The sequence below is a fragment of the Ictalurus punctatus genome, chromosome 13, assembly GCF_001660625.3.
Source record: "Ictalurus punctatus breed USDA103 chromosome 13, Coco_2.0, whole genome shotgun sequence".
NCBI lineage: Eukaryota > Metazoa > Chordata > Actinopteri > Siluriformes > Ictaluridae > Ictalurus > Ictalurus punctatus.
In genome coordinates this window covers 15,695,604-15,767,052 of record NC_030428.2, presented here as the reverse complement: position 1 = coordinate 15,767,052, position 71,449 = coordinate 15,695,604, and the positions used below count along the sequence as shown (strand labels likewise).

Here is a 71,449-nt window from a genome sequence, read left to right as displayed (position 1 = left end):
ATGCATGGCAGACAAAGAATTTACAGGAACTGGAGACTTTTTTGCCAAGAAAAGTGGGAAGTTTTACCACCTGAGAAATAAAAATTGCTCATTCACAACTATCATAAGAGGCTACAAGCTGTCACTGATGCTCCAGGGGGCATTACGCCATGTCAGGAAGCAAGGATTGTTATGTTGATGGCTTAGTGGTTAGCATGTATGCCTGGTACCTCCGGGCCTCGGGGTTTGATACCCTCCTCCGCCCTGTGCGTATGGAGTTTGCATGTTCCCCTTGTACTTCAGAGGTTTTCTCAGGGTACTCTGGTTACCTCACCCAGTCCAAAGACATGCGCTGTAGACTGACTGGTATTACCAAATTGTCCATAGTGTGTGAATGTGTGTGCGATTGTGCCCTGTGACTGGTTGGCACCCCATCCATGGTGTCCCCTGCCTTGTGCCCAGAATTCCCTGGGAAAGGCTCCAGGCTCCCGTGTGACTCTGTGTAGGATAAGCAGTATGGAAAATGGATGGATGGATGATTCAAAATATATATATTTTTTTATATTAGACTGTCACCCATATTTTCTAGAAATGGCAAACATCTTACAAATTTTGCCAGGGGTATGTGATCAGAAGTGTATATCTATCTATCTATCTATCTATCTATCTATCTCTCTCTCTCTCTCTCTCTCTCTCTCTCTCTCTCTCTATATATATATATATATATATATATATATATATATATATATATATATATATATATATAGGCTATTTGTATAGCCTAAATATTGTATAAACATGGCAGCTTTGGTGTTGTAATAATTTCAGCTATGAAGGGAATGGCGACTCAGGTTGGGGCTTTAGTTCGATGATTTCTCTCCACTCCCTGTAGGGGTCTTTCTGCAGGTTGTTTACAAAACTATTGGTGTTGTAGGTGTCGCTTTAGCTGTGCACTGATTTCAGCTCAATTGATAGTCCTGGAGACGTGGCACAATGGGGTAAATACTTCCTTTTCCCGGAATATTTTATCAACATGTCTGGACAAAGTTTATGTCGCCTGTCTGCGCAGTGTGTGTGTGTGTGAATGCGTGTGTGTGTGTGTGTGTGTGTGTGAATGCGTGTGCGTTTTCGCCGCATAATCGCGGTCCTTCTACAGTGAGCTGCACAGAATTTGTTTCTCGGGCTCCAAATATGCTCATCGCTGTATCGGATGGAAAAGTTACCGGAGTGAGTTGTTTTATCGTGCGGCTTCATTTTGTTTTTTTGTTTTTTTTTGCTCTTTAGGTGAATCGGATGAGGGCGTTCATATTTCAGCACGGTCTCACGATTTCTGACTGTAGCCTATTATAAGTTATATTAAACGGAGGCGGTTATGGAGATTTGATTATCTTCATTCATCAAAATCGTTCTCGATGGTTAAAACCGAGCATTTAGCGTGGGATCGGGTTGATGGGGATGTGTGTAACGGTGAAGCTGAGAGGGAACCGGTTATAGCTCTGTTCCCATGTAAACGGTGCTGAGCTCCAGGGTTTCTGCATTTTGCTGCATGCATTACTAAACTGCAGTCTCCTTTGTTTTGCTCAGTGGAATGTGGAAATCACCGGCTGCGAGCCCACGCCGTCTGTCAGACATCAGCCCCCAACTTCGACAGTTAAAATTCCTGGCCGTCGAAGAAGAAATAAATGAAGACTTCAAGTCTTCCCGCTCGGTGGAGGACATAAAAAACGCGTCCATCGAGGAGCGCATCCTCAGGATCACGGGCTACTACGGCTACCAGCCATGGAGCTCCACTAACCCAGGTGACACAGCGCCAATAAAACATTACATCCTTTTAATCACACTGTAAACATGTATAACGCTTAACATACTGTAGGCTATAATCCCAGTGAACTCACATCCAAAGCTCCCAGGAGCATTCCAAACTGCCAACAGAAAGTACCTCCCAAATTCTAAGCTCATACTGCAGTCCTTTCATATTTAATGTTTCTTTTCCTTCCAGTACCATTAACCCCCCCCCCCCCCCCCCCCCACACACACACAAACAAAAAACAAAAAACAAAACAAAACAAAACAAAAAACAGTTGCACCATACTTGAAGCTTAATTGTTGTTTTTTTCTTTTAACATTATTTTATCATCCTTTTGGCATTTGTCATTAACCCTTTCATGCATAAATTATTTATAAGCATATATATTTAGACAGTTTTACTCGGGCTAAATAACACATTAAGAAGTAAACGTGTGTAGGAATACCATGAGTAAAAAAAAATGGTAAAATATTATATGTGAAAGAAGAATGGATCTTGGAAGTATAAGTTCTCCAAGGTCCAAAAACTGTTAACATTCAGTTCTAATGTAGATGTCTGAAATTGTAGAAAATATCATTTCTGAATAGCCTGATAACTACAGAAATTTATGTTAAATTACAGTAATGCTCCTAAGTGATTTGGAGCTGATTTACATTGCATCTTATCCTAAAAGTTTACAATAATAGATTCTTATAATGAGTGTCCATATGTGTGGAACGGTTAATTAAAGGAACACCGTCTTTCGTTATATTTTCTTTTTTAAAATGAATTTATTATTATTGTTTTTAGGTTTTTAAATCAAATTTTGCGTATCCTTATAATTACAGCACTATTTTTCTATCATCTGATCATAAAGCACTTCTGCACTCAAAGGTCCATTACAGTCTCGGGAACTCCAGGCTCTGACATTTGTGGTTAGAGGAAAATAAAGGCTTTCTTCCTGTACATCTTCTAAATAGTTCACTGGAATGAAGATGGTATCTATTTGTCGATCTGGTGACTTGGTTACTCCAAAATGGTGCCATCTTCTGTCAATCTCCAACTATGATTCTTGGAGAAATTGTTGCTTCTCTAACCATCCTCTTCACTGTGCATAAACTGGCGTCCTTTTCCAGCCAGATTAATAAAGACCTGCCTTGTTTTAAATGCATTTCAGGTGTGTCGCTATTATTTTAAATAGCCATTTCCTGATTTACAACTCACTTGTCATTTGTGTACTCATCACTGATCTTCCCCATCTAGATGAGGGACTAGGCATGAGTGTAACTAAGGGGTGGCCTTACTAGAGTGAATCATGGCCACCCATTTGGCCATCCTTGTATGTGGATAATATTTTATATGGATATTGGTCCATCCTAGATTTATTGGTCCACCCTAGATTTATTGGTCCACCCTAGATAAAATCATTGGGTCTAACCTGGCCACCCCATTGTAAAAGCTCTGGCTGTACCTCCAGTGACTAGGGGAATTTGGCTTCTGCGTCACCTCACATTTATACCCCAGTGAAACAGGAAGTCATGAATGGCTGCTTAAGAGTTACTAAACACTCAGGCAAAGTGTTGTATAAAATATGTCTGATGAGGGTTTTTTTTTTTTTTTTTTTTGGGGTTTTGTTTTTTTACATTTTTTGTTAAAATAAATTTACTTCAAATGAAGATTTGTTTTTTTCTCAGATGTTTAGCACAAGATTAAGCTACCACAATGTTTAACCACAAAAGACATTTTTCATCACCTGTCAGCTCCAATCATTCTGGAGCTGGCTATATATGAAACATCACAGATGTGATGAGGACAACCATTAAGTTCTATGGTGATGTTCAAGTTTGGACTGGAAAGTATGTCAAATCCCATGTGATTTTGATGAAGTGATTTAGGCCAGCATTGTCCCAGATACCTTTACTCAGTGTTATATTAGTGCATCTGTAACAACTGTTGTACTGATGTGAACCATGCTCACTTGAATGATTGACCTAACTACGTACACAAAGTACGTCTGTTCTGTGGCACTTTTCACATTAATATAGTGCGGTGTTTTGTCATTTAAGTGACACAAAACATTTGCTACACTAATAAATCACAGCCTGAATAGTTTTATACCTTTCATACCTTATACACACAGAGCCAATTATAAACAGACACATTTAACAGCTTCTTAAATATATTTTACTTATTGTTTTCAGCTTTTCTCTCAGAAACAAAGGATTAATCCTTTTCTTATTTCTGGTAAAAAGCACAAGTTACAAGCAGAACAACGTTCACATATGACGAACAATATGCTACAACTGTCTTGCTTTTTATCAGTGGCATGCTGTTCTTGTTATTTATAACTTGACTGGGTTCCTTCAGTCCGTTTTTCATTGTTTTTCACCAGTGCTTGTCATGTGAAATAATCCTTCTTCTCCTAATACCGCACCATACAAAAAGATGACTTGCTGTCACTACAAGGACTTTTTGTCATTTGGGATATACCAAAATTGGGGTAGATGGTAGATGTTTTAAATTGAAAAGCACTTTATGGACACTTTGTGGCTGTAATTGGTTAAACATAGACATGGCGTAATGAAGTGCTGGGGTAGTACACGTACCCCTGTCGTTCAAGAATAAACATACCGTACATCAATATGGTTTAAATTTTGGCATCCACATTAGCTCATTTGCTGTTAAGAGATCTGTTTTGGTGGATTATTTAGGGTTTCTGTGCAACATTTCTTAAAGTACACAGCATGGTATGAAGAAGTGAGCCTGGGCCTTATTCCTTTCTAACCCACACTCTAGATGAATTACTGCAGCCTGATTGAGAAGGAGCATGTGAATAATTGGTGTAGTGAACATGAAAGAGGTGTATTATGTACTCTTCTCCCTCAAAACGAAAATAGATAGCAGTAAAAGTTGACTAAGCATACAGTTTAGCAAGTTTCATGTTCTTTGGTTTGAATGGAAGGGTTACCACTTTTCTGTTTACCATGTTTGATATTCAGAGGAAACAAGAAATGAACCCAGTAAAGCATTACTGACTTGGGGCATTTTAAAAATGAGAAATCACAAATGCAGTTGCACATCTGCCTTTAACTGTGTAGTTTACACCACATCATTCTTATTACACCATTAATCACACCTTTGAAATAATGCATTACGCAACCCTAATGGTTTTGTTGTCAAGCTATTGATAGATATTAGCTCCCCTCTATTAATATCATGACCAGCTATCACTGATGAAGTGTGTTGTTTGCAGAATAACACCATTTCTAGCTGCCTCCAATTACAATAATAATAAACATAAGCAATTTTCTATTTACTGTTGTGTCTCAGCTTTGTTTCCTGAATATGAATATGTTATTATTTGACCTCTCCTGTGAGTTGACTGTAAAGAGTTTACTGTAAATAAGATAGTAACTAAGACTATTTTTGATGAGTCATCAGTGGTAGAGGAAGACTCCTAGCCTCACTTGCTCTCTTTGCCTTGATATATGAAGTATGCATAGCCTGATTTGTATGCACCCTCATGACGCATCCTCTCTGTGTGTGCAGTGTAGTGATGAGAAGCTTACAACTTTTATCTGTACACTAATTTTGTAAAGCAATACAGCTTGTTGATGCAGCTTTAACTCTAAAAGTTGTCCTTTACTCTAAGTTTACCCTGTAAATTATATGTGTTTAAACAATGTTCATATTAAAGCATATTATTCTGTGGTTACTATGAATTACTCACTAACTACTGTGAAATAGGAAACACATGTAGTTACAACAGTAAGGAATGTTAAGTCTGGATCTGCTGATGGGTATTGGGACTATTAAGAGGATACCTCCATATAGGTGAGTGCATAACAATTGTTTAATCTGCAATCAGGCCTAAAGAACAGACTCTGTAGTTGGTTCCCTATTGCCCTATTGAAGCACCTCTCCAGATTTCTGGAGATGCATTGATCTTGTGACCGTGGCAGTGACTGTGCTTTTCGATTTGCAAGGTGAAATATGGAGGGTGGAGGCTCCTGTCTAAATTAAACAGGGATCGATGGTGAGGCGAGACTTAGTGGTCAAACAGTGTAACAGATTAGACAGCCTATTTGTGCTATACAATTTAAGATGTTCATTTTTATATTATGCACATGTAAAAAAAAAAAAATGAAAAAACAAAATTAGCAGATAGATAGCTTAGTGAACTGTAGAGAATGGAAATCCTATGTAGGATGTCAAAGTATTTTCTTTCTTTTTATTATACAAGTCAATAGCTTGAGGATACTTTAAATCAGAGTTTTTCTAACTTTTTGGAGCAAGGGACCCCTTTAACTGTAAAATAAAGTTCATGGACCCCCTAATGGCGGATGTTTTTTATGAACATAATTCAATTAGTCATGAGTCAAATTAGTATTTGACTGATTAAACAGATGTTTACAATAATATTCTGTCTATTTATAGAATCCATGGAGCTTTTTTAATTCTTTATTTCTGAACTGTCCAAGGACAGAGTACATTGGGTTCAAGTTGACATTATTTATAGGACTATTAAGGTTGTAATGAACCCCATTCAATCAAGTTCACTGAAGTAGGCTAATAGCGACTTCCTGACTAGTCAATAGGAAATATAATAACTTATAATAATGGTCTATTGCATTTCCAACACTGTGACAAAATAAACTAAAAAAGTCTTGGATTCCCTGACTCCTCTTCATGGACTCTATTTTGAGAACCACCACATCAATTGATATAAACCTGACCTTGAAAGGAAAGAGGAGTGTTAATGTAAACCTCAATATAAGAGATGCTTTAGTAAAAGTAAGTAAGAATAAAATCTTGGTGATGATTGAAGGATGCAGTCAATTTAGATAACACCTTATTGGATGAGCCTACAATAGGCAGATCTTCTACAAGCCATAATGAACTAGTTATTAGTAAATTCCTATTCTCAGCGAATAAAAATATGACAAGCAAGATAGGATTGTAAGTTACAAAACTAAAGAGAAAAGAACTTTAATGATCTTAAGCTTTAAATGAGGCTTATGTATGGCATTCCTTATATACAAAATTAATATTTGGTGAGAACAAAAGAGGAATATATTTGATATAATCTCAGAACTGCTATTTGGTCCTGATATTAATTCATGTTAAATGATTTACAGTATATTTTAGTGACTGTGCTGTGTACTGAACGTTCAAAATGCTTGATCATGATTGCTTCTGCTATTTCCTGCCTTGAACAGGAGCCCAGGTCACATCTTAGTGCATGGTATCAGGAGTCACTGGGATAGAATGATGAGTGTCTCGGTCCTCTGGCTGACTGCTCCTTGGGACTGTCTGCCTCTCAGTCCTTCAGATTATTGACTGCTACAATGACAGCTCAATAAAGCTCTGGTATAATAAGTACCCATGCAGAATTTGATTAACATTCTTGTCAGTGCGTTCTGCCTGATGAACAGGTACATGTGGTGGAGCTGGAAACGATTGGTCAAACACAATAATTCTATAATTCTTGTAATGATGTTATTAAGGCATAATAAGTACATAACTAAACAATTAATTTAACTAACAGTAAAGGCCTCTGCTGCAATAATGATGCTATTTACAGTAATTGTGGGCACTGATATAATTACATCTATAAATATAAGCTGATATAGTTGCAGCAATCTGTGTTGCACCATGGTCCTGGAGAAACAACATTTTGTTCCAATGTACCTGTATGCAAGCTATATAGAGGAATGACAATAAAAACCAACTTGACTTGACTTGATATAACTAGAATCATAATTTATAAATTCTTAGCTTAAGTTCCCAGGGGATAGTGTCTTAACTTTTAACTCAGTATGAAATGATCAGCCCACATATAGGTTTTCTAACTATAGCTAAGCTAAACTATACACATATAACACACAACTTGTGTTGTGTCTGTGTCTGCAGTTGTGGAGAAGCCAAACAACGAGAGGGTGGAAGTGAAGGTTGATGGCCATATTGAGACAAATGTGATAAATGTGGAGAGTACAAGTAGGCAGCAGACGGTATGTTGCTGTCTGTGCTGGACTGTAGCCCACCTGAGGCAGGCACTGTGGGGCGTCACTGTGGTCCTCTGCATCTGTTCGGCCTGGACGGGATCCACTCAGCTGGCCAAAATGACACTCAGACAACTGAATGTTCCTTTCACTCTCACCTGGTTCTCTACCTCCTGGAACAGCCTCTTTTTCCCTCTATACTATCTGGGCCACTTGTGCTGGAGCAAGGAGAGGCAGAGCTTTCGACAGCGCTTCAGGTGAGAGATGGCTGATAATCTTCAGAGAGCTGACGAAGTTATGATTAGCTGAAAAGGCAGAAGATATGGCTCTTGTCCTGTTTTTTTTTAATCTGATTAATTTGCTTTTCAGCTGAAAAGGCTTTAAAGGATGCTTTGTCTCTAATTATGCAAAAGTATTTCCTTGGCACTAACAAGGACTGACTAGTCCTGACTGTGTATAACACTGATGTTATGTAAATTCATGCTGACTGACGTACAGTGTTTTGTGTGTGTGCATGTGTATAAACACAGGGAGTGCTGTCAGTTCCTGGGTGATGATGGACTGTCAGTGAAAACGCTGCTGTCGGTAGTGGCACCATTCGGAGTGCTGTGGACGCTCACTAGCTACTTGTACCTGCAGGGCTTACGCAGGATCCCTGCAACAGATGCTTCAGCTCTCTTCTGCTGCAGCCGTGCATTCATCTTCCTCATCTCCTGGATCGTGCTGCGTGATCGCTTCATGGGAGTCAGGGTGAGATTGACACTGTGAGGACATTTGTATTTTCTATCAAGCAAAAGAAGCAAATCTAAGTGCAGAAAAACAGCACCAAATAACAATTCAAAATAGCTGGTAGGCCTGTTACAGTGTCACAAATACACAATTCTGTTTCACTGTATAGTTTTTCAAAATACAGATTAATATGCATTTATGCCTATTGTCATTTAAATGACAACTTTTTGAATTTTCTTTCAACAACATTTTTAAGTGGCCTAAAAATATCTCAGAATTATTGCCACTACTACATATATCTTTTTTAAATATCTGTATACCAGCTCTCCTTTTTTAAGGTTGTTTATTGTACATCATGTTTGGTTCCCATGGTCTAGGCCAATTCATGTCATAACATAATTAACCAAACCTTACCGCCAGCAGCCGTCAGTGATTTGAATTAAAGAATAAGAATAAAATGTGAGCATTGCCTTTCACACGCAGGACAAATACGCCATCTTAACTGTCATTAGAGATCTGATTTCTGTACTCCCACCTGCATGGCGACTGCAGTGAAACTTATATACATCCCTATTATTGGTCAAATCTGATATGGGGCTGTAAGTATTTATAACCTTATTGGTGCCAGAGATATACGTACAGAGATTTAGCATGTATACAAATTTAGATTTTTTATTCTTATAAAAATAAACAGATTGTAAAGTAAAGGATAAATAAATTGCTAATAATAAGCTGTTTTTCAAGGATAAAGCCAGTGTAATATTTTAAATTAAATTCATGTGTGAATCCTAAATAATAAAGACTTTAATTAAAAAAATAATAATCCTTGAATTTTCCCCACCTGCTTATGTGGTCAGCTGATACTGTGGAACAGTTACCACCACCAAGCTGCAACATCTCTTCCTGTCAGCCTGCCTTCAAATCTTAAAAATCCCTTTATCTTTCTTTTTTGCATATAGATTGTTGCAGCCATTTTAGCCATTGCAGGCATAGTAATGATAACATACGCTGATGGGTTCCACAGTCACTCTGTGATTGGCATTTCCCTGGTGGTTGGATCTGCATCAACAGCAGCCTTGTACAAGGTAAAACTAGATGCAGTGCTATATGCATGTGAAAGCACTAAAATGCTGCATTATTTTATGTTGAGACTGACTACAAAGTGATTTATGAGTATAATCTTTCTCTCTGCAGGTACTCTTCAGGCTGGTTTTGGGTAGTGCCAAGCTGGGTGAGGCTGCATTGTACTTGACTGTCCTTGGAGGAGCCAACATGGTCTTCGTCAGCATTGTAACTCTCATACTCATCCTCACCGGAGCTGAGGATTTTGGCTCACCCAGAGATATACCTTGGCACAGTCTGTGTTGTACTGCTGCACTTCTACTGGGTAAGGTTACCATGCACTACTCCTTCATTTTGGAATGTGAATGTACATACACACATGACCTGTGATGTCACCCATTATTAACCATTATCGTGCTTATACTTGCTTTATACATATGTAATTCTGGGATGTGAATATGCTGTTTTGTTTTTCTTTTTTGTGCCCTAGTGTTCAATTTCCTGATAAATTTTGGTGTTTTGATAACACTTCCTACATTGATTTCTTTGAGCATTGTCCTCAGTGTACCTGTTAATGCTGGTGAGTTGCCCTCATATCTGTGTGACATGGGTGTCTCTATGAGTCCATAAACTTTCTCTCAAATTTGAAAGGCTTGCTTGTCAAATATGGCAGTGCCTTTTGTAATTTACAGCCTGTAATACCTGTGTTGTTACATGCAACTGTAATGTAACTTCATCATAACTATACATGCAGCTACAATGTAACTACTAAGAATTTTACACTAGATTGCCATGAAATGCCACTTACTGTATTCCATTTAAACCTGATATATGGCCTATATCTGAAAAGTCTTTCTTTCTTTTTTTCTTTCTTTCTTTCTTTCTTTCTATTTTACATATAATATAATACATATAAATAAATATAATATCTATTTTAATGAAAAATCCCAGACACAGAAATGCCAGCACTCTCACCACAGTCTGGGAATTCTGGCTTTGACAGTTCCTCATCCTTGGCTACATCACTTAAATTATCATAGATTTTGCTGGAGCTGGATAACATTAATAACAACATAGCTTCAAAAGGCTATTACACTTGACTTATGCTACAGGCTACTATCTATTGAATTTGTAGAGCGACCTTGTAATAGGCAGTCAAGAGTTGACAGGTGAACTTGAACAAACTAAATATATATACTTATATATATACTTACAGTATTTTCAGTTAGAGCATAGAACAGTGAAATCTGTCTAAAAGTCAAATATAAGAGTTTTAGTCATCGATTTTTTGTTTTTCACAGCTTCAATGAAATCAGACATTATAATTTGAAATCAGACATTTGTAAAAATGAAATAAGACATTTATAATTTAATGATGGTTTCTGGTTGCTGATAATTGCACTCCAAAGACACATTAAGAACCTAGCAAGTAGATGAAACTTGCTAATCACATCCATGAAAGTAAAAACTTAGATGCATACCTCTAGTCTAAACCAGATGTAAGATGGAAAACCCCCGCCCCAAAAAAAACAACAACCCTAGAATAGTTAGTATCTGTATTTGTATCCATTTATAACACAATAACTTTTCATTTTGGATAATGTACACATATTCAGTTACATTCCTATTTTCACTGTTACAGGTGAATTACAGTGCTATGTACAGTAATACACGTGTTTGTGGAAATACATGTGTATCTTGAAACTCGTGACTGGATGTGTGTAATTGCATTTGTACGAACTGCTTTTTTGAAAAAAGATTATTTCTGATTGTGACTGTATCTATGTACTCTTTACACAGGAGCTGTCCACTTTATTTTAAAGTGCAGTTTTATATAGACATTACACTTTGGCATTTCCAGTCTATATAAAATGTAGTTAAAATTACAGGTTGATATTAAACCGTCTAACACAAACTTCTAAATGTCATGTTAGAACTGTCAAGGTACATGTGTCTACTTACACAATCCTCAGTAGTTACATTATAATTGCTTGTATGGTGTATGTGTAACTGCACAGATATTACAGTTGCTTAGTATAAAGGGGGTCTAAATTCACCTTTGACCTTGCTGCACTTCCTCCTGCTTTTTCCAGTAATAGACCGCTACATGTGTGAGATCCAGTTCAACAGTGTGCGTATCATTGCCATGTCCACAATCTGCCTGGGCTTCCTGTTGCTGCTGCTTCCAGAGGACTGGGATCAGTATCTCCTGCAGCTTCACTCTATGGTGTATAACAGGAAGAAGCCACAAGAGGGAAGCAGAGACACAAACACTGAAACACTACACATTCACTCAAGCAAGACAGGAAACTGCAACGCTAAAACAGCATGTTCTCGTTAAGCTGATGTTTGCTTCATGTCACAAGAGGAGCACTGCATTCATATCAGTGTGACTGAAATAACAGCACCTACATAGAAACATAACTCTATGCAGGATTGCAGATTTGGTTGAGTGAACTATGCAGCACTTCTTCAGTTGATATTTACAAAGACTGTCAAAACATGAGGTATGAGATGAACACTGACTCCATCTTTTATTTATTGCCTCAACGCACAAGACTGCATAATGTAGTATCTTGGATAATTCAGAGTTCTAGCTGAAAATGATTTATGCTGCATTTGTTTTGTATTGGACAGTTATGTTTAATACAACTGAATATATTGTGACCTTAATGAATATCCCATTCTTTCTTAACCCAGATAGAACTTCTAATACAATATAATACCTTATAATGGCAATGTATGGACTGAAATCATATATGGATATACAAAGTACTAATCTTCAATTTCAATGCATTGCCACAGCCTTCACACTAATGCTCTTATGAAAAAAATATATATGCAAATTGGTTATCTATATAGTGGAAGTTTAGGGCTTTTATGTAATCCTAATAAACATTATACCCATGGACACCCATGAAACACCATCAAATCAATAATTCATATTATGTACTTCAATAACAGTGGCAATGTGTACTTATTATATTCCTGTGGAATTGTAGCTCACTGTAAACCTTTGTAAGGCATGACAGATGTTTATTACTTTGACATGCTGAATAACTAAAAATAAAGAACTAAACAATGTAAGGAACTTTACTTCTAATATATTTACTGTATATACAGTATGATGGCTCACAGAATGACTTGATGAGTATGAAAATTATGTAAATCATAGACTGTGGCCCTCACAGTCAACAAACCAACGTGTTAGACTGTGTTCTCCACCACCATGATCAAAACACTGATTGATGTAATGTTGATCAATAGTGTTCATCCCTCCAGTATACTTCCGGAGGCATATATGCCAAGGCACATTGAAGCTGTTATGTGTGAGCCTACACCTTAATAACATACTTTATATTTTGTCATCCAGTTGTATCTATTACACACTATATGCCACATGTATACAATATGCTTCATGTACACTACATGCCAAATGTTTGGAAGCAACAGTAACTTTTTGTTTGTTTACAAAATTTGACTAAATGTCAGTGGACATAGTGTACAATTAATGATGTCTGAATCATGTTACAGTTGAATCATTTTACATTTGTAAATTACTAGGAACTGGTGTGTGTAAGGGACTACTGTCAACAAACCAACACCTTAGAATGAGAGTACATCACTGCACAACTAGAGCAATTTTATTAGAAAAATCTTTGGTTAATATCGATCTCAGTAAATATGCAGTTTATTGGTTGTTAACTAATTGCAAAACACCTCTGAAGCTTCAGAAAGCACTTGCTTGCTTCCATACCTTTGGTTTGTAGTGTACATTTTACAGGAATAACATAACATTATACAGTACACAGTGCTTTTAAATGAATGTGCCTCCATTTGACCAAACATTCTGTCATTTTGAACATCTATCATCATTATATTTAACATATAGTATAAACATTATACTTTTGGATAAAAAGACCAAAAAAAAAAAAAAAAAAAATTAAACAGATTTAATGGTGTGTCTTATCTTTCAGTAAAAGAAACACAGTGTGCTTGCAGAAACATCATAATGAACTAATACTATAACTACTCAGATTTAAGTGCATTATATATGGCCATAACATACAGTAGCTATAGAGCTACATTGCTACGCCTGCCTTTTCCTGCCAGGCAGTTATATTGCATTTTGAATAAAATATTTTTGTATGTGCAAGGATTAATTATTGGTTCTTCATAAGGATTGAAGGCACACAATATACATTTATCAGTGCACAGTTTCTTTTAGAAGAACTCTACAGCCTCCTGCAATTTCAGCTATAATCTTTGCTCCTGAGATTTTTAAAAAAATCAACCTTTAAAGAGTAGAAATCTGAAATGTGAATACACATCATCTTCTCCAATTCAACAGGATTTCAAATCCTTGATTTCAGTCTTTGTCTCCTTCAAATGAGGTATTAAGTCTCTATAGTCTTACACTGACCTGTTATTTAATCACAGAGCTTAAAACTCTTGAAAAAGAGCTTTAAAAAGTGGTTTTTAGTCCCATAGGTTTTGTTCTTCAGAACTATTTGTTCCATAAGGACAGACAGTAGAATGTCAGTGCCTGTTAAAGTCTAAATTATTTCTTTATGGGTTGGGCCAGATGGTCGGCGGAAGAATATATAACCAAGTATGAAAAAGACAAAAATCAGAAGAGAGAGGATGAGCATGAGCATGACATAGCCCCCATAAGGCAGGAGTGGAGTGTCTGGAGCTTCAGCAGGGATCATGTTTGTCAGGTTCAACATGTAACCCAGCGTCCATCCAGCTTCGCTGTCCCCAATCTGCACAGACACAAAACATTATTGTCACACACTGACAGCCAAAATCAGCAATTTTTGTGATATTGAATTTAAACCCAATCTATCATGCTTTCAAACAAATTGGCACATAGGGCTTTTATGATCTTTGCATACCTTCTTGATGAAGTCAATGTTTTCCCAGGTTTCATTAGTGAATCTGTACCCGTCTTCCAGCAAGGTTATGATATAGGTACCTGAGAAGCAATATTCTGCAAGATACTTCTCCTTCACTTTTGGGTGTTTTTGCTTTAACTGTAACAGTGGACCAAGTTCAATATGAGAATCTGTTTAATGGTGAAATAAACAGGCTAATGCTTTTTCACGTTTGAGGAAAAGGGACTTACTGTGTCCCAGGAAGTGGTGCAGTAAGTTTCCAGGTTTTTTTTAGCCTCCTCTAAGTTGAAAGTGGTCAGATTTAAAAAGTTCATCACAAAGAAATAAGCAGAAAATGCCTAAAATGCAAATACATGTCAGTTATGTTTCACAATATTGACAGTATTTCTCAGTGTATTCCTTTCATTTTATGCACAGCAGTAAGTACCCCATGTTTTTCCTGAATGTCCTTACCCCAAATCTTCCTTCTACAGGGGGTTGGAAGATGTCATTAAAGGAACATCTTGAATAACGACAGTAAGTAGTATTAAAGACCTTCTTGATTGCTTCATGGCATTTATTCCAATCCCCAAGACCTTTATGGATGAAACTCTGTTGTCCCAGGAAACTGTTAATCTTTTTGACACAAGGGCTGTCAAAGACACTCTGAAAACTCTTATTGACAATATAGCCTGGATGGAAACAAGGGTCCTCCAGAATTATGTTATCTGTCTTGGGAAAGAACATAAAAAAAGAACGTAAAAATACAGGAATATAAGTTTGGTTTAATATGTGTTGTTCATTTTCTCATTTATCTCAAAGATCTCACCATATCAAGTTTTGGCTCGATCTGCTTTTCCAAAGAAAGCTTGAGCACTTGGTCTTTTCCATAGCAAAGAAAACTGTGGGTGTAAAGATGATAATCGTTTCCATAGAGCCGGAAATCAATAGAGTTGTCTGGAGACTCCAGTTCCTGCCTAGACACGAAGGTGATCTGAGTGGAGGCTCCACCTAGGTCAAGAGCTCCCACAGTCCCAGATGCCTACACACACACACACACACACACACACACACACACACACACACACTTTAATACAAATATAGTAGCATCCTCAGACTAGCATGCAAAGTGTACTCTATTATACAATGTATACATAATAAACAACAACACTTAATTGGTTTACTTATGCTCTGCTAAGTAATACAAATTCTGGAACACTGGAATGTCTGCTCTACCTTTCTGAAGTTATCACTCAGGTAATTGACAGTGATCCAGCCAAAAGCTCCCTCCTCTTGGCCACTGATAATACGAGCTCCCTCATAGGAAAATGGATAACTCTGAAGAGACGTCGCCACAGACTTCAACACCTTTTCGGAGGCAGTGTTATCGTCCATCCTTAACAAGACACACTGTGTTATCTATTGGTGTATCTACAGCACCATTAAGTGATTGCATATAATTATACATTTTGCTGTTTTGCACTGTACTCCAGCACAGTGGATTTAACATGAAGGGTGCTTACATTTATATAAGGATCATAAACATTTAACCTATAGTCCATGGGGACCAAAGGAATTGAATAATAATAATAATAATAATAATAATAATAATAATAATAATAATAAAGACACTGTGAATCTTGCTGGGCAATGCTTTACTAGCCACATTCAGTTCTTTTTATTTTGGAAGCATCAGTAATTTCATGCTTAGGTCAGATAATTTGACCAGTCAATAATATTGTACTTTAATGGCTCTGAATAGTTCCATTCTTGCCTTAACAGCAGTGTTTTGTAACACCATGGTCTACAGCATATGCAAGACTACATAAACATTTATACATTTTAGAATTCATCCTGCTGTTGGCAATGGTAGACACATCATCAAATGTTGAACATGAGCAAATGTTGAAGTGAACTAGTTTCACCAGCATTACACACCCATAGCGTACCTAGAATAAATTTACATTCTTTTCAGTTAAAGTTGACATTCTGTCTTGCAACCTCATGGTCATTTTTAATTTAGAAATCCAGTGTGCTGGTGTACAGAGCAAAAAAAACATGAATTGTGACCTTAGTATATTAATAATAAAGTGAAGAATGGGTTTGGTTGTTACATGGGTTGGTTGTCACAGCACATATATATCCAGTACACTATGGGTTCTGTTTAAAAATATTGATAATAAAATAGTTATTTGGGCAGAAGATATCTTCTCACTGGCCGCAAGAGAGTTGATGTGAGACAAACTTGGACCTGTGAGGAGACAATACTACCCGCTGTGCCGCTGTTCTTAAAAGTGCATGTGCACATGTTCCTTGACAGTATAGGGTAGAGCTGTATTGTGCAAAGTAGATTATATGTGTGCAAAGGACTGATACTTAGCATACTGTTTGTTTTTAATATAACATGTTTAGTAGGATGTAAAATGATCCTGCAACTATAAATGCACAATGCATAGAGTATGTACATGTAGCCTACACATATAAATTGCATGAACATCTTAATATGTACAATAGTATATCGTAATGAATCTTAATTAATTGAAAATCATTTTTTCCAATATCCACATTATTCAAGAATCTGACTTTTGAAAAAACCCCAAAACATCAATTCAATAAATAACTTTGAATTTAGTAAATTACTGTAAATTATTTCTCAATATCAATTGTGACAACCAAGGCCATGATAAGGTTGGTTATCACAAATGTACAACCTTAAATCTCATTATACAAAAATAAACACATTTTATAATGTTCTACTCATTTAGTGCAGGAAACTCTTGGTTTTTATTAGATATAAGGTTAACTATTGTCAGTTATTTGATTCAAGAAATACAGCAGCCAGACTAAGCAGGTGTAACAAATCCTGTTTTACCCTACTATAGTAGATCACTAAAAAGGAATGACTAATCGTTTATCTGCCAAGAATCATAAAACTAAATTATTCATAAACATCCCTTTTTATCTAAAGTATACTAAACTTCATGATTCTATTAAATATTTGGATAACATTAAGAAATATTTACTTGAGTAGTCTCATGCCTGCTGTGGCTCCCAGGTATACAGGGGTTTCTTGGTGTCTGTGTTTAGGTATGGTCTTCTTGGCCTCATCCATACACTCCTTCAGTGACTCACCGGCCTTATGTGGAGTCCCTGAGTAACTGGAGATTCCTTTGCCTTTTTAAAATAGAGTCAGTTACAAAGAAGAGTGATTTACTTATTCAAGGAAACTCTGACACAGAGCATTTTTACTATGGAAGACACAATTGCAACATTGTGGATGCATTATTGCTAGGATATCATTTGTTTATTGGAAAGAATGCAACCTTTTAATTAAGATGGATGACCTTTCCCTTGGACACTGCCAATAAATCTAGTGTTCTCGCTTACCTTTTACATTGCATGAATGTTTCTGCTGAACCATGCCAGTGTTGTTCTCTTTTTCAGCTGGCCACTCATAGATATAAACAGATGTGTGGGAAGACCCTGCATCAAGGACTATCCCATACTGCAAAAGACAGTATGAAAAAGAAAAGGGGGAAAATAAAAATCAGGATAATGCACCAAGACAATGATCTGCCAGATCATGTCACACTCAAACTGTAGCTCCTTATCTGTTGCTCTTGTTGTTTAAAATAAAATCACTCTTGGTAATATTAGCACAGTGACAAATTTAGGAAATTATTATACATATGAATTGTAAATTTGGCCTTGTGCATGTGGTTCAGCAAGTATACATGCAGTAATTCTGCATTAAATATGCTCTGTGAATTTCTGTCTATATTGTTTGAATAATTGACAAAGTACAAATGAATTCTATAAATTAATTCAGCTTTCATACCTTGTATTTCTGATTTAGAGGTTTGTGTTGTACTACTGCTATGGCCACCATTATGATGATTCCCACTGCAATAAGTGCAGTGACAACGATGATCTGCGGCCTGTGCCACGAATTCTTGACTTTCATTTCTAAGGAAGAAAGTGAGACAAGAAGGACTGATGCCAGCTGTTCATAACCAAAACTGTAAACCTGTGATTCAAATGCAAACACGTTATGGTTTACTTAGGATGCCAAATTGAAATAATAAATGTTGAAATAATTCACTGTTTAAACAGAGTAGTGGGGAAAACGCTGAAAAGAGACACCTGTATACATTTATGTGGACTATGACCTTTGTGGAAAATCATACAAGGCATGAGCTATTATTCTGTTTGCAAGTCTCCTCTATATCAGATCCTGCTGCTCTCCACTGTTTAGACAAGTGGTTGAAGTGTCTTGCACTGTTTTGGATTTGGTTTGGCCTTTGATTTTTCACAGCATATCATTAAAAAAAGATCACACTGACTACACTAATAGCTATGTGTGTATGATCAATCAGAAACTGTAGTGTGCATTAGGTTAGAAATATTCTAGAAAAGGTTTTTTGTATCAAGAAGTTTCTAATGTTCTTTCTGCAGCTGTGTAAGCAAAGTGCATCTGATAGTCACATTTCCACAGGTTTGCCATTTAAACATTCCAAAAACTAAAGCAAGCAATATTTTTTTCTCCTGAGGTTTACTCACTTGCTACCATAGCAACACCTAAGAATGATGTCATTCGTGCAGTTCCCATTACAGCAGAATTTGATATCACTGAATATTAAGATCAGCATTATACAATCTGTTTCAAAATGCATTTAAAGATCTTAACAATAAGTCATTCTGCTAGATATAGTTGGGTAAAACAGGGATCCCCATCTGCTCTCATAACCCAGACTTCCTTCATCTGATTATTTAGGTTACTGCGGGTTCAACGTAAGTTCACACAGCATGGCTACTGTGAGTCTACTGCAAAACCCTTCCACACACCAAGGTCACTAGTGCATGGATGGCCTACTTTTGTAAAAGTGTTAGAATAATGTAAGGACATGCAATGTTCTGTGTTCAGTTAGTACAGGAAGCTAGGCACAAAGTTAGAAAGTCCATTAAGAGGATATGGGCTATAGAGGATAAGTGTTAGGTCTTGAGCTAACACTTACATACACTTGCTCTGTGTTAGAGGCTGCTAGCTGGGAAATTAATGTTCTGTTTTTATAAGCTTTGTTCAATATTATCATTTCATGCTTCAGTACAGCCCCAAAGGCTTGGAACTTTGAGATTTCCATTAAGTTGCCAAACAATGTGTGTTTACTTTACAAGACAAACCAAAAAAAACAAAACTTAATTAAAAAAAAATGAGTTAAAGCCTTTAATCTCAGTCTAAACCATGTCAATAGGGCACCTAACTGTAATAAAGACAATGGTCCACCCTTATCACAGCCTGTCTTACTTCCTTTTAATCACTGCCCTATTCATTAATGTACCTCCTCCTCTATTTTTCTTTCCAGACACCATCCTTTATTTATTCTAGAAAATCTCATTCACAGTCTTAACAGATTTTTCACTGCACAGTATTTTTTTTTAGCTATGAATGTAACACATCACAACAAACAACATATGCTGCAACTGTTGCAATGTATGAGAAATGAGAACAATTACTTGATATCAGCATTCTTAACTCAATAAGGGTAAGTCAGTGTTGTAGGACACATACTGTAGTCACCAGTACGCTGGATCAGGTTTGCCCTTTGGAACTGCTGTTTAAAATAGACCTATTTACATCAGGGAGCTTTCAAAGCAATATCTTATATAGTCTTTGCATGTTCTCCCCGTGCTGCGGGGGTTTCCTCCAGGTACTCTGGTTTCCTCCCACAGTCTAAAGACATACATTGTAGGCTGATTGGCATGTCCAAAGTGTCCATAGTGTATGAATGGGTGTGTGAATGTGTATGTGATTGTGCCCTGCGATGGATTGGTACCCCGTCCAGGGTGTACCCTGCCTTCTGCCCAATGCTCCCTGGGATAGGCTCCAGGTTCTTTGTGACCCAGTAGGATAAGCAGTATAGAAAATGGATGGATGGATGTTTGCATCATGGTATAATCACCACACCCACAAGCAAGCTACTTGGAAATCAAGCACATATAAGACAGAACAAGCAGGCTTTATTTGGAAGTATATAAAATATCTGCCAAGCCTAGAGAGTTGCACACATACTTTAGCAGACAGTTATTAAACAACCAGAGTACACTGGGTTTCCTCCTAGAACATTGAGTAGACTGAGCAGAAACCAAGCAGTGACTGACCCATAGATTTCAACACAATTCAGTAATAATGAATTTTTGATTTTTGCTTAGTGGAAAGATTATGAGCATAATAAAGAAAACTCCAAGCCTTCTGTTTTAAATCAAATAAATCGAAATAAATAAATAAATAAATTCTTATGGAATTAAATAATGTTTGCAATATCAGGACTATTACTAAACATATTTAATTAATCTACCCAAGTTGTTAAAGACACAGTCAGAATACCTTATGTCAGCCTAATATTGATCCATAGGAATGGATAACTATAATATAACCTTGGTCCAACTATGTTTCTTCCACAGCAATATGGGTTTAGCCCCACCACAGGAACACCACATGATAAACTAATAAATTGTGTGTTATGACTATGGATGTATCTCTCTAATAATACAACTAGATCTTAGATTTTGGCACTATTGTTATATCAGCAGCAGGGCTGTTCACCATGGTTAATGACACAGTTTGTCCCACCAGACTGCTTTTAATTGTATATCAAGTAAGAACCTAAAAATCAAACTCTGAACAAACTATCAAAACGTCATGTTACAATTTACTGTTGAGCTACCTCAGAATGTTAGGCAACTAACTTCAGTTTGTGAAATGGTTGTTCTATTTCACATTCCTAACTGCCAATGACAGTGAGAACATCATCTATACCAGCTTGGCATGTGTACATTTATTGCAAGACTTCTCAACAAAGTCATATGTTGCAGTATTTCCGGCAGATACTGCCATCATACAGCCATCTCTCAAATGTCTCCTTCTCGCCTCATACATATTGGACCACGTATAACATATAGAGCTAGCCATTTTTTCAGCTTGTGACTACAGTCTGAGCTACAGGCAACCTATCCTCAAGTTCTTCCTCTCCTTTTTTTTTAAATTGTAAAAATTATACTTACCGATAACAGTGTGCCACTGTGTTTTGAATGATCAACACTTACTAAGCATTATTTTTTTAACAGTAAGCAGATAACTGTATCACCATGTTTCTTTAGACAACTATTCAAAATATTTCTAAAGGTCTTGACATGAGAAGTCTATGATATTACATGATGATATTTTTGGAAATACACTGGTTTCAATAATAGCTATAGGCCATTCAAGGACAAGTGTCACAGCTAATGGTGTCCTTGCCTAAAACCCCTTTACCTGTAACACATGTCCTCGAATGACTTATTGCTTTTATAAACCAGTGACAAAACCAATATGATAAAATCCATTGTTCAATGATTTTTTTATTTTAATGATATTCACAATAAACAATTCTTCCACCACACAAGTAGTCTTAACAGTAAGGTTTGGTTGCTAGGCAGCATTACAGGCAACGATGGCTGTAGCGTACCTTTTTGTTGTTGTTGTTGTTGTTGTTTTTAAAACCTGCTGCATGAATACAAAATTCAGTTATTGTTATGTGGTCACAGGTGTAAGGATTTTAACATGATTTTGAACGTGGCTCATCTAATCAGAGTCTAGAACTGAACCAATCTATTATATACATTTGCTTTTTCAACCGGTATTTAAAACAAATAGAAACAAAGCTATTGTATTTAGATATAAACTTGCTTCTCTGAAAATGTGTAGCTACTCAAACTTCATGATATTCGCCTAGATCACTATCATGTATCCCAAAGGCATGCAGTGTGATGCCAGAGGGAGCATTGTTTTATTGAAACTGTAAGTTCCCAGTAAATTCCAGGAAACGTCAGTTCCAGATCAGTAACAACTCTCTACGTTTCCTGCTTTGTAAGTCATCAGCTTGCAGTTTATTCAGGAAATACAAGCCATTACTATAGAGACAGTGAAAACAAATAACCATGTATGAACTTACGTATTAATCTAGTATTCAGTCATAAGAGGAACTTTTTAAAATATTTTTTTTCTGACATACACTTTTAGTACAAACTAATGTTTGATATATCTTGGTAAAAAAAAGAAAGTCTTACAGTTAGATTGTAACAGAAGTGAGGAAACACTCACCCTTTCTGAGGTGATCTTCTGTCCTCAATGAGCTATGTATCCTACGATAGTTTCCTGTAATTTCATTAACAACAATTTGCTTTTGTAGTTCCTATGAATTTTGCTATCCACACCACACTGTGTCTTAGAACGTGCAAAGAGAGTCTGTACTGAAGCTGGGGTGTCTAGGATTGAAGCAGGCATAGCCGGATATTTGCATCATTGGTGAGGCTTGTCTGTACTTATCCTAATTTGGCTGAGGTAGTGCAAGCCATAGATAGTGGTATAACTGTGTCCAAAGTAAATAACAGTAAATCCTGCTTTATACCTTCCATAGGTGTGTAGGATTACAGTTAAGGGGATCTATTAGCAATAAATCTGAGTTCTTTAAAGCACTAATTACTGAAATTGGACAGTTTTATCATTGCACAAACAGTTTGTTTTATATAACAATAACACTCTTACTAAAATGTATTTAGACATTTTTCATGCTCTCTGTTATGACATTTAGAATTAACTCTGGTCATGGCCATGACACTGTTATGATTAATGGTCCTTGACGTATTATATAGAACAAATCTTTATGGAAAGATTTACTTTAGAGCAGCAGTTTGAATTGACATGTAATATCTACAAATGTCTGAGAATATTGTGAAAGAGGAACTGAATTATTGTGCTCTTCTAGAACAAATACATATCTTTATTTGCAATAGATCAAATATGATACTTTATGGTTAAATAAAGAAACATTCACATTATTTATTGCACCACAGCATCTGTTGAATTCTGATTGGCCAGAAGCATTGATTCATTATAAAATGAACTCTCAGCTACTCTGAGAGTAGTACTGACTGCATAGTCTTATTTCAACATGCTCATTCTAATATGTTATTATTTCTATAGTAACAGTTTACACAGGGACCTGTGTTGCAGATGCTCCACAAAAACAATTTTAAAAATGTGAATAATTGATACGGTATAGTTTGTGAAAAGATAGTTATTTTGTTGAAACAGTCAGAGGTACTTTGTGTAATACTTCAAGGATTTCTCTGTGTCATGACAAGATGCCTTTTGTCTTATTAACCTCAAGGAAGAGAAAAAAGAGAAGCTGGTGAGGGAACAACAAGCATAGCTGTTACAAAATAAGCTATAAGAGGAACTACCTTCTTTCAACATTAACACTAGCTATGCAGAGAAAACATATAACATGCCATTCTTTAATATATAAATTGTTAGCATTGTTGACTGTGGTAAAAGAAATAATTGCAATTTTTATATTAGTGAAAATAATAGGAACTTACAAATGCATTTGTTCAGAAGATTGTTTAGAAGATTGTTTGTTTGTCTCTAGGTCATTAGTGGTCATTTATTTTTTCCACCCATTGGTTGAGAGCTGGATTTGCAAACTGCGGACAATGAGGATGGATTTCATAGAGTGGACGTTTTAGGAGAATATGATTGGTTTAATGAGGATTGGTACATTGAGATAAATATATTTGAGCTCTGTAATTCAGTTTCTACATAATCACAGTATCTGTAATGAGCTGGAGAGAGGAGGAGGAGGAGGAGGAGGAGGAGAGGAAGGAGGTACACAGCATCTGGATAGTTGATTACATTGCAATGAATGGAGGTTAAACCATTTTTAATAACATGAATATAGGGATTATTTAGATGACAGTGTATGTTTGTAAGGTACCTTTAGCCAAACTTGAGGTCTTGAGCCAACACATTACAGTAATCTGCTTGTCAGCCTGACAGAACCATGCATTATCTGCTTTTGTCTGCAGTTTGTGTCAAGTGTTTTAGCCACAAACATCGTCACTGAACTTAGCTTTGCAATTACCCTGAGTCAAGCAGTTTGACTATAAGAAAAGGCTACAATCTCATCATTCTGCTTTATTACTGGGTCATCATGTGAGTTTAAAAGAATCCTGGACATTTAGAAAGAAATGTTATGGACCTGTGATGGAGCTAAATACCCCATTTAATGTAAAATGTTATAAAAAAAAAAAAAAAAAAAAAGGTTATAATTCACCACATTGTCTGTTTCAAGATGCAATAAAGACTGAATAGCAAAGGTTTGTGCATGAATGATGTCACCAGTGATGAAGATGTGTGTCAATTATATCAGGTATGTCAAGCTCTTATTGTCATATCTAATCAGTGACTAATTCACTGTTGTTTTTTAAAAAACAAAAACAAATCACATTTCAGATAAAGCCAGGCTGAAAAGGAACCTTGCAAGATTCTACTTTTGAACCTGGCTATTATTCTTTCATTTACTAAGAGACACAAGCAATAGTTGTGCTGACAGTTAAAAAAAATAATGTCTAGAAAAAAGTCTGTCATGTGAGGTTTGAGGTGCATGTTGCGTGGCCATGTGTGACTACATATGGTCACACTTAAGAGTATGACGTTAGCATTTGTGTTCTATTTAGATTTGCTTTCAAACAAGTGGTTAAATGCTGTAGATGGACAAAATTAAATTGAGAAATACAATCCTCTCTAATTACAGGAAATTGTTTCTGGTGGCTTATGTTGATTTTAAAACAAATAATAATTTATTAAGGCAGCTGTATTTAGACATCTTTTTCTAGCTCTTAATTCACCTTACATATCCCCTAACCATTTAATGGCAAGAACACTTGCAAATCTTTGCTTTAGGCTAATTTTATTTAAGGTAGGACAAGGTATATTTATTTGAAACATGACAAATGCCTGCTCTGATAGAGAATGTCAGATGAGTAACTGTTGTGTGGTTAGAGGAAATCAGCACGTCTGTGCTGTGTGGTCTGACTTTGAAATGACTAATGACTGCAAGACCAGGCTACACATGGAACATAACCCCCCTTCCAATTTTCCATGATGTCATCAAAACACAATAGCTTTGTCTCAACAACAAAATAAGATAACTTTGTGTTACAACCCCAATTCTAAAAAAGTTGGGACAGTATGGAAAATGCTAACAAAAAGAAAGAGGAGTGATTTGTAAATGTACTTTGACTTGAATTTAAACAAAAAATGTATAAAGACAAGATATTTGATGTTGTACCTAATTAACTGCATAGTTTTTTTTTTCAAGGTAAATGTGTATTTTGAAATGGATGCATGCAATACATTCCAAAAAAAGTTGGGACAGGGGCAATTTAGGAGTAATAGCAATGTGAGAAGTTGAAATAAGAAGGTGATGTGAAAGGTGATGTGATGAGGCAATCGTCTAATCATAGTATATAAAGAGCCTCCAAAAAAGGCCTTGTTCTTCAAGAGCAAGGATGGGTCGAGACTCGCCAATCTGCCAGATGTGTCAGAAAATAATCCAACACTATGAGAACAACATTCCCCAAAGACAAATCAGTAGGATTTTGGGCATTTCAACTTATATAATTTAAATATTAATTATATAACTAAAGATTCAAGAAATCCGGTCAAATCTCTGTGCGTAAAGGGCAAGGCTGGGCCAAAGAGGAAAAGGATAATCCAAGCTGTTATTAGCATCAGGTCCAAAAGCCAGCATCTGTCATGGTATGGGAATGTGTCAGTGCCCGTGGCATGGGTAACTTGCTCATCTGTGAGGGCACCATTAATGCAGAAAGATATGTACACATTTTGGAGCAACATATGCTGCCATCCAGAGCAGGACAACGCCAAAACACATTCTGCCCGGATTACAAGCGCATGGCTGCATAAGCAGAGAGTGCGGGTGCTAGCATGGCCTGCCTGCAGTCCTGACCTGTCTCTGATTGAGAATGTGTAGCGCATTATGAAGTGCAAAATAAGGCAACGAAGGCCCCATACAGTTGTGCAGCTGAAGAAATGCTTCATGGATGAATGATTCCGCTTGCTAAACTTAACCAACTGGTGTCTTCAGCACCCAAACACTTAATAAGTGTTATTAAAAGTAAAGGTGATGTTACACAGTGTTGAACAGTCGACTGTCCCAACTTTTTTGGAGTGTGTTGCAGTCATCAGATTTGTAATGAGTGTATATTTTCAAAAATAAATTAAATTTACAAACTAAAACATCAAACAATGTGTTAATAATATGTTTTCAATATAGTGCAGGGTGAACTGAATTTTCAAAAGACTCTTTATTTATCTATCTATCTATCTATTTATTTTTGCAATTTTCATACTGTTCCAACTTTTTGGAATTGTGGTTGTACGTTTAATTTAAAACCTTTTCTTGTCATCAGATACCTAAAATGAACACATTTCAAATTTACTTTGGCTAAAAAGGGCATGCCACCAAGTCATTAAAAAAAATAAGTCCCTCTGTTTATGATATTCTGAGCTCTCAGGATTTGAAATAGCTCACTGGGTGATGAAGCCATCAGTGATAAAGTCATTCATTCAACAATACTACAGTGCTCAAAACCAACAGGATGTTTAACTCAATCATGTTTGACTCAAAATACAACTCACAGTGCCTCACTTTCCTGTAGGGACACTCCATTTGTCTTATCACTCAATGCCAGGATAAGGATTCCTAGACACTCTTGTACAATAAAACATCCTCTATAGGAAACTCTGGGTGGAGAGTTACTGTATACACTGAATCACATCATCTCACTGAATCACATCACCACGGTCACCACATTTATATGGTATGGCTTTCATTTTTCTGAGGAATCACTTACATTTCTGGAAATGGAAGGCCTGTGATATGAATTCTTCCTTTGTAAGTGTTTGTAATTTCAGTCTCAACCTTAACAAAGGTATAGTTACCAAAGGATAAAGTCTCCTTTGCTTAGCTTTTGGTCCCTCCACATACTGTTTTTCTGAGCAGGTTGGTTAGTACCAGAATGTAGCTCATAAGAGTGTCACAGTAAATATGAATGAGTTGTACTTGAAACAATACTTTCATGAGTTGCCATTGCTAGAGGTTTTTTTCCCCTCATATTTGAGCTTATGTTGTATAGCTGCATGTAATTATGGGTTATGATGGAGCTTATGAATAACTGCTGTTAAGCTTTCATGTACATAGACATTATAATGTACAATGTCAATTATTATCTGCATTGAAGCTTTTAGTGTTTTAACAACCATTTTCAGTAGTCTAATAGCACATTGTCAGCTTTCACAGGAAATGATTACATTATTTTATCATAACAGTCAGGTCAAATCTTGTTATATTATAAAACTTCATTTCTGCTCTTGAGAGCAACAGCCTTAACCAACCTGATGACTATCGCCTAAAATGTCAAACTAAATGTCAAAGATGTGACTTTACATATCACGCAGCTCTAGAACACTAAAACCACCAGAGCTACGCGTTATTTGTGCTAAGCACGCTACACATTACGAGCCACTGTTGCACATACTTCTCATTGTCATGTTCATGAAACCAGTTAGAGATGACTTTTGCTTTGTGACATGGTGCATTTTCATGTGGAAGTAGCCATTAGAAGACGGGAAAACTGTGACCATGAAGGGATGCACATGGTTGGCGACAACTTTCAAACAGGATGTGGCATTCAACAATGATTGATTGGTGTAAGCAGGCCCAAAGTGTGCCATGAAACCATTCCCCACACTATTACACAACCTCCACCAGGGCTGGACTGCTGACATAAGGCAGTTTGAGTCCATGGAATCATGCTGTTGGTGTCAAATTCTGACCCTACCATCTGTGTTCCTCAGCAGGCTGTTTTTCCAGTCTTCAACTGTCCTTTTCTGATGAGCCTGTGTCCACTGCAGCCTCAGCTTTCTGTTGTTGGCTGACAGAAGTAGAACCCCATGTGGTTTCCACTTTTGTAGCCCATCTGCCTCAAGGTTTAACATGTTGTGCATTCTGAGATGCTTTTCGGCTCACCACAATTGCACAGAGAGGTTATCTGAGTTACTGTAGCCTTTCTGTCAACACGAACCAGTCTGGCCATTCTCAGTCGACTTCTCACATCATGTATCATATATTTGCATGATTTTATGCATTGCACTGCTGCCACATTGATTATATAATTAATTGGATGATTAGATAATTGCATGAATGAGTAGGTGCACAGGTTCATAACAAAGTTCCCAGTGAGTGTGTATATAATAATAATAATAATAATAATAATAATAATAATAATAATAACAGTGATTATTATTATTATCGTTATTAATTATTGTAATAATTGTTAGTATTATTATATTTGACAAACCCAGCCATCCATTCTTTTTTAAAAAAATGTAATCCATAAGCTTATAATTGGCAGTATTCATTCATTTTGATCATTAATCATGTTGTTCTTAATGGACTTTGCTTGTCTGTAGGCACTTCCTCTCTTGCAGGGAAGCCTTGCTTGTCATAAATAACGACGATGGCTGTTAGGGAATCACTCAGGCCTCTCTTGGGGGACTTCCTCAATTGACACATGACTGGAATAATAAGGGAAGCCCACGGATCAGAGCCCGGATGTGTGGTTTCCCCAGAACAGTAAAACAAGGGGCTTACTGATGGGTATTGGGTGGTGACTAGATCTATTCTGTAACATAATGGTAAATGTACTCCCAATACGTCATTCAATACGTCCCATTTTAGGTTAATGCCATTTTAATATCCTTTTTTTTTTTTTTTAACTGTCTGCACTTTACTATGTACATTAGTTGGAAACATTGCCAGCAATCTGTCTTGGCAACATGGGCTTGCTTGGTTTCCAGATGGTCTGCACTAGCAAAGTGAACCTCTGAGTTACATAATGGTCTTTTCTGTCATTCTCCCCCAGACCCTTACAGTTACTATCTCAGACTTCATTTCAGGCAATAAAGCAACCTCCCCACCCCCTCCCAGACTCCTTGTCAGCCACAATTGTTTGTACAGAACAAAGCAGCCAAGTATGGACACTTTAGAGGCCCATTCAGTGTTTTAAGCATTCCTTTACAGGAGATCCATAACCTCCATTAGCGGCTCATCTGACCCTAATGGAAAGACAATATTAAATCAAGCACCAAGTGATGCACCTCAATGTCTTTGAGACTTCCTAATGCTAATGCTTGGGTGCAAAGCATTCCAGTAGCTTCCATTGCATATACTAGTTTCTCACAGACATGCAGGTTCACTGATACAGCCTGAGAACTATGTGCTGAAGTATTCTTTGGCAGATGCAAACTTTCTATGTCCTTTGAATATTTTTCCACTGATCTTGTGTTAATTTTTTTGCTTTTATGTGTGCTTTTGTGTGTGAAAAACACTGGTCCAATTCCTATGTTTAGTGAATTCTCAGATAGTGGTTTATACTGAATGAGGCACATCCTGTCCGAAATACTTGCCTTAGCCATTATAGCATCTAAATAAGATATACATCCTGTGTTCTGATATGACCATTACCAAGTCTTTTTCCAACCAGGCGAAAGCATCTGTAAACCATCTGGATCAAAGCAAAACCTGAAAACCTCAACTTAACCTCCAGCTTTTTGTGGTTTTTCCCCAACCAATCATGATTACATTTGATCAGCCAGATATGCAGGAAAGTATGCATGGAAAAGGCTGTGAATACCCTACCTTGTTGCTGTTGTTGTTGTTCATCCATTTGTACAGCCTTTTTTAAAAAGTCCTTTCTCACTTCCTCTCTTCGTTCTCCCTCTCTCACTCCAGTTCTGGCTCTCCCTCTGTTTCCTAAGTTGTTGGCTCGTACTCCTCAGCAGGTCTTTTTCATTCTTGAGGTCCTTTATAAGTTCTAGGGCAAGAGTGGGCGGGATTGCCTCGATCTTCCTCCCTCCCTTCTCTCTCTCTCTCTCTCTCTCTCTCAAGCCCCTACTCACTATCTCACTGTCTACTGGCTAATGTCTAGCTTAGAATGGAGTATTTGTTTGTGTGTCTAAATAATCTCTGTGTGTGTGTGTGTATGTGTGTGTGCATTGTAAAAGAGAAGGAAAGAGAAGTTGAAAAGGAAAGTAGGACAGACTATCAGAATTATGGATGAAAGACAACTTGGTTCCCTGTCACAACTCATAATACACACTCTCTCTCACACTAGCTGGTATTGTCTCACCACCATTCCCTTTGTACCAGGGCTGACTTCCGAGCCAAGCTTTCATCAATCACAAAAGCATGTTTGTTTGTTTGTTTGTTTGTTTTCAAACTGTTTTTACATAGGAAATATATTAAACGCTATGCTAAAAATATTTATTGTAAAAATCTGTCTTCAAGATTACATTACAGCCATTGTCCATGTATGTTGGTTCTCTGCTTTCATTGTGGGTAATGTCCTGAGGGAAGAGAGAGGACATAAAGAGTGTTGATACTAGATAGTGTTGGGAGCACACAGGAAAGGCAGGTTTAGCGTGGAGTTTCATATAATGAAAGAAAATTTTGTTTACCTCATCTTTCTACTCCTATGTATTGTAGCGACTGTTACTTACTCTCTTGTTTATATTAACGGGTCATAAACAGCAACTTGCAAACAGAGAAACATTGAACAAACTATACAGATAAAAGGCGCATTTTCTTGCATCAGCATTTTCAGTTCCCAAGTAAAATAGAAGGCCACATGCAGCGTCTAAGACGGAAACATGAAAAGGGAAACATTAGTTTCACTCTTTGTAATAAGCATTTTCTCATTTGTAAGTCGCTTTGGATAAAAGTGTCTGTTTAATGAATAAATGTAATGTAAATGTACACATCGTCTAAGTTTAAGCCTTACAATGAAGAGTACTTACACCAGAGTGCTAAAAGTATGTATACCCTTTGAAAAAAAGAAAGTAGACAAAGAACTGTAATTTTTTCCCTTCATTATTACAAGTAATATTATTTATTATACCACAAAATGGTTGAATTCTAGGATCAGAACGTGTGCATTCATTTTCTATAACAGCATGGTTCTGACAGTCCTTCCATCTGTGACAGTTTCTTTGTAACATGAGGTTTTTTTTGTCTTATTCACTTCAAGAGAGAGTTGAAGAGAGGCTGGTGAGGGGAAAAGCTCTTGATACCTGCTATAACGTAAGTAATGGTTAAAAATGGTGACATTACTTTCATAATCAAATAAAATATTTTAATTGTTGGTGAAATGACTGTGAGGAATAACACACTTAAAATGATTTTCTCCTAGCAGCATGTTCCCTCATGTGTTATTCCTTAAATATTTTTTCTTTTTAGATATTTGACAATATTCATTTTTAAAAAAGGAACCCATAATCCAACACATCATCCTGAATGGATCTTTTAACGTTTTAGTCAGGTCTTTAAACCAAGAGGTCCGTGGCAAAGCAACTGCTGATTTTGAAATATGTTAATTTATTTTCTTTATCTTAAAAAAAAAATGTTACTGTACAAGTAAATTTGGTGATATTGCAGTAAGTAGCATTTCCGCCTCATAGATTTAGTGTCCCCAGTTTTATCCTGAGCTTTAGTTGCTGTCTGTATGGAGTTTCTGTGCAAGTTCTCCCCGTTTCTGTGTGGGATTCCTCTGGGATATCCAGTTTTCTTCCCACTTCCCATAAAACATGCTAATAGGTGTGAATGTGTGTGTGCATGCCACCCTGAAATGGTCTGGCTTTCCATCCCTGGTGTATTCCCACCTGATTCCACTGTGACCCTGATAAGGATTGAATGTGAGAGAGCAAGTGAGTGAGTGAGAGCGAGAGAGTTAATGAGTGAGAGAGTGAGTGAGTGAGAGAGAGAGAGTGAGTGAGAGAGTGAGAGTGTGTGAATAAGAGAGAGCGTGAGTGAGTGAGAGAGAGGGTGAGAGAGAGTGAGTGAGTGAGAGAGAGTGAGAGTGAGTGAGTGAGTGAGTGAGTGTGAGAGTGAGTGAGAGAGAGTTAGTGAGTGAGAGAGTGAGTGAGAGAGTGAGTGAATGAGAGAAAGTGTGCGTTAGAGAGAGAGAGAATGTGAGTGAGTGAGTGAGTGAGTGAGAGGCTGATTGAGTGCAAGAGAGAGAGTGAGAGAGAGAAAGAGGGGGCGAGTGAGTGAGTGAGTGCGAGAGTGAGTGCAAGAGAGAGTGAGAGAGCATGTGAGAGAGTGAAAGACTGAGTGAGAGAGCGAGTGAGTTGCAAGAGAGAGTGAGAGAGCATGTGAGAGAGTGAGAGACTGAGTGAGAGAGAGAGTGAGTGCAAGAGAGAGAGAGAGTGAGCACAAGAGAGAGAGAGTGAGAGTGAGTGAGAGTGAGTGAGTGAGAGAGTCAGAGAGAGAGAGTGAGAGTGAGTGTGAGAGAGAGAGAGAGAGAGTGGGAGAGTGAGTTCATTTTGATTCAAAAACAATAGGGAATGTAAAATTTTGCACTCAACTGTAATAGACGTGAACTTAGAGCTGGAATATATAGTTATCATTATCAGTATCAAATTATCATATAGTTTTCATTTTCATTAGTCAATAATAATCAATAATAATTATTGGAAACAAGTATAGTCTTAGACTTAAAAATGGTTCTATTTCTATAACGTGAATAAGAGACAGTCTAATATCTGTGTTCATTTGAGAACTGTGGAACAGAGGCCTGCATAGATCTGTCATTATGGCATTTTTAGAATGATGAGAATTCATGGAATCATGGAAATGATGTTAAAGGACATGGTCATACAGAAAGGCACATGATTGACCTCACATATTTAGAACACACTTAGTGTCTCTGTGGCACCAAATGCATAATTCATAAAACTCATGTCCACCCAGCTTCCTTCTGGCGAAAACATATGGACTCTAAAAGGGGAACAGACTTAACCTCTTTAATTACTGTCAGATATCCCTAGGATAAAGTGTTTGGATCACACAAACATAAATAATGTACCACATATTGTTCTCTCTTAGCACGATTTGCTGTAATGACATCAGCATATGGCCAATTTGTTTACGTGTCAGTTGTTTATGGTCACAAATAAAAGCATCTGCACTGTGGAATGAAACAGTCAAAATTTTACTGGTATTGGTATTTTTGTAAGTCTTGTTCTCTGTTCTTGCAACCTGGGTTTGTGGATGTTCACTATTTACTTCAATCCAGTTAACATCCTACCAACTACTAACTAAATACAACTCAATTAATTGTTTTATCCATAACAAATAAGGACAAACAACTAGTGTGTTATTACACGCAGAACATCATCTAACAATAGTATCAATAGCTAAATAAAATAGCCTATTAGAGTTGCCAAATCACTGAGCTGAAGAATCCTCAGATATAAATGCTTTGCCCTAGGGTACTTCACACCGAAACGGAAAAAAAATTCAAATTTTTTAGTTGTGCATCTCACAGAAAAGATACATGATCCAGCAATTCACACCATGCCCCTCATGTCCATGAGACATGATTCTTCAATGATTCCACTTTCCATACACTAAACTATAGTTTAAATGAATATACAGTACTGTAGCTGCACGTGATTGTCTTCAGGTTCCAAGCACTCTTTGTATGTAAAATTAACCCCCCGTAGTGGATAATCAGTGCTATCAATCAGTGCTTTTAATCAGTTGTTAAATAGAATACTAGCAGGTAGCTCGATGGATATAACATTCAAATTTTATGACATCTAATCCTGATGCCTACTAAAAGATGATTGACTGATGGCAGCCAATGCTTTTCAACCAAGCAGGTGAGCAATGGGAAGACAACTACAGATTGGACATGTGGTTCAAGAGTAGGGATGTAACCAAATACATCATTCCTAACACACAGATAATGTGCTCCAAGCAGATACAAATAGAAATAAGATAAGATAAGAATAGCAGCCACATTATTTGTGGTTTTCTTCATTCATTTGCTGGTTGATGGTTGTGGCGGAGCTCAAGACCCAAGCTTGAGAGGCGGATTTCCCTTGGCCTTGGCCTTGGCCTTCTACGCACAATGTATGTCCACTGGTTGTAGATTGATTGCAATGCCATGTTTGCTGCTTTCATCAATGGGAGGGAAGTTTCATCTGCTCTGCACTGTTTGCACTGTTTAGTACAATTGTACTAAGTGGTTTAGGGGCTGCTAGAGGCTTTGTGCTGCGATGCGCCTGTGCTCACTTTGTGTTCTGCTTGTGAAAATACTACTTCATTTTATTTCCTTTTTAAAATGTCACCCTGTCAATTCCCAGCAGAGTCACCACTCCATGTTGCCCACACAAACCATGCACTGTGCACAGCAAGGGTCTAGAAAAAAAATAATTAAATGATTTTTTAAAAATTGTAACTTTTACTTTCATTCAGGATGTTGTTTGTCATTCTTCATTGTTATTAAATACACTAACCAGATACATATAATGGCATTGCACACCTAACCACACCTCTTAATTCTGCATTTATTTAAACTCTGCCCCTTATTATTGCCGCAATAATAGTTGTTACCCTCTCCTTTTTTTCTTTCAACAATAAGCTTTTACATTTTAGCCAATTAGTTTCTTCCAGTGTAGACATGTTGACTTGCATGATGTCCAAAAAAAATGCATTATTCTAATATTTCTTTCCCCAGAAGTTCTGCACACAATAAAGTCATACCAATTGTACATTACATGTACACTAGCTGAATCTGTTAGTCTCAAAGAGATGTCTCAGAAAAGAAGAGGTCTGGGAGGTGTTGTACACTGCTGTCTTTTAATCCACAATGCAGCTACCTTTAACTCTTGTTGTACATTTGGTGACTGGAATGACCATATACTAGAAAGCTGAATGCTAATTACTGTTCTAAATAACAATGCATGGCAAGTAGTTAGTGAGACTTTTTATAGGCTTATGGCTACATTTTACATTCCGTGGTGAATTTTATTTATTTATGACACAAAAGTGCACTGCATTCTTTTAGTATATGTGTCAGTTATTTACACTGTATACACTTTTTCTTTCACATTCCTATTTCAGAAAAAGTCATTCATCTGAATTTGCATCAGATTAATCATCATTGGCATGATTAGTCTACATACTCTTAATGTAATTACTGACCATAAGACACCTCCAAGATGCCGCCGGAAATCTCAAAGAAGAAACTACTGGCATGTCTCATAATACAATATATTTTTAACTCTGATATTTTGGGGTGAGCATCCTGATTGCCCCAAGGGTCTCTGTGGTTGTTTAGTTTGATTACAGTAGGAAATGGTCCTGGCTGTTTTTATCTTAGAACATATGTGATAAATTAATTTGTGTGAGGAGACACACTACAGGTTAAAGACTTTTAAATAAGAAATGTATCCACACCTCTAGGTATCCCACTTCGGGTTATCCCTTGAAACACACACACACACACACACACACACAGATGCACACACTGGCATATAATTTAGTAGCTTGGGAACCCCTGGTGGCTGGTGAGGGAGTGATGAATAATCTATTGAATGGGTTATTAAAAACAGCAATAGCCTAGATGCCCTTCACATCAGAAACAACCTGAAACCTCTTTAAAAGACACAGCTCTTCATTCCCATGGTGAGAGCCAATTTTACTTGCTTTTATCCACTAATCTAAAACCACAGTCACCACATTCTTACAGCTACAATCTTTATTATGCTTTAAAATCCTGTTACACTGCAACACAAATCAAACACATACCACAGTCCGTACACGGTGAGTCAAGTTGAGCTGATATGGTCAGGCTGGTTGAAGATTGTGTAGCACACGTACACACACACACACACACACACACACACACACACACACACACACAAACTTTTTTAAATATAAAATTGTATTCCTGTTGGGTATTCTGGATATTTGATCCCCACAGAGATATAAAAACATGCCTACACAAGGACACACACAGAGACAGTGACATGTGGCAAGCAGTAGACTAAGAGTCCATGCTTTCTGGTACGCTTACGGCTGCATTACGTTAACATAATGACTATAACAGGCCTCCCCAGAACGTGTAACTAAGTAACTGCAGACTGGAACGTGGTTGAGCTCTGTGGGAAAATCTGGGTGAGATCTCTTCAAGGAGGCATTCTTAACAAACATCAGGGTCTGGTCTAATGGCCTGCACTTTAAGCTTAGCAGTTCCAAAGCGCTTTACACTGTGTCTCATTCACCCATTCACACACATATTCACACACCAATGGTAGCAGAGCTGCCATGCAAGGCACTAACTTGCCATCAGGAGCAACTTGGGGTTTAGTGTCTTGCTTCGGTGTGTGGAGTCATGTGGGCCAGGAATTGAACCGCCAACCCTACGATTAATGGACAACCTGCTCTACTACCTGAACCACAGCCTCCTCTTTTCCTGTACGACTGGTGTAGCCTACTGTACTCTGCAACGAAACAAACTGCATGACTAAATGAAAATAAAGAATTGTTTTTCTTAGACTTTTCTATTTGCTTGCACTGCCCCCTGGAGTTTGAAAGTGCTTTTCTTTGCCATGTGATTGCTGTACATACAGCATAAGCACAGAAAATATGGGTTAACTAAAGTTACAAAGCCTAACTGATACATTTCATGTTGGTAAAAGATTATATACACTAAATAGGCTATATAATAGTCAAAATAGCATAAACTATAATATGACTATAATACAATAACTTTGTTCTATATTAATATTGTTCTTTGTTTTAATTCGATTTTTTCCTCCCCAAGATTTTGCCACAAAGTTTGAAGCACACAATTGTATAGGCTGTATTTTTTATGCTGGAGCTTTAAGAATCCCCCTTCACTGGAACTAATAACCCCAAACTTGTTCCAGCAGGACAATGTCGCTGTGCACAAAGCGTGGTCCACGAAGATATGGCTTGCTAAGGTTGGTTCTTACATGAGAACATGATTGGCCTGCATAGAGATCTGACCTTAACCCCACTGAACAGCTTTGGGAGGAATCGGAATGACAAGCTTTTCGCCTGACATCAGTGCCTGACCTCACTAATACTCTTGTGGCTGAATGAGCAAATCCCCCAAACTACACTCCAAAATTTAGTGGAAAGCCTTCACAGAAGAGTTGAGGTAATTGTAACAGCAAAGGGGGAACAACTGCATATTAATGCTCATGGCTGTGGAACGGGATGTTCAAGGACAGATTGGGGTGTAATGGTTAGGTGTCTGCATATAGTGTATGTTTGGGAATTAAGCCCAAGAAGTGTCTGATTTAACACAGATCGGTGTGGCTCGATGTCATCTGGATTGGTACAGTGAATGTGCATGACATTTTTTTGTTGTTGGTGTATGACGCATCAGTGCCACCAGCACATCATGAACATGATGATGATGTATGATATGATCATCATGCATAGTGGATGAAGTTGCCCTTCATTTACTTCATAAGCCTGGAGTCAACTTTATCATGACATGACAGAGTATAATCTTGACTGACTAGAGGTTCTGCCTGCCACCATGTTGTTTCCTTTTTATTCTAAGATCCTTTAGCTTATCACTAATAAATATAGTTTTTGTTCCGGGTGTGATAGGTTAATGTGTGGTAATAATATTACACACCCTTGTATGTGAACCGTGTAGTCTACAATCTTTTTTTTTTTTTTTCATGTAATCATAATCGTATCTCATGTCATTATCCAAATAATATGGAAAAAAATAAGCCCACTCAAATGGCTTGTGAATTAAAGAATAGAAATCCCATCATGAAAATATGTAGTGTATGGAAAATATCATGTGAAATATTTGTGATACTGTTATCAATAACACAAAAAAAAAAAAAAAAACCCAAACAAACAATAATCCAATATAACAGCTGTCTTTCCACTCCCTCACACAGTCGAGGCCAGGAGCAGCTGATCTCCAGCACACATTCTTTATTTATGACAAGGGTTATAAGGTTGTCAGGGTTGACAGATCTGCGCCACTAAAGCAGCTTTATGACCGTTCAGAACTCACATAACCCTCTCAAACCATGTACACTGGTTTAAATCACACTTTGGGCCAACCATCTGTTATACAAAGTAACAAGAGGAAACGCATTTTAATATTAAAATAGCCTAGTCATTTCCCAAAGGTGACAATGATGTCTCGTGTTATGTATTTATTATTATTATTATTATTATTATTATTATTATTATTATTATTATTATTATTCCAAGAAATGTCTTATTCCTAGTGCCACAAATGTTAATTTAAAAGAATTAACCGTAATGTATGTTTAAAAAAATAATAAAATAAAATAAACGCGGCATGAGTTCAAAAGACTCCATGATGCCGCCGGAAACCGCAACCCTGGTAATACTGCTTAGTTTCCACGTAGATGATTAACGGCTGTTATATTTCCACACCCGTATTCCGATAAATCCTGCATTCTGCATAATGATTGGCTAACAGTCTAAACAAGCAGCTCGCTGATTGGGAAGTGGCATGACTCAACCGGGATGTACTTCATTTAATTTCAAATTAGACTAAGAAAAATAATCAAATAAAATGAACGTTTTTATATGGACATAAAATCGTAAATGTCCTACTTATTTCCAGAGACTGCCTGTAGAGTAGATGCTTATGTCCCATAAGTTGCACGTATTAAGAAGTTGGGCGCTCCATAGTGACAATATAAACTCTCTCAGTGCTTCACGGCAAACTACAGCTAAATCAAACGATTGCTACAGTCAAGTAAGACCGTAAAAGACCTTAATACGTTTTTGTGATAAATTTGGTCTTCTGTTTACACGTTTGCCTCGTTTAAGTTAATATGCTTGCTACGGCAATATGAATGATTTCTTAAGTGTCCAGTTGAAGAGCTGTATGTCGTATCCTATCGTATAACAGGAGGCGGGGTAATACAGAATGCGGGTGTGATAACATGCGGATGTCAACACGGCTGAAAGTTGCAGCAGCACCGGTGGAGAGTTGATGTGGCACTCGCAGCGGGTTGCAGACAGACAGTAAACTTGAACCGGATACCGACGTGAAATTGTTTAGCAACCTGGGTATGTAAGAACGCATAATGTGTAGATGTAAGCTGCTAGCGTTAGTGTGAGCTGATGCAGTTAGCAGCCTGAGTGTGTTGTGTTGTGTTGTGTTGTGTTGGAGTGGAGTGTGTAAGAGAAGCATGTGGCGGTGTGTGTTTCTGCTACCACATGCTTGCTGAGCTCATGTCCAGAACTCCTGCATCATTACACTGTTTCACGCATTAAACCTCTTATAAGCGGTGGGCCTTTTGCCGGAGTGGTTTTAAACAGGTGTTATGTGAACTGGTAGTTAGTTAAACAGGTTGTTGTAGCTATCTAGCTAAGCGTTATCTATCAATCTGTTTATCTATGCAACTAGCTAAGCTAACGTTATCCTTTAGTTGAAATCCTGCGGGACCTACAGTAAGATGCTAGTTATAAGCTAGCTGACTGTTTATGAGCATGTGTACAGTATGAGTGGTGATGACGCTATAAACTGACTGATATTTGTGACAGATTTGGATCAGTAGTCAGGCTGCAGCTTTACTTCCGCATGGGAGCTGAAAGGAAATGAAGCGTGTGTCATTATCACAGGGCTGTAGTGGAGCTGGAGCTGGTAGGCTGTGTGTCAGGGCTGCTGGAGTAAAAGTGCTGTCTCTTTACTCCAGTAAGTAAAATACTGGTCGGTCTGACATTTAATTTTCTCCTTCTGAACATGTTCAAGATTTACATTTACGTTTTATGGCATTTGGCAGACGCCCTTATCCAGATTGACTTTTATCATTATTGACATTTATCTCATTTATACAACTGAGCAATTGAAGGTTAAGGGCCTTGCCCAAGGGCCCAACAGTGGTAGCTTGGGGCTTGAACTCCTGAAATCTTGAACTCCGGACGTTCTGATCAGTAAACCGGAGCATTTAACCACTGAGCCAGCACTGCCCCTCAAAGCCAGCTCAAAGCCAGCTCAAAGCCAGCTCAAAGCCAGCTCAAAGCCAGCTCAAAGCCAGCTCAAAGCCAGCTCAAAGCCAGCTCAAAGCCAGCTCAAAGCCAGCTCAAGTCTTTCTATGTAGACTAAATTACAGAAGTGAAATAATAAGAAGAGGTGAGGGATTAAAGGAACACTTTTTAGAGGCTTAAAAAAAAACAATAATAACAAGCATGTCTGTAGAGTTTGTGTGATTACCATGATGATGAATTTAGAAATATTCCCCTGCTCTCACAAAAAAGAATGGGAAATGTCCATTTACTTGACTTATTTGTAAATGAAATGAAATAAAATATACTTTACATACTGGAACATTGACATTTTTGTGACATGTTTAGTGATTCAGGTGTTAGTTTGTTGGTTGGCACTGTGCTATTCCTGTGAGAAAGCTGGTCTTCCCAAAATAGTAGCTACATAGTAAAATAGTAGCTGTTTGTCTCCATCCTAGCCCAAATTCTTCTTCCCCATCAAATCCCCATCAAATGTGTGGTCATATGTTGCATAAAATGAATCGTGTTGTTAATTTTCCAACAAGAAGTTAAATGCTGTCTGCTGCTGAAGTCATGGGGAGACACTGCCTTTATTAATGCCTAATAGTAAAAAAAAAAAAAAAAAAAAAAAACTCAACAATTTAAAAAAAAAAAAAAAAAGGGATAACAGTCAGGTTTTGCTGTGCTTTCCTGAAAACAAAACAACAAGAGCTTCTTATCTCATTCAACATTTTCTAGTCATGTCATTTTAATGTCCTGTTAATGAGAAGTCCAATGTAGAACTAGTGGAGACAGCAAACGCTGGACTTCAAGTGCCAGAAGGCAAAGCAACTATAAGATGGACAGATGTGCTGAGTTACAGCAGAGACTCTGTTCATCAGTTCCCTTAGGTAGAGATCAAGTCAGAGCTAATTCTCATTACCACTATCAGCAGGTAATTGTACTGCATTGTGGGTAATTTAGGAGAACGGTGATAAACATTTGATGAAAGAGATTTAAACTATAAAAAAAAGTCAACTCCTTATTTCTAAAACATGTTCAAACATAATATAATGTTGAAGATCATACATTAATTATTAAGATTAATATTTAACTCGTTCAGAGGGAAAAAATAGATTTATGCATCACTAACTTGGTCAGCGTAGCTTAAATTTAACATAGAAGGCACTTAGTTTTGGCCTGATCACACACGGATACAAAACAAAACTTCAGGATTGCATAAGTAGCTGGAGTTACTTTTTAACGTATTGTTTAATATATTGTTGGAAAATTGGATGAAACATCTTTCTGTAAAAATAGTCCCATCTCTGAAAGGCCAGATTATAGAAATTGAGAGCTTCGTTTCCAAATGTGTTTGACTGGAAAATTGTGAAAGGAAAAAATTTATTGAACGCTCAAAAAAGTTCCCAAACGCTGACCTCAAGCCAAGTGGTTTTCCATGCTTCTCTTAGTACAGAGAAACCTTGTCCATGGGAATCACACACACACACACACACACACACACACACACACACACACACACACACACACCCCAATTGATGCATTTGATCAAGACTACATTATAAAACGTTAAAGCATTCCTTTTAAGGATGTATTTAAATATCTACAAATGTTATATATGAATTAGTGCTAAGGCCTGTGCTTGCTATATGTTTTGCAGTGTAAAGGACGTGATCAGCATGTTGCTGCAGAGACTGTCTCTGTGTTCCCGGCTCTCTGTGGGCCCAAAAACCCTCCACAGCTTCAAAAGATCTGTTTCTCTCGGGAAAAGTGAGTTTCCACCACATGTGTCTCAGCGTCTAGCATACAGTTGCAATCAAAATGATTCAACCCCCATTGCAAATCAGGTTTATTGTCAGTTTACAGACTTTCAGCTGTTTGCAATGAACAACTCCAAACAAAAGCAATTGAAATAGTTCAACACAACAAATGCTTCAAGTAGTTTCCCCCAAATTCAACTGAAAATGCAACTTATAATGATTTCTCCAGTTTCAAAATTATTCAACCGCCTGAATAGAATCCCTCACAACAGCACAAATATGCAAAACAGGTCTTGTCTCAAGCACACCTGATGTAACTTATCAAGAGCTTCATTATTTGCAGCAGGTGTGCTTGAGCTGGAACACATGAAATACTTGAACTGGCTAAGGGTAAAGAATATATGAAATACCTGGACAGGGACAACAAACCTGATTGCAATGGGGATTGAATAATTTTGATCGCAACTGTAGGAGATAACATGAGAGTTTTTATTACAACTATTGTTAATATTCCTATAATATTGTTAGACTATCCTTGTGAATGTTTAGTTGAGAATAAATACACAGTTTTGTTTCTCCTTTTTGTCTCTGTTTTATTCTTTTTTTCTTGATTACATTTTTTCATTCACTGGCTTTCGTGCTCTGCTCTGAGTTCTGTGCTGTCAGCACTGGGGCTGTTGTTTGGCTTTGCTGATGTGGCAGCTTTAACGTTGTCATTAGGTTTCATTGAGTGGGATGGATGGTTGGTGTTCGGGTGTGTGTGTGGTATGTCGGTGAGTTTGAGCAAACTGCAGAAAGTCATGACTTTTTAGCAGCTGTGACATTTAGCCTTTTATATCTCATATTTTTGTCTCAAATGCATCCTCATGGACCAATTCTGATCATTGTCTGTAACTGGGTTGCCAAATTGGCCACAGGAAACCTGATGTCATTTCAGTACTATCCCCAAATATAATGTTAAATACAGTGCTCTGATTTTTGTGTATATGTCATACTAAATAGTTTTAGATCTTCAAATGAAATGCATAACAAAATTAACCATTGAGCGCTCTATTGAACTTGAACAGTGTACACAGGGCTATAAACTCAAATATATAAATTTGTGTCCCTGTATAGCAGTTAGCTTTTGTGGTTTTTAGAACTTGTCCCAACAGACAGGTGTTTCAACCTGACAGCCCTGTATTTCACATGCAGTCCATACATGATCTAATCACCCAAGATGGAAGTTAAAACCAGGCCTAAGTGGGGTGATGGTGTATAAAGGTACAGTGGATTGTGTAGCTGGAGCATTATCAGTTGCTGGTGGACCACTTTACAGCTCCACAATCTTGCAATTTCTGCCTGTCCCATTCCATATGTTCCAGCTAATGATCCACTGATCCACAGCATGCCAACAGCTGTCTCCACATATGTCATTAATTTTGACACTATATACATTGCCCCTAATCAGATTCCTGCACATCTGTTTACTAACATACTTTTCCCTTACCTTGTCCTCATCATTTCACTGCATGCCATTTCTCCTCACTGGCTCCTTCCCTGGGTCTCTCTCCCACCAGATCCCTCTACCTCTCCATCTATCAGATGCCATGCTGTGCGTCACTGGAGTAACGTGCCTTTTCTTACAGTGCCGCTGGCGCGTGCCCATGGTAAGTCGTTCGCACACCGTGGTGAACTGCGACAGGCCAAACGGATCGTGGTGAAGTTAGGCAGCGCTGTGGTAACTCGAGGCGATGAATGTGGCCTCGCGCTCGGGAGACTTGCCTCTATTGTGGAACAGGTAAGAGAGATCAGAGTTGATCGTCATTTTATGGTGATAATCAGTTTGGTTATAGCTTGTCATTGTGCAAGCATTAATGGCAAACTCTCAATACAACAGTATTACACAATAGTCCATGGATCTGTAAATTTTGGACATCCCCTACTGATTGTATGTATTTGGTTTTATTTGTGGTCTTTTAAGGTGGCAATGCTTCAGAACCAAGGTAGAGAAATGATGATTGTCACAAGTGGAGCTGTAGCATTTGGGAAACAGAGACTGAGGCATGAGATTCTTCTCTCTCAGAGCGTCAGACAAGCCCTTCATTCAGGACAGAATCAACTTAAAGACATGGTGAGCACAACCATATTAAGCCAGTTATTCCTATCAGACACCATTTAACAGTTTAATGAATTTATATTACAGTTGTTGATGTACTGAAGTGATAATGTTGAATGGCCAGGACAGAACTGTGTTTTCATCTGCAGTCACTGCCTGTTCTGGAGGCAAGGGCGTGTGCTGCTGCAGGACAGAGTGGACTGATGGCACTATATGAGGCCATGTTCACTCAGTACAGCACGTGCACAGCGCAGGTACACACACACACACACACACACACACACACACACACACACACACACACAAAGTATGATTAGATGATGTAGCTTCGAGCCAAATGTATAGGGAATCAATCATGGATGTTAACACATGTACATCGATTAAAGGAATAAACCTCCATTTTCTTTTTACCTCCACAGACAATAATTTAATCACTTTCCATTGTACATTTTAAAATAATAAAAAAAAGAAACCTCATTACTGACAACTTACTGATGGAAGTCCAAGGGCAGGTTGTGAATTCCATCAATACAGATGGAATTCACATCTTTATCCACATGTTGTGACTCTCGCACAAGTTCAGATCTATAACAATTAAGATCTTTTTATAACAATTAACATGAGCCTGACATGATAGTCTTAGGAAAACTGTTCTAATGTAGCTTACATCCAACTTTCAGACATTAGAATTATGCAGTAAATAGGAGTAATACATTTTGAAATAAAACTGCTTTTAGTTTTAGTTGTTAGAAACGCAATCTACAAATAACTGCACCTTTATTTGTATTATAGGTCCGTTGAGTAAACAAGTTTTCTGTTCTTTTCTCAGTACGGGAAAAACCTGTCGTATTATTGTTCACACATATACTGCTGATATGATGCAGGGTTTGTACAAGATGCTTGAAGTGTTTAAATTTGACTGAAATTTAAGTACCGGATAACCTTGAAAATAGCCATTTTTAACTAGTTGTGCTTAAAAATTGCTTGAGTTATTTAAAAAATAAATACAAAATCGCTAAAAAATTTTGTGTTTGTATTCGTGTGCTATCAAAAATAATCCTTTCACTAAAACACTGACTCCGCGCTGGGTTAGTTCAATAGTCCCACATTTAACTGTAATTCTCACTTTGTCTATTACTTAATTATTTTTTTTCTAATTATTATTCTAGTCTTATACATGAAATGTCGTTTTTCCTTTCCAGATCTTGGTCACAAACTTGGACTTCCATGATGACCAGAAGAGAAGAAATCTGAACAGCACGCTGCACGAACTTCTGCGTATGAACATCGTGCCCATCATCAACACTAATGATGCAGTGGTGCCTCCCCCAGAGCCCAACAGTGATCTGCAGGGGGTAAATGTGGGTATAGAGGCGAGAGGTCCTGAAGGGATGAGGGGCTGGCAAAATACCCTGAATCCCCCCACTGGCCTGTGAGAGCTGCATACAGGGAGGGTGCTATTAACACACATGCATGCTGCGAACCAGAGGCTATGAGACACTGGAGCTCAGTGGAGTAGATGGACACAGCTTGACTTTCATCTTATTTCTTGCAATTCCATGGAAATATAGTGCCCTCCACTAATATTGGCACCCTTGGAAAATATGAGCAAAGAAGGCTGTGAAAAATTGTTGTTATTGTTTAACCTTTTGATCTTTTGTAAAAAAAAAAAAAAAAAAAAAATCACAAAAATACTCTGCTCTCATGGATATCAAACAATTGCAAACACAACACAGGTTTATCCAAAAAATAACTTTGTTAAATATAGGTGTGCCACAATTATGGGCACCCTTCTAGTCCGTACTTCCCTTTGCCAAGATAACAGCTCTGAGTCTTCTCCTATTATGCCTGATGAGGTTGGAGAATACATGACAAGGGATCTGAGACATTCCTCCATACAGAATGTCTCCAGATTCTTCAGACGCTGGTGTTTATTGCCAAAAAGCTCTGTTTTTGTTTCATCTGACCATAGAACCCGATCCCATTTGAAGTTCCAGTCGTGTCTGGCAAACTGATGATGATTGAGTTTGTTTTTGGATGAGAGTAGAGGCTTTTTTTCTTGAAACCCTTCCAAACAACTTGTTGTGATGTAGGTGACTTTGGATTGTAGTTTTGGAGACTTTCTGACTCCAAGATGCAGCTGACTTCTGCAATTCTTCAGGTGTGATCCTTGGAGATTTTTCTTTGGTCACACAAACCAGTGCATTCATACCACTTCAACCACTTCACAGTGCATTGAGACAATATAGACACACGTCCAATTGCAGGTTTATTCGTAACATTTCCAGCTGACTGAAACTTCTTAATTATTGCCCTGATGGTGGAAATACGGAAATGTGTACATTTTCAATGCTTTTCTTATAGCTACTTCTCATTTTGTGAAGCTCAACAATCTTTTGCCGCACATCGCAGATATATTCCGTGGTCTTCCCATTGTTATGAATGATTAAGGGATTTATTATCATTATTATATATTTATACCCCTGTGAAACAGGAAATCGTGGTTGAACAATTTCCTGTTCCTAGTCACCCAGGTGTACTAAAAAAACTTTAAAATATCAATGGGAATATATTTCAAATATATTTTTCTTATATGAATTCATAGGGGTGCCAGTAATTGTTGCACACCTATATTTAACAAATATTTTTTTTTTTTTGAAAACCTGTGTTGTGTTTGCAATTGTTTGATATCCATGAGAGCAGAGTATTTTTTCTGAATTTTTTTAAATCAAAAGGTTAAACAATAAAGCCAATTTTTCACAGCTTTCTTTGCTCATATTTACCAGGGGTGGCAATAATAGTGGAGGACACTGTATGCTAACTAACATCGTTATTTCCTATATTGTACTGTTTCTTGTGCTCTGCATTCCTGTCTGCATGCGGTCATACAGTGGCTATGGTCGTCTACCATAGTCCTCTCGGAGGATATCATGGTTAATGTGCTTATTGCTGATGGCATAAAGGGCTTAAATGCACTTTTGAAAACTTCCTGTTGCATTTGTTAGTATATTGCAAAAGGTTTCTAATCTTTTCTAGTTTATCCCATGCTTTGGATTTGTCATATATTCCCTTTTACCACATCACAGGTCATCAGCATCAAAGACAATGACAGTTTAGCAGCACGGCTTGCAGTGGAGATGAGAGCAGATCTCCTCATTGCTCTCTCTGATGTACAAGGTAAGAAATGAATATGGCATTAGTGCTGTATTTCAGATATGGGTTTTATTAAAGGCTATTTAAGAACCCTCCTGTTTCATGGTGCTGTTTCATGGTGTAATCTTGTGGTCTTTTTCTTTTTCTATTTTTTTTATTTTTTGGTCGCATGAGAGCACTTCCAAAGTAGAAAAAGAATGCAGAATGATGTAAAGCTTTTTTTCTCTTAAAAAAAAAAAAAAATTTAACCTCCTGACCATTAAGGTTGCAAACTGTCTCCCAGTTTGCAACCTTAATGGTCAGGAGCTTAAAAAAAAATTTTTTTAGTAAGAAAATCATGGCAAAGTTGGAAAATATTAAGGATATTTAGGATGTGTTGCATCCAAAATATTTCAGCTCCTGTGCTAGGACTGGTAGGAATGTTTAAAAAAATATATAAAAATATTATTATTATTATTATTATTATTATTATTATTATTATTAACAATTATTAAAAAATAATAAAAATTAAAAGGGCATCCAGCAAACACTTTTTCTGTTTAAAATGAAATGGCCAAGCTTAAAGATAACCTTAGCCAGTCTTTTGTCTGATCTTGCCTCTGCTTCTGACAGGTCTTTATGACAGCCCTCCTGGGTCTGATGATGCTAAATTAATCGATACTTTCTACCCTGGAGACCAGCAATCTATAACATATGGCACCAAATCCAGGGTTGGGATCGGCGGAATGGAAGCTAAGGTATGACTATAATCTCTGACTGCGTTAATTGTTTGATTCAGGAGTACAGGCCAGTTTTCCATCATTTAAAATCTTTAATGATGTACTGACCACATGTGTCACAGGTGAAAGCTGCTCTATGGGCTCTTCAGGGGGGCACATCTGTAGTCATCGCTAATGGCACTGACCCTAAAGTCACAGGCCATGTCATCACAGACATTGTAGAGGGCAAGAAATTGGGCACCTTCTTTTCTGAGGTCAAGCCTGCTGGTATGTAAACATTTTAACATGTGTACTCTGCTGGCTTCATCTGTCAGAGGATGTGGTGGTGATGTTTCTACTACTGTTATCAATGTGACAGGGCCCACAGTGGAGCAGCAGACAGAAATGGCTCGCATTGCAGGGAGGACACTAGCATCTCTTCTTCCAGAGCAGGTATTATAGCCTTCTCTCATGATGCTGATATGTTGACTGTTTTGAGATTAGGTCTTGGGGTCAAATTTAAGGCTCTGTTAATGAAGAGTAAGAAGAATGTGTCCCCTCAACCTGTAATGTTTCCTCTCTCAGAGGAGTGAGATCATTTATGCCATGGCTGACCTTCTGACTGAGAAGAGAGATGAAATTCTGTCAGCTAATAAGAAGGACATGGAGCTTGCTGGAAACTCGGGTATATTGGATCATGTCATATATTGTATTAACCCTAACATATAGACCCTGTCCCAAATGGATACTCTTGAGTCTTGTTGTCCTCCTCCAAGTTGTCCCCAAATTGCCTCTGATGTGTGAGGCCAGAGAGTGTAAAAGTTCTATACCATACAATATTTGGATCACCACTTCACCATGTTTTAGCTGTCCTAATGGAATACATTAAGCCTAGTGTATTATCATAACGGATGAAATTGAAATTAAATCAGCAAATGGTAATTGTGCAGAAAAAAAAAATAACATAGGATATCAAAAGAAAAAAATTGAGCACCCATTTGAATCCTAAAATGTAAAAATGGCCTTGCAGACTTTGCAGATGTGGACTGCGAGACTGCAGCTTTGCTATTTGAGAGATCGTGTTACAAGTAGATGAATCGCCTTACTGTTTTTTTACAGTATGTCTTATTTTACATGTTACAGGGCGTATGCCTCCTGCCTTGCTCAAGCGGCTGAGTTTGTCAACAGCTAAACTGAACAGTCTGGCTATCGGCCTGCGTCAGATTGCAGTGTCCTCTCAGGACAGTGTGGGAAAAGTACTGCGCAGAACCCGTGTGGCCAACAACCTAGAGCTGGAGCAGATCACAGTGCCCATTGGGGTACTACTAGTCATCTTCGAATCGCGTCCAGACTGCCTGCCTCAGGTCTCACTTCTTCTTTCTCGTGCACACATACAATGACGCATATAATTGACAATATTGCCATTTTATATCATGTTCAGTTAGTTTAGTTGCTTGTTCTGTGTATTATCCATTTGGTGTTTCTTATATTTGTTTTATGTTGAAAATGTGTTTTCCCATGAAGGTGTCTGCATTAGCTATTGCTAGTGGGAATGCTTTGCTGCTGAAGGGAGGAAAGGAGGCAGCTAACACCAACCATGTCTTACATGAGCTAGCGCAGGAGGCTCTGTCTATACATGGTATCAGAGACGCCATCCAATTGGTAAGATTCCAGGATTTAAAAGAAAAAAATTATTTATTATCCCTCTTAGTTATTTATACATATAAATATGTTTTCATACAAGAGTTTGGTTTTTGCATAGAACTATGGCTGACCTTTCATGTTATAGGGCACCATAATGCACAATAAAAGCCAAAAGTCATACTGCCTGAGCCCATAATATACTGTGATGTGCAATTTTTCAGTGTTTCTGCTATTTAAGTTACTTAATACTCTGGGAGCTGCTATATAAATTCAGTACTTAAAACTAACAAGTGCTTTAAAATGAACTGGAAGTGTGTTCTAGTGTTGGGTAAAATCTAACATATTCTACATCACAGGTAAATGAGATATTTAATACATCTGCACTGACTGAAAAAAAAAAAACAGCTAAATTGACTCAGGATTCACTTGCATCTTTCTTTTCCTGTGCTTTGAAGATGCACTTTGAAAATTGAAAAACGTTAGCACTGCTCCTTAGGCAGTGGCATTTTAAGGACTTTGAGGACAGGTGTCAAAGCAGCTTACCTAAAAGTCATCACAGCATAGCACTGACTTCAGCCTTTTGGGAATCTGAATTGACAATAGAGCAGCTTCTTTTTTCCTTTTATACGTTGGCATCTTGAAGCATGCTTGACTGAAGATGTAGCATCTATATATATTTTTCTAATATGTGTTTTATGGAAATATGTAGAAGTATCAGGAGGTTGCAGTATGTCAGCCAAGTGGCTTAATGTTGCTGGGTATCAAATGATGCAATGTCACTAGATCTCCTAAATATTTATGGATTGTGTTGTACTGTAGGTAAGCACACGTGAGGAGGTGGAAGACTTGTGTCGGCTGGAGAAGATGATTGATCTAATCATTCCCCGTGGTTCGTCTCAGCTGGTCAGAGATATTCAGCGGGCTGCTAAAGGCATTCCTGTACTGGGTCACAGTGAGGGCATCTGCCATGTCTATGTCGACCATGAGGCCAGCATAGACAAAGTCGTAAAAATTGGTGAGCATGAGAGTGTTCTTATGTAAAATAATGATAAACATGTAGTGATTAAAGTGTTTTAATAATCATTAGTTTGATGTGCAGTGTTGTCTTTTTCTTCCTGCAGTCAGAGACTCGAAATGCGATTACCCTGCAGCCTGCAATGCTATGGAAACCCTGCTAGTTCACAGAGATGTGCTTCGGACCCCGCTGTTTGATCAGATCATTGACCTGCTGAGAACAGAACAGGTAATTCTGTGCAGACCATGCATATTGTAAGTAATATTGTATTGGGATTGTAGTGGCATCAGTGTGCAATGGACTGGCAAGTTGTTGCATGTAGTTCTTATTTCCTCTTTAATAACTTTCCACATGCAGGTGAAGATACACGCTGGCCCCAAGTTTGCATCATACCTGACCTTCAGCCCATCTGAGGTGAAGTCGTTGCGTACAGAGTATGGGGATCTGGAGTGCTGCATAGAGGTGGTAGACAGCATGCACGAGGCAGTGGATCACATCCATAAATATGGCAGCTCCCACACAGATGTGATTATCACAGAGAATGGTAAAGTTCCTGCTCTCTGCATCCAGTTAGCTAATTTCCTTTTTGTATGCTGTCCTGGAATAATGCAATATACATAAATAACAATGAAAAATAGGATGTATTTGTGCGACAATCATGCCATCTTGTGGTAATGATGGTATTTGCAGTTTATAATAAGTTACCAAATTAATATTGTGGCAAATAAAGTAATCAATATTTTTCTTTAAGAAGGATGTATATAGTTTTATGTACCCCGAGATGCCAGTTCAGTCATTTATAAAATATGATTTTTAACTGTAAAAAAAATTTAACTGTAAAAAAAATTTAACTGATTTTTAATAGAGTATGTGGCTGTGGTAGCTTAATAGTTAAGATGTTGGACTACTGTTTGGAAGACTGTGAGTTCAAATCCCAGCGATTGGGCCCTTGTGCGAGGCCCTTAACCCCCTTAACTGCTCAGCTGTATAAATGAGATAAATGTAAGTTGCTCTGGATAAGGGTGTCTGCCACATGCCATAAAATGTAAATGTATACCAACTGAAAAAAAAGGCCTATGTTTTAGATTAATCATGCACTGTAGTGTGACCCTTTGCTTGATTTTCGCACCTCATTTTTCAGAGGAGACAGCAGAGCAGTTCCTGCAGTTGGTGGACAGTGCCTGTGTCTTCTGGAATGCCAGTTCTCGGTTTGCTGATGGATATCGCTTTGGTCTTGGTAAGACCAGTTGTCATGTATGCCTTACTGACGACGCTGATAAAACCAGTTTCTGAGAGTTTGTTTTGCAAAGCTAACCTGCTTTGAATTGGTTAAATGACACTCAGTATTTATATTGCATTAGTATAGACTCCAAGTTCAAAACATTGTTGATCAGTCCAAACATGCAGCGAGGGGGACACGCTCTTATATGATTAACAAACAGGACAATGTTTCACAATAATTCATAGCAGTAGTACATTTTCGATGTTCAGGACCTTTTTGTCTCTTCTAGGTGCAGAGGTTGGTATCAGCACTGCTCGTATCCATGCTCGTGGACCCGTAGGCCTGGAGGGGCTTCTTACCACCAAGTGGGTTCTGCGAGGAGATGGCCAAACAGCTGCAGACTTTTCTGAGCAAGGCAGTATGAAGTTTCTGCATGAGAATCTGCCTGTTGGACAGCCCCAAACTGTACATAGAACCTCCAACTAGAGCCAGTCAAAAATAAATCCCTTTCAAGATGCACAGCATCCACTACTCAAAAGAATCCTACAAGGATACTGGGAATTTATAATCTGAAAACATAACAAGGAATAGCAAGGAATAAGAAGACTAAAAGTCAATACTTTAAGATTTGAACAGCTGGTGTAATGCTCCAATTCTGTTCAATTTTCTTCTTCAGAATTTACCAGTTGATTTCAAAATCTCAGAAGTTATATTAACTCTCCCCTGGATGTTGTAGGTCACATATTGAAAGCATTAAAAGCACAGAACTATTTAGTCATTGCTAGGCAACATTTCCTCAAGCTACAGGTGGGTAACGAATTAAAGGGAAAAATAAATGCCATGCTTGTGCTGGCAAGTTCTTCTGACTGATCACCTTTATCCGGTGATGAAACATTTCTATCTTTATGGGAGTGGTCTGGATGAGTATGAAAATGATGTAAGTCATATGCTATGAACTTCACTCATCAAATTTCAACCCAATTAAACACTTGAGAGATTTTGGACCAACATGTTGGGCTGCGTGCTCAGCCACCACCATCAAAACACTGACTGAGATATTATCTTTTGGAAGAATGGTGTTCATCCCTCTAGTACAGTCTTGTACTAGACTTGCAGAAGTTTTGCCAAGGTACACTGAAACTGTTCTGGTGGCTTATGTTGGCCTTAACACCTTATTAAGATCGTTATTTTTTTCCTTTACTTTGTCACTTGTCTGTATCTTGTGAGATTTAGCCTTCTTGTTGAGACATGCAGATATGTGGTTCCATACAACATTAGAGTTATAAGACAAGTATTAGGTGGAGCAAAATTAAAACCTTAAGCTCCAAATAGTGTTGTCTATTAAATCATGCATAGACTTATATGTATCTGTGACCCTCTGAATTTCAGGCTAAGCACAATTACTGTAGATCTTGTGCACAATTCTGTATCTTGGACTATTTCCCCCCATTTATGGGAAGTTGTAATGCTTTTGCTTTGTGCTGAAATGCAAAAATCATTTTATATTGTAAATCTAAAAACTGAACAAGTGCATCACCTCCTTGAGTTACTGTCTCACATTAGAAAGATTGGACAAAGTCTAAATGGTGTGGTCCTTTTGTACCAATTGTATATTATTTCATATGACAGTGGTTTTGTATTAGTTTGGAGATTTATCAAAACTATCCTTCTGGTTTTCACCATCTTATGGCTAAATGGTTAAAAATCACACTTTTTGAAAATAATAATAATAATAATAATTATTATTATTATTATTATTATTATTATTATTATTATTTTATTTTTTTTACTATAAAAGTTACCAGTGATCAGTGTATTTTAAAACAATAAACACTACAGACTCAAACTCAAAAAGGAAACTTAAAGACTTTGCGGTGACTGGCATTTCCTGCTTACGGTGTTGCACTGTTAGCAAGTGTGTACACTGCTGATGAGTTTATCTTCTTTATGTGAAAGGGCTGTAACCTTCCGAACTAGTGGCTTTTTGGTGTTTATGTTAAGCAGTGAAAGACGAGCATGTTCAGTAATTTGAATACCTGAATTGTACATTAAAATTTTGCACAATAAGCTTTTCACTAGTTAGACATCTTGTGTTCCTGCTTCCACATACATTTTAAACTTGAGTGTGTCTAGACAGTTTAATAGTTAAGTTTCAGCTTTTACAGTATAGCAATATCCAGGATGCTCAACCAACCCATCATTAATTTTTATACATCTCTAAAAAAGTGTCTCTGCAAGCCAGACTTCAATAAGTTTTCTTAAGGGAAAGAGACTCCACAGTAAGTGGGCAGAGAAGAGTGAAAAGAATACTACAGAGGATTAATTATGTAGCTATTTAGAGAGATGCAGCAGCTGAACGAGAACAGTCCTACTATGAAAGTGTCTTTGCATTTTCATGTAAACCTTTTTCATTCAGCAAAATGTGCTGTTTATGCTTAATGAGCTCTCATCAGAAAGAAAATGATCTGGAGATAAAGAGAAGCATAGTCTTCATGTATGATTGCCTTCCAACTTTAGTGTGCCTAAGATCTGTGTCCAGTGTCCTTCAGATGAAAGACAATAAAAACAGCATTGAACTTGCTTTACTTTTAGCAAGATTCCCAATATAAATTCTACTTTTTGCATGTTACAATGGATTATGTGGACATTTAGAAATTAGAAGTTTTTTCTTCATGGTCTTATGCTTGTAAATGAATAACTATGCAAGACTCAATTTGTTAAAGTGGTTAATGCTTGTACCTTTTCTTATGACTTCATTCTGCAAAATCCAATCGCACTGCACTTGTTTCTTTGTACTTTTTCTTCAGTAATGTAATTTTCATTTATAGAGTATCTGAGACTAATGGGCAGAGTGGATGTGGTATTCAAACTAATTGTGTTGTGGATTTGATTTAGTATTTTTAAATGTAAGTAATTAAAACATTTAAATACACAGGGGAAAAAAGCTGGGGTAAAAAATGGAACAAGGTCCAAGTGCTTTCCTGCTCTGCCCTTTCCATTAGCAAATAGCAGGGCTACAAAAATAATGTCTGAGTTATGTATTCTAGTTTCCTCCAAATGTAATGCCCAATATCCATAACAAATGGATATATTTTCAATTTAGGACTGAATTCAACTGAATATGTAAAATACACAGTGGGGGGGAAATAAGTATGGGATGCATCAACATGTTTTTCAGTAAATATATTTCCAATGAGGCTATTCACATGAAATTTTCACCAGAATTTGGTAGTAACTCAAGAAATCACAACATTTAAAGTCCATAAATAAAGTTATGTGTAATAAAGCAGAATGACACAGGAAAAAAGTATTGAACACGCTAACTGAAATGTATTTAATACTTAGTGGAGAAGCCTTTGTTTGCAGTCACAGCTTCAAGACGCTTCCTGTATGAATAAATTAATCTGCAGCAGTATTCAGGTGTGATTTTGGCCCATTCTTCTAAACATTGTCTTTAAATCTTGTTCAATTGGATTCAAGTCAGGTGATTGACTGGGCCATTCTAACACCTTGATTTTTTTCTCTGAAACCTATTGAGAGTTTCCTTTGCTGTATGCTTTGGATCGGTGTCCTGCTGGAAGTCCACCCACTTCTCATCTTCATCATCCTGGTGAATGGCAACAGATTCTTCTCAACAATCTCGAAGTAAAGGGCTCCATTCATCCTTCCTTCACTTATAAGAAGTCTGCCAGTACCATGTGATGGAAAACAGCTCACATCATGATGCTCCCACCTACAAACTTCACTGGTGTAGTGTTTTTATGGTGATGTGCAGTGCCTTTTCTTCTCCAAACATGGTGTGTAGTATCACAGCCAAAAAGTTCAATTTTGCTCTTTTCTGACCAGACTACACTCTCTCAGTATATCATAGGCTTGTCCAAATGAGTTTAAACAGTTAAAAATTTAAACGAGCTTCGACATACCTTTCCTTTAGTAATGGAGTCTTGCAGGATGAGCGTGAGCAGTGGAGTGCACTGCTTATTGTTTTCTCTTTGAAGATGGCACCTGCTGCCTCCAAGTGTTTCTGGAACTCTTTCTGAGTGGTCCTTGGCTCTTGGGCTACTCTTCTGACTATTCTTCTGACTCCCCAGTCAGAAATCTTGCGAGGAGCTCCTATGTGTGGCCGGTTGATAACGGAGTGATGTTGCTTCCACTTGCAGATTATGGCACCAATGGTGCTTACTGGAAGATTCAGAAGTTTTGAAATACTTCTGTATCCGATTCCATCAATATGTTTTGCAATAATAAGGTTCTGAAGGTTTTGGGAGAGCTCTTTGCTTTTACCCATCATGAGATGTTTCTTGTGTGACACCTTGGTAATGAAAAGCCTTTTTATAGACCATCAATTTACTAACCCAGCTGATATTAATTTGCACAGTTAAGGAGGTATAATTACTTACGGATTTCAGCTGGTTCCTTGCCTTGGAGCACTGCTTTTTCTTCGCGTGTTCTTTATATTTCCAGATTTCTTGAGTTAACACTGATGTCTGGTGAAAATTTCATGTGAATAACCGCATTGGAAATATATTTACTAAGAAAAATGTTGGTGCGTTCAATACATATTTCCCCCACTGTACATCAATCTTGATTACATTTTTAAAAACAAAAGAAAACTAAGAACGAGTAAGTGTTAAAGCAAATTTGTCTTTTGCTGTGTGTTTTATTGATTTCTTAATCTGTGAAATGTAATGGACTGCGATAAAGGTCTAAGTCAAGGAGGACTGAAGGCCTGTGGATGAAAAATTAAGGAGGTTAGTCTCCCAGCAAGCTGTCAGTCCTTTCATAGCAAATCTGGTCTAGCTTTAATTGAACATTACTCAAGGCCAAAACTCATATTTTTTGTTTTGCTTGATCTTCATAGACTCTGAAATGTGTTCCCTGCAGAGCTTAGATTTCTTTCAAATCAATAATTAATCAGCAGTTATTTATTCATTTGTATCTTTGCCGATTATAGGTGTCTAATTAACAATTTCAATAATTGATATTTATCTCTAAAGGGCTTGATATGCATGGCCTATGAAAAATGCATGAACTGGGATATGGGTTTGGTTTTGTTTTGTGTTCTGAGACAAGTGTGTGCTTGCGGCTAGTACCAGGCCACTTTGACTTTTCCTCTTTGAGTCTTCACTGCCCTGTGATGTGCTGCTAATATGGGCCTTTTTATGGGCCCAAAGCCCTTGCAACATAGCATGTAATTTTACAAAGAGTCTTCGTTCCCATCCTTTGATGACCCTTTTTTGTTCTTCAATAACAGCTCAAAGAATTGAAATGTTTCTTGATATTATTCCTTTATCATTCAGCTGTGCTAATGTCACGCTAATGTCAATCTGCATGGACATATAAAACAATGGACACTACATAACATATGCTTTGATACTGTATACCATTTTGTATCCAGCAAATGGAATGAGGAAACTTTTGGTGTTAGTATTAAACACCATAATGAATTTATGTAAGTTGAACGTATAAAAGTAATTTAATTTCAATTTACTCTCACTTTTAGCATTAAAGGTTCAGGTGCTAGATAAGCATATGATTTGTCAATACATACAGGAATGCATACATTTCTTTTAGCTAATGTAAATCTCAAATGGAGGCCAAAAAAAACCAACAGAAATTCATGCTACCTAGTGATTCTGCAGTCACACCATAGTCTACTGTGAAGATTGGATCATGCTGGAAGCAAATGACAAGCAGGTATGATTAATTTGGTATGTTAAGCAGAAAATCTTTTCATTTGAGCTCGATGATCCGTTTCAAGGAGCCCGTAGCAGGACTGGAACTGCCCCACTCACTAAACCTCCTGTACTCCCCTGGGTGCAGGAAGTATTGCTGCCCACTGTAGTTGGGGTGCTCGTGAAAGATCCAGTAACCTTCCAAGACATTGGCAGAGAAGATGTCACCGTTGTGGAAGCATGTGCGTAGATCTGGGCAATCCTCAGTCAGCTCCATGGCCTGGCCTCCAAAATCAGAGCGCTCAAAGATCTTCACCTTATAGTTTCCTTGATACTGGAAGGAGACCATGTTATCATCATGCATGTGCGTTGACAAACAAGTGGGAAAACGAAAGGTGTGCTTAGGTGTAATGAAAAGATGCTTACAGAAGGTACCATGCGGCAGGAATGGATACGATCGTTAAAACCTCCCCAGTGATGGTAGTCAGGATATTCTCCCTTGTGCAGCATGTACTGGTAGCCAGAATAGTTTGGTTTCTCATAAGCCATCCAGCAGCCGCTCTCTATGCGGATGGAGTTACAGCGGGTGAAGTGGGCCTGCAACTCAGCACTGTCACTACTGCACTCATAGTGACGGCCCTCGAAGTTCTTTTCCTCAAAGAAGGTAATCTGTAAATATATTATTTATTTATTTTTGTTGACTTTTTCATGTTTAGGATGTCATGCTGAGGCAGAGACATAACATGACTATCATTTCACATTTCCTAGTGTTACATTCTGCAGATAGAGCTGACCGATTGTACTTTCTCTCCACAGAAATGTATAACTTTTATGCTTTTGATTAAAGAGATAACATTAAAATATTATCTGAGAACTACACTCTTTCTACCTGAACATCTTTATTGTACTCGGATACCATATATAATGTGCTGATATGATCAAATGTACCCAAGTATTATACAGGTACATCTCAAAAAATTTTAATATCTTGGAAAAGTTCATTTGATCCGTAATTTAATTAACAAAGTGGAACTTTCATATATTCTAGATTCATTACACATAAATGGAAATATTTCAATCCTTTTTTTGTTTTAATCTTGATGATTACAACTTACAGCTCATGGAAATGAAAAATCCAGTATCTCAAAACATTAGAATAAAGAATTTATAATACAGAAATGTCGACCTTCTGAAAAGTATGTTCATTTATGCACTCGGTACTTGATCAGGGCTTTAATCCTTTCGCACGAAATGCTGCATCAATGCGGAGCGGCATAGAGGCAATCAGCCTGTGGTACTGCTGAGATGTTATAGAAGCCCAGGTTGCTTTGATAGCGGCCTTCAGTTCATCTGTATTGTTGGGTCTGTTGTCTCTCATAGATTCTCTATCTGGTTCAGGTCAGGTGAGTTGGCTGGCCAATCAAGCACAGTAATTCCATGCTCAGCAAACCAGTTACTAGTAGTTTTGGCACTGTGGGCAGATGCCAAGTCCTGCTGGAAAAAGGAAATCAGCATCTCCATAAAGCTCGCCAGCAGATGGAAGCATGAAGTGCTCTAAAATCTCCTGGTAGACGCTGCATTGACTCTCGACTTGAGAAAACAAAGTGGCCCAACACCAGCAGATGACATGACACCCCAAATCATCACTGTCTGTGGAAACTTCACACTGGACTTCAAGCAACTTGGATTCTGTTCCTCTCCACTCTTCCTCCAGACTCTGGGACCTTGATTTCCAAATGAAATGCAAAATTTGCTTTCATCTGAAAAGAGGACTTTGGACCACTGAGCAAAGGTCCAGTTCTTTTTCTCCTTAGCCCAGGTAAGACACTTCTGACGTTGTCTCTGGTTCAGGAGTGGCTTGACACTAGGAGTGCGACACTGTGACATTTCTGTTGTTGTTCTGCTGGGCAGTTGTGGCTCAGGTGGTAGAGTGGGTTGTCCACTAATTGTAGGATTGGTGGTTTGGTTCCCGGCCCACATGACTCCACATACCGAAGTGTCCTTGGGCAAAACACTGAACCCCAAGATGCTCCTGATGGAAAGTTAGCACCTTGCTTGGCAACTCTGCTACCATTGGTGTGTATGGGTGAATGAGACACTGTGTAAAGCGCTTTGGATAAAAGCGCTATGTAAGTGCACCATTTACCATTTCTGTATTGTAAATTCTTTATTTTAATATTTTGAGATATTGGAGTTTTGAGTTCCATGAGCCATAAGACGTAATGATCGAGATTAAAACAAAAAAGGCTTGAAATATTTCACTTTATGTGTCTTGAATATATGAAAGTTCCACTTTTTGAATTAAATTATGGGAAAAAATTAACCTTTCCATGATATTGTAATTTTTTGAGATGCACCTGTATATTAACCACAGCATGTATTGTTAATTTGATCACAGCTGCAATATAACTTGTACTACCTGTTTGAATAAACTTGCCTTTTCTGTTTGAATGAACATTTTCTATAATATGTAAACTTCTTATCCTAGTCATCAGCCTGTTTCCCTTCCACTGCACCCTGTCTTATCAATGCAATCATAATTTTGTATACTTACCTTGGCCATAGTGCGTGTATTCAGAGCAGCTGGCCAGTTACAGGTCAGGACCTCTTTATAGACTGGCCATGGTGCATGGCTTTGTGTGTGGCTCATTAAGCTCTGCCATGTCAGCAGAGTTCTGTAGACTGCATACCATTTACAAGTCTGGTGGGTTGTCTGCCTTCATTGTCTTTTTCAAAGCTCTTTTATGTCATGTAAAAGACTGAACTACTGCATTTTTGAGTGGACAATAAAAGTTGCAGACTCTGACTTTTGTCAATAGTGAGTTTCAGACATGAGCTGGGTCTGGTTATGGTCATCTGTGTTTGTGTTTGACATGTTTCTCCAGGTTAGCTTGTACATATTTTTGAATATCCTTATAGAATTTGCAGTGCTTCAATGGGCTTCCGAAATAGCTGAAAATTGAATAGAATCTTTTATAAGTTTCTTAAGTTTGCTTTTATATCAAGTAAATTTTAATATTTAGTTTTACTTACCAGAATTCTGTACTGTTTCAGTTTTCAATGAAAAAAAAGCATGTTTTTAAAGCCAGCCATTAATGATGTGCTAATTCCACAAGGTCAGCTTATATGAAGCCTCCTCTGATTCTCCTAAAGTAGTTAATCATGGGGTTGAAGCAGCCTCAGTCTTCATAGTCTCTGTACTCTCCAGGCCTCAGGAAGTACTAATGGCCTCTGTAGCCCACCATAATGTAGACAGAATAAATATCATAGAGGTAAAAGCTATCATAGGTGCAGTCATCTGTTAACTTGTTCATAAGTTTGGCCCAATCAGGTCTGTTGTAGATTCTTATACAGTGCTGTGAAAAAGTTGCTAATTTTGGATCTTCAAGTGAAATACAACATAAAACAAAGGCAACCTGAGTTAACACACAATTTAGTTTATATATTTTTAAAAAATTTATTGAAGCAAAAAAAATTGATCCAACACCTATCACCCATGTGAAAAACTAATTTCCCCCTTAAATTTAAAATCTGCTTGTGCCACCTTTAGCAGCAACAACTGCAACCAAACACTTCTGATAACTGGAGAGCAGTCTTTCACAGCACTGTGGTGGAATTTTGGCCCACTCTTCTTTGCAGAACTGCTTTAGTTCAGCTGCACTGGAGGGTTTTCAAGCATGACCTGCCCGTTTATAGTCCTGCCTCAGCATCCCAATTGGTTCAAGTCAGGACGCTGACTAGGTCACTCCAAATAATTTAATTTTGGATACTATGCTGAGCCATTTGGAGATAATGGCTCTCATTGTGGTCCTTTGGAGTCCCAGAGCCTTTGAAATAGCTTTGTAACCCTTCCCAGACTGAACCAACTTCATGCTGTCGAAAAAGTTCTATTTAAGTGTTGATTTGATTGAATAGGGTTTGCAGTAATCAGGCCTGGTTGTGTCTAGTCCAGCTGAACCCCATTATGAATGCATTTTCATGGATTTGGGGAATTAGTAACTATGGGCAAATACATTTTCCCACAGGCCCAGCTGGTATTGGATAACTTTTTTGCTTCAATAAATAACATTATCATTTCTGAAACAATTTAGTATGAGATATACACAAAAACAAAAGAAATCAGGCAAAAACTTTTTTACTGTACAGTACTGTATCCTCCTCTGTAGTGTTGTATAGAAGCTGAAACAACAAATAAGGATGTTAAAAATGCTGAACCTTTGAATACTTGATGTTTAAATCTAAGCCTTTTTTGAACAATGTTTCCTGCCATAAATGTGATTTTTGAAATTTCCATTTAGTCATTTTCAAGCAACTTCACAGACATTCCAATGATTTTTACACTTTTCCCCCAGACTGAGGAGATTAATAGAATTATAATGAGGTGGGTAGTCTTTGGGGCATGTCTTCCATTCTGTTTTATATGACTGAATCTCCTGGTGGACCCTCATTCACTTTTCACGCCGCATCTATAAATTACTTCAAAGCATTAATTGATTGACATTGATTTGCTAAGATGTTCTAAAGTAGGGCACAAAAGCCATCAGTTTGATTGACTTACTGGGAGGAACATCTGACAAGATCTGATGCAATTGTTGAAGCCCATTCAGTGGTAAAAATCAGGGGACTCCCTATGGCCCAGGATGTAGTAATGACCTATGAAAGTGGCCTTCTTTTGGGACATCCAGTGACCCCAGCTGATGAAATGTTAGAAGTTATATTTTAAAGATTAGATTTTCATCATGTTTTATCATGAAATCTTTCACATTGTTGAGCAATTTTAAAGTCTTATGTCAAGTTTCTATCCAAATGGTTTGGATTCACTAGGTCACTAGTTATCTAGTTTGCTAAAAGACTGGAGAACACGAATAGGACTGGATACATGACATGCGTTGTGTAATTCAAATACACAGAATAGAACAGTCATGTATTTTTATCTAGCTAAAGTTTGATGGCTGGCTTGCTACAAGACAATGCTGTGCCTTAGTGCTCTGTGTTAGCTAGCGTGTTAAAAGTGAAAAGTTTAGCTCTTTTGTCTAGTACACAACTTCTGTAATACTGAGGAGATGACAGTAGCAGATAATTAAATTCTCAGAGTCACAATCACTTGAGTCACATCCCAAGCTGAATAATACTAGACTAAATAAAATTCCACTAAATAAAGTAGGAAAACAGAAGCCTATAAATGAGAACGAAATGGACCCTTATAGTGAATTACTCCATTCTATTAACTCCATAGTTCAAAAAGTACTAGTGTGTACTAGTGGGTATATATTTTGCATTGTTTTATCTAAGCAGTGTAAAAGACAATGAGTGGCAGCAAACACTTACTCTGTAGCTGGGTCATTATTTGGAGACAGTTCCAGTGAAACAGCGACCACTGTGAAATAAGTTCTGATAATTTCCTCATCCAACTGATGCAATGATTTTTGCTTCGAAACTTAAGTTAGCGCCTTTCTTTTTCCATGGTTGCAGGACAGGATGCTTGCACCATCATGTGGTTGTGAATAGGGACCTATATATATATATATTCTCTGCTACAGAAAGGGGCCCGTTAGAGAGGCTAGAGTTTACCTTTTGAAACATAGGCCTTTCCCCATTATTCATGCCTCTAAAGATAGCCCCAGAGATGTGACCTTTTCACACCATCCCACTAAAGGTTTAGAAGCTTTTTGTTACTTTCTGTATGTGTGCCAGTAGATACAATGTAATACTTGCATGAACAAATGAGCTTCTAAGAGGAAGTATAACTTGAGGTTTCGTCAAGTACATTATATTGAAATATTTTTGACTTCTTCACTCATGTTGTTCAGAAGGTGTTGATTAATTTTCTGTAACAGCAGCTCTGGCAATAGTGCTGCCAACTGCAAGGCAAATTACAGGTTTATCTTAATGCTCTCATTCATTGCCATAACTGGCTATGAGGACACTGATTGTTCAACTAAAACAATTTTATAAGGTGGTGTGGTATATATATATATGGTGTGCACTTATATAGCGCTTTTATCCAAAGCGCTTTACACTGTGTCTCATTCACCTATTCACACAAACACTCACACACCAATGGTAGCAGAGCTGCCATGCAAGGTGCTAACTTTCCGTCGGGAGCAACTTGGGGTACAGTGTCTTGCCCAAGGACATTTCGGTATGTGGAGTCATGTGGGCCGGGAATCGAACCACCAACCCTACGATTAGTGGACAACCCTCTCTACCACCTGAGCCACAGCCGCCCTAGTTTACACACTTTTATGTAAATATAATGTACAAACTAACACATAATATTGAACATGTCAATTTTACAGTATTGAATAACTAGATAAAATAGATCATTTATTAATGAGAAGAAAAATATGCAAGGAAAATAAAGAAAATACTGTGTAAGAAATAGTGATACAGCTTCATATTGGGGTCATAAGTTGTAAGTAAACAAATTAAATTGTATATGTCTTTGCAAAGGACCTCTTATACTACATGTCAAATAACTGTTTTAAGAAATGTAAAAACAAACTTCAGGAAAGGTTCTAAGATGAGACATTTCCTATTTTTGGAGAAAATAAATCATATGGTAAATTTTTTGTAAACGTATTTTGGTTCAAAGAACATACTGTTATGGAAATCAAAATATTTATCTCAGTAAAATTAAACAGTTGAACTAGAATCCGAGCAGTTTATGGAATTGAAGTATAACATAGAGGAGATTCAAAATTGCCAATTGCTTTGGGATTGTGATTATATATATATATATATATAATGTATATAATGTATATATGTGTATATTTGTGTGTGTGTATATATATATATATATATATATATATATATATATATATATATATATATATATATATATATATACACACACACACACACACACACACATTTTTTTAAATAAAATTTTAATCTGCAGGATAAACCCATTAAATGTATTGTATGCATTCTTTGACTATCGTATGCCATTCCAGTAAAACCAAATCAGTCTCTTTTAGAATGAGTGAAAGTTTGATTGCCTTCCCCAGGCAGTAGTAATCACAAAGGCTTTAATATGTCATTTAAAGTGTCTTTAAAAAAAGACAAAGACTGATCCTCAAAGCTCATCTGTATCCATTTCATCCCAGTAATTGTGGCATATTAGCCCAGCCAGATGGTGTTAAATCAAGCTTGGAGCCTGATTCAGTAGATTTCCAAACTGAGACTGAGGCCCAAAGGGGCTGTTGTTTACTCGTACTCCTAGGAAAACTTTATCTCTTCTATCCTCATCAATATGAAATGCTTGTCATATCTCAGGCAGGGACTTCTTTATTTTAGTGTTACTTTTTGGCATGGAAATTACTGCACTACTGGCACTCATCTCCATCTTCACAGGCTCTCAAAATAATAATCTTAAGAGCACTACAAGACATGTTGCCACATGGAGAGAGCACATCAAATAAAACCCTAGCATGCTGCCTTGGTTTTCCCAAGAGAACAAAAAGGCAGATCTTAGGATCTTTTGCTTCATCTCCAAATGAGAGATTGCAAGAAGCCGAGAGTTAGGCTGGGTTGCAGGCATCATGCAACTGCTGTGTATTTATGTGCAATATGTCAGGACAGACCACAAATGGCAATTCCGTATTGTTTACTGCTATCAGGTTATGAAACCCTGCACAGATCCTTTAGCGGTAGTTGAAATGGGGTGTCACTGTTTCATAGTTGTTGTTGATGTTGTTGTTGTTGTTTTTTAAACTTTATTTTCAATTTAGTCTTAATATAGTGACACACACCTACAATATTAAAATGAGTATAAAATAGTTTAAATTATATATTTGGTACGTCACTTTTTTTTTTTTGACCAAATACGATTTATTGTGTTTTAAGCATTTAAAATTTCTTCACAGTGCTTCTATTTAAAAAAAAAAAGAAAGTAATTTGAAGTACATTATGGTGCTGGCAAATAAGTCAGACGCTACAGAATGGCAACTCCAATTAGCTGTGGCTGTGTGAAGTGGCCCCTAATCTGCTGTTGAAAACTACTGTCGTATGATGTGCTATGCTGATGTGAGCTAAAGCTTCATGCACAGGAAAGAGAAAGACGAGGAGCTGTCTGCTGAGAGCTCATCCTTCTGTTTTTGTGTGGAGATGTAGGCAGCCTCTCTCGGTTCCTGACAGAGCGCACGCCACTCTATCGGCCACAGCAGACGGAGCAGCAGCGCTCTGAGAGCGTGCCAGGGAAGGATTTATGAAAATGTGTCAGATGTGCTCCATCTTTTCTGTTGCAGGGTAATTAAAAGAGGAAATGGTGATGGAATATAGACTGAAGAATGAGGATTGAGTTTGGTTGAGAGCTGGTGCCCACGGATAATGGAGGCAGCTGTTATTTAGTTGAAAGTTTGTTCTCTGACTTATATAAACTTTTCTTCTTGTTTTTCACGTTTTAAATTTTCACCCCAGATGTAGTCTCTGTGAATATGTATGCCGGTGGTGACTTTATCGTGCATGTATGTTGATGAGCACTTTTTTGGATATATGAATTCATTGGTTCACCATCTTGCTCAAAATTTTTGAGCACGTAAATTGCATAGTCATAGCTCCCATCAAAACTCACATATGAGCATGCATTCTCCTGCTCTATTCCACCTCTAAGCTTTCTGCCTGTTTATTAAGTGACTGAAAGCTGAAAGTTCCAGGGAATGATTGAGTTGGCTTTGCCATGATGGATCCACAGCTCCGTAGCTTTGCCTGTGATCTGCTTTGCTCTAAAACCAGGCTTGGTGTTTACTGACACATGACAAAACAGGTTTGGATCTTTTTTTATCTACTTCCTCAGAAGGAGAGATCACCTCACGGTGTGGCTGTGTTTAAGGCAACTTCAGTGGAACCCCTTGAACACGCAGGGAATTGTGCTCCAGAGCTGACGATCTGGCCCAGCCTTTCAGCTACCCTAAATATATAATCATATATGATGCCATTTTTTGCTTCTTCAAATTTGCCATCAAAGCAAATGTGTTCTGACAACAGCTAGTGACAAGAGTGCCAAAGGAAAAGGCGGGATGTCGACTGTATCAATTATTGATCGTGACACCCCCGACCAGAGTGCGGGTGCCTTGTGATAATGAAATACATGATTTTTAGGAAAATAAATAATAGACAAAGGGCCTCCCTGTTGTTGTGTAGGTTTCTGAGTTTGATTGACTGCTTGCACATTCTCTTCGTTCCCTGGTAAAGAAGATCAAAGGCAGAGTCTTCTTTTTGCCCAAGGCCTCTTGCAATTTATTTAGAGGCCCTGTGCTGCTGTCCCAGTAGGTACTACTGTTGGGCCAAGACACTCAGGGTAATCAGAGCTTTAAGGTGTCTTTCCATCATCACCTTCTCTCTCTCTCTCTCTCTCTCTCTCTCTCTCTCTCTCTCTCTCTCTCTCTCTCTCTCTCTCTCTCTCTCTCTCTCTCTCTCTCTCTCTCTCTCTCTCTCTCTCTCTCTCTCTCTCTCTCTCTCTCTCTCTGTCTCTCTGTCTGCCTGCCTGCCCGCCTTTCTTATAAAATGACCACAGCTTATTTGTAGCTTATTTGCTCATTTAGCATTATAAATAATTTTCAAAATAAGAAAGATGCGCATGTGGGATAGTGTAGTTTAGTGTTTGATTATTCTGTCTGCTAAAACATTCATAGTTTTATTTTGTTATAAAATAATTTCCCCTTGCCATTAGAAATGTACAATATACAATTATACATTGATATATAACTTGCAGTATTAAAGCTTCTCAAGAGTCTACAGCAGTGGTTCTTAACCTTTTTGGTGCTGGGGACATCTTTAACTATAAAATCATTTTGCAGACCCGCTCAGTACAGATTTATTTATGAACATAATCCAATTATTCAAATATTATATTAGGCTCATTATTAAAATGTGTACAGTAACCTTGGGGTTATTTATTAGGCCCACAGAGGTTTTTTTTTTATTCCTGAATATTCCACCAAATGAACACATTAGGTCCATGTTTTCATTATTTATACTAAATGTTTATGAGTTCAATGTTTGATTAAACCCATTCTATTCAAGTGAGCAGTCAAACAGGCTAACTATAAGAAAACCATTAATAAATATATATTAACTTTGATAATGGTGGATTGTATTCCCACCACTGTAACAAAATACATTTTAAAAATCACAGGTTATGCTTCATTGCCCCTTCAGCATCCCTGGACTGCACTTTGAGAACCACTGGTTTATGGCAGCAGTCCCTGAACTCTCATCCAATCAAATCATTATGAATTATAAATATGTGAACATTTACAAGGAATATTAGCGATCATTTCCATTAAATATTTTTTACCACCCCATGACATTTACATATACCATAATAATATTAAGCCCATAAGACAACGTGTAATGTCCATAATGTCCTGATATTAGGATACACATAAATAGGATAAACATACCTATTAAGGAACTGCTGTAAAGTATTTAGGAACTTTATTACTATAAGTGATATAACAATGTTTATAATAATTGCATATTTAGAAAAAAAAAAAAGATGACTGGAGTGTGTGTATCACTGAGGTAAATTTAAGTGCACCTGGGCCTTCATAGTGAAACTCTATCTTTTTATCAAGCAGATTTGTGCTATATTAATAGTATATTAATAAAATATTATCATTTCTTTTCAGTGGTGCCTCCAGTATATTCAATTCAATACCCCATAACAAGATATTACAATATACTGCTTTTTAACACAGTTGACTACAGTTCAATTACTGTTTGATTACAGTTGTTATCAATGTGAAGGTTAATGTGAATATAATTTTAACGATGTGTTTAGGTTATTGTAAATAATAATTATATAGTATATGTAGTATACCTTTGGTCACTTTATCATCTTAGTCACATTTTTTGAGGAAAAATATACCCTTGTCTTTGACGCGCAAGTGATGGAGACGCATGAGACCACCAGAGGGCAGTCGTGCTCTAAATGTCTGCACCTTGTCTCTCTTTTTTTTGCACCCTCCACTATTTGTAAAATACTGCTTGGAAGTAGGCAGTTATCTACTGGCTGTTTTCTTTCTTTTTTTTTTTTCTGTACTCTAAATTCTTAATCCTATGAAAACTGGCAACAGGCATCAGTCTGTGCACAGCTGCAGGTCATTTTATCCAAATGCTGGTGAGATCGCTCTCTCTCTCTCTCTCTCGCTCTCTCTCTCTCTCACACACACACACACACACACACTCACACACACACACACACACACACACACACACACACACACACACACCTCATATATATATATATATATATATATATATATATATATATATATATATGTATTTGTATGTTTGTATATATGTGTGTGTGTGTGTGTGTGTGTGTGTGTGTGTTTGTGTGATAGTTTATGTGATACACTGTAAGTATTGTATTGCATGATTTAGGCTATGATTTGATTTTAAAGAGAGAAAGAAGGTGAATAACAAAAAAAATAGCTCTCTCTTCATAACCATCTTATACTTGATCACACACTGGACTTACATAAATCTGATCTTCATGCGTTCCATTAGTATTGAAGAAAATCAAATTAAGGAGCAGTTCAGTATTATCTGGTGACTGTTTAACTGAGTCAGAAACTCTCACTAGATGTGTAGGGAATTTAGGATGGTGTGGTATGTGAATGTAACTGGAGGCAGTAGGGCTGAGAGGCCTACAGACATGTGTGTGTGTGTGTGTGTGTGTGTGTGTGTGTGTGTGTGTGTGTGCGTGTGTGTGTGTGTGTGTGTGTGTGTGTAATCCCTGAACTGCACTCTACAGACCTGCACTCAGTCCCTGGAAGCCTCCTGTATGTTCTTGTAAGGGATTCACTAAATTAAAATCGGCAGGGGAAATATATCCATTCCCACCATCAATGCTAAGATTCTTCTTTTTCTTTTACTTCTAACTTTTGCTTTTCTCTTTTTCTCCCTTTGCTCCCCTGCTCCCCACCCCCCCACCCATTTCACTGTTGTTTTCTTAGTTTGTTTTTCTCTCATACTCCCCTCTCTGTCGCTGAGCGCTGTAGCCACTTTCAAAGGCTCGGCTGTCACGCACAGGCTTTGAGAGCTGGTTTAATTTTTAACGTACATGTTGTCAGGGTGCCGTCAGTCGTGATTGACAGGTTCGTCCCAGAGCAGCCCGGCTTGGCAGACTGGCGTCTTTTGTCAGATAGAGCGAGGAGGAAGCAAAAAAAAGCAAAAAAAAGAAAGGAGCAGAGAAGAAAAAACACATAAATAAAACAAAAAAAGGAGAAAATATGTACACTTTCCAGCAGAGATTCAATTCAATTAAATTGAACACACAGCATTTTTAGACTAGAAACTGGACTTGATATTTTGCTCTTTAATTCCAATGATGAAATCTAGTTCAGACTGTTTTCCCTTTAAAATAAATTGATAGTGCAGAGGAGTAAAATACAGATACTAAGAAGAATGGGTTAGTTATGGGCCAAATTTGACCAAGAAATCCAGCATTGTGAGATTTATACAATAGCCAACTAATCATTTATTTGCTTTTACTGTGCACAATGTGGCCCTCTGGAATGAAAAGAAAAGACCCACTCATCACAATAAACAGACTTTGGTTGCAGCATGGCCTTTTTGTTTCTCTGTCGAATTGAAGGTTATATGGTTAAATAGAGTAACTGATGGCAGTTATGTTACTGTGGGCACAAAGCTAAACCACAGGATACCTGAGCTACTGCACTTAAGTTTTAAATTTCCAATGAGAAAGTATGAAGTGAATTTGCTAGGGATTTCTACTCTTTCTCCTTGTCAGTCTAGTGTGATGAAGACATGACACTCCTCTTGAGAAAACGTACAACAGGACTTCTTTGAGTGTCAGGATTCTGACAGGTTGGCCACAAAACAGTGATGCTCTGTCCATGTATATTGGTTCTTAAGCCTCTCTAACTCTCTAAAAGCCTGTGTGTGTGTGTGTGTGTGTGTGTGTAGAGACAGTGCAAGGTCAGGAGTATTTCCAGAAACAGTAGAAATCAATGATTATTTGCATCCTTATGAATCTTGCCAGAGCTTCCAAAGAACTGAACTAAGTTTCTGTGTGCCTGGGTCATGTTTTTGTATACAGTATCATAAAAAAGGAACAAAAGAAACCGCATTTTGGATATTCTCCACTGTACATAAACTCTCAACTCTCATATTTTATTAAAGTTAATACGCTGAGCCTACAGGCAATTTGATTGAGTGATGTATATATTGTAAATGTATTTTGTTTGATATATTAAATATTATTAATAATAATAATGATATATTCAATATAATTTATATTCACTAAATTAATGAATAAATAACTCTGAAGTCAGTATGTGTCTGGCCAATTCATGGCAGTGATTATTTGTTCATTCAGCAAACATTTCTTGTGTTGGAAAATAATGCTATTTCTTATTTTGTACGCCAGCTTGTTGACACATTCTTGGTAGCTTTGGGGTAGAACCCTGAAGCAATGGAAAGCCTCACTTAACTAGCAGGAATGATGCTTTCTTCACAGAGCCTCCCACTGGTTCACATTATAACTGATACTTTTGACATGGGTTCAGGGACAAATCTTCTCTAATGCAGGGGTCATCAACTGATAGACTGTGGTCTAGAGGTGGACTCAGCAAAGCATTTCCGTGGGTAGAGCTGAGTAGCAGAACTGACAGACATGTGAAACAACTAGCTGTAGTTTAGTGATTCCGGTTTTTGGTTTTGTTTTTTCACATGAACCATTGCAGCTTCTGTAGCAGATCCATTGTTGGGGCTTGTTGTAGCCAATCACATATTTGAATGCAAATTATTTAGCTGAAGACAGCTCATTAAGAAAGGGAAAATTTGATTAGTTTTTCACAGTTTTCATAAATCTTGTCAAATCTTTTTTTAATTCACCCTCTCTGTTCTGATTAGTGAAGTTATGACGTGTTTTTTTGTTTGTTTGTTTTTGTTTTTTTAAAGGTGATAATGAAAATAGAA

General features: G+C 37.5%; 4 protein-coding genes across 9 annotated transcripts; 2 read left to right on the top strand and 2 right to left on the bottom strand.

The window, feature by feature from the left end:
- The first annotated feature begins 1,073 nt into the window (after window positions 1–1,073).
- On the top strand, window positions 1,074–13,129 carry slc35f3a (solute carrier family 35 member F3a). Its single transcript, XM_017484307.3, has 8 exons — window positions 1,074–1,206; window positions 1,564–1,778; window positions 7,679–8,024; window positions 8,298–8,517; window positions 9,456–9,581; window positions 9,691–9,883; window positions 10,049–10,138; window positions 11,652–13,129. The coding sequence occupies exons 1-8, from the start codon at window positions 1,190–1,192 to the stop codon at window positions 11,897–11,899; spliced, it is 1,455 nt and encodes a 484-aa protein (XP_017339796.1). The 5' UTR covers window positions 1,074–1,189; the 3' UTR covers window positions 11,900–13,129.
- A 717-nt stretch (window positions 13,130–13,846) lies between these two features.
- entpd1 (ectonucleoside triphosphate diphosphohydrolase 1) lies at window positions 13,847–30,209 on the bottom strand. Of its 3 annotated transcripts, none has more exons than XM_017484303.3 (10): window positions 30,038–30,209; window positions 18,274–18,401; window positions 17,823–17,940; window positions 17,459–17,609; window positions 15,672–15,831; window positions 15,265–15,477; window positions 14,910–15,167; window positions 14,687–14,794; window positions 14,457–14,594; window positions 13,847–14,324 (listed from the first exon to the last, which is right to left on the bottom strand). In XM_017484303.3, the coding sequence occupies exons 1-10, from the start codon at window positions 30,063–30,065 to the stop codon at window positions 14,115–14,117; spliced, it is 1,512 nt and encodes a 503-aa protein (XP_017339792.1). In that variant the 5' UTR covers window positions 30,066–30,209; the 3' UTR covers window positions 13,847–14,114. The 3 variants fall into 3 exon arrangements, with proteins under 3 accessions (XP_017339792.1, XP_017339793.1, XP_053541306.1); XM_017484304.3 differs by lacking the exon at window positions 30,038–30,209 and adding an exon at window positions 22,576–22,758; XM_053685331.1 differs by lacking the exon at window positions 18,274–18,401.
- An 8,933-nt stretch (window positions 30,210–39,142) lies between these two features.
- aldh18a1 (aldehyde dehydrogenase 18 family, member A1) lies at window positions 39,143–54,498 on the top strand. 3 transcript variants are annotated; one of them, XM_017484258.3, is made up of 18 exons: window positions 39,143–39,292; window positions 41,892–42,001; window positions 43,620–43,771; window positions 43,955–44,104; window positions 44,239–44,343; window positions 45,292–45,450; window positions 47,176–47,266; window positions 47,855–47,979; window positions 48,084–48,228; window positions 48,320–48,393; window positions 48,526–48,625; window positions 49,084–49,304; window positions 49,465–49,602; window positions 50,404–50,599; window positions 50,706–50,827; window positions 50,957–51,143; window positions 51,741–51,836; window positions 52,111–54,498. In XM_017484258.3, exons 2-18 carry the CDS (start codon window positions 41,911–41,913, stop codon window positions 52,305–52,307), a joined length of 2,349 nt encoding a protein of 782 aa, XP_017339747.1. In that variant the 5' UTR covers window positions 39,143–39,292; window positions 41,892–41,910; the 3' UTR covers window positions 52,308–54,498. The 3 variants fall into 3 exon arrangements, with proteins under 3 accessions (XP_017339747.1, XP_017339746.2, XP_017339745.2); XM_017484257.3 differs by having other exon boundaries at window positions 43,551–43,771; window positions 45,292–45,444; XM_017484256.3 differs by having other exon boundaries at window positions 43,551–43,771.
- A 2,592-nt stretch (window positions 54,499–57,090) lies between these two features.
- On the bottom strand, window positions 57,091–62,905 carry crygmx (crystallin, gamma MX). 2 transcript variants are annotated; one of them, XM_017482743.3, is made up of 7 exons: window positions 62,825–62,897; window positions 62,055–62,190; window positions 61,636–61,675; window positions 60,530–60,727; window positions 60,051–60,448; window positions 57,923–58,165; window positions 57,091–57,830 (listed from the first exon to the last, which is right to left on the bottom strand). In XM_017482743.3, the coding sequence occupies exons 5-7, from the start codon at window positions 60,144–60,146 to the stop codon at window positions 57,555–57,557; spliced, it is 615 nt and encodes a 204-aa protein (XP_017338232.1). In that variant the 5' UTR covers window positions 60,147–60,448; window positions 60,530–60,727; window positions 61,636–61,675; window positions 62,055–62,190; window positions 62,825–62,897; the 3' UTR covers window positions 57,091–57,554. The 2 variants fall into 2 exon arrangements, with proteins under 2 accessions (XP_017338232.1, XP_017338233.1); XM_017482744.3 differs by lacking the exon at window positions 62,055–62,190 and having other exon boundaries at window positions 62,825–62,905.
- Window positions 62,906–71,449: the final 8,544 nt, after the last annotated feature.

What these genes read in the sequence shown, in the direction of transcription:
- entpd1 (XM_017484303.3), bottom strand. Translation starts at nt 30,065, where the DNA reads ATGGATGAACAACAACAACAGCAACAAG. An exon ending in ACATTCATGCAATGTAAAAG is followed by an intron (nt 17,610 to 17,822) that starts GTAAGCGAGAAC and finishes TATTTTAAAAAG; the next exon opens with GCAAAGGAATCTCCAGTTAC. An exon ending in TGAGTGATAACTTCAGAAAG is followed by an intron (nt 15,478 to 15,671) that starts GTAGAGCAGACA and finishes GTGTGTGTGTAG; the next exon opens with GCATCTGGGACTGTGGGAGC.
- slc35f3a (XM_017484307.3), top strand. An exon ending in TACTGCTGCACTTCTACTGG is followed by an intron (nt 9,884 to 10,048) that starts GTAAGGTTACCA and finishes TTTGTGCCCTAG; the next exon opens with TGTTCAATTTCCTGATAAAT. An exon ending in CAGTGTACCTGTTAATGCTG is followed by an intron (nt 10,139 to 11,651) that starts GTGAGTTGCCCT and finishes TGCTTTTTCCAG; the next exon opens with TAATAGACCGCTACATGTGT.
- crygmx (XM_017482744.3), bottom strand. Translation starts at nt 60,146, where the DNA reads ATGAGCCACACACAAAGCCATGCACCATGGCCAGTCTATAAAGAGGTC. An exon ending in ATACACGCACTATGGCCAAG is followed by an intron (nt 58,166 to 60,050) that starts GTAAGTATACAA and finishes ATATATTTACAG; the next exon opens with ATTACCTTCTTTGAGGAAAA. An exon ending in CCTGCCGCATGGTACCTTCT is followed by an intron (nt 57,831 to 57,922) that starts GTAAGCATCTTT and finishes GTCTCCTTCCAG; the next exon opens with TATCAAGGAAACTATAAGGT.
- aldh18a1 (XM_017484256.3), top strand. Translation starts at nt 41,911, where the DNA reads ATGTTGCTGCAGAGACTGTCTCTGTGTTCCCGGCTCTCTGTGGGCCCA. An exon ending in ACAGCACGTGCACAGCGCAG is followed by an intron (nt 44,344 to 45,291) that starts GTACACACACAC and finishes TTTCCTTTCCAG; the next exon opens with ATCTTGGTCACAAACTTGGA. An exon ending in GTCCAGACTGCCTGCCTCAG is followed by an intron (nt 49,305 to 49,464) that starts GTCTCACTTCTT and finishes TTTCCCATGAAG; the next exon opens with GTGTCTGCATTAGCTATTGC.